At 39.3% G+C, this 63,604-nt stretch overlaps 1 pseudogene; it reads left to right on the top strand.

Moving 5' to 3' along the window:
• Positions 1–41,720: 41,720 nt before the first annotated feature.
• Positions 41,721–60,747, top strand: LOC149242165 (auxin transporter-like protein 4; annotated as a pseudogene).
• Positions 60,748–63,604: the final 2,857 nt, after the last annotated feature.

Genomic DNA, 63,604 nt, shown 5'->3' on the forward strand with positions numbered 1-63,604 from the left:
CTACTTCAGATTTCATTTTTGGCCAGAAGTAGAATCTGTTGAGATGTTCAAAGGTCTTCTCTCTACCAAAATGTCCTGCAAGTCCTCCACTATGCTTTGCTTTGATTAAATTCTCTCTCATTGAATAGTTGGGTATGCACAGCTGATTTTTCTTAAATAACAGTCCATCTTGTATAAAATAATCTAGCCACTTGCTCCTGTCCGCCAAAACAGGATTTTCACAAGCCTCAAATGCCTCCTTAAAATCTGAATCGGTTTTATATAATTCTTTAAGAAAATCAAAACCCAACACTTGGATTTGACTTTCTTGCAGCAATACACTCCTCCTACTTAAGGCATCTGCAACTTTGTTTGACTGTCCAGTTATATGCTTCAACACAAAATGAAAGCCTTGAAGATATTCTACCCATTTAGCATGTCTTTGGCTGAGTTTTGGCTGCTGCATTATAAACTGCAATGCATGATTATCTGAGTAAAGAATAAATTCTTTCGACATTAAATAATGCCTCCACTTCTTTAGTGCATGTACAACTACATAAAACTTTTTATCATAAGAAGAATACTTCCTTTTTGCCTCATTTAGCTTTTCACTGAAATAAGCTATTGGTCTATCTTCTTGACTTAAAACTCCTCCAATTGCTTCTGCGCTGGCATCACACTTAACATGAAAAGTTTTGTTAAAATTAGGAAGAACCAAAACAGGCTTTTAAGTTATTTTCCTCTTCAACAGCTAAAAATTTCTCTCTGCCTCAGCAGTCCACTTAAATGGTTGTTTATCTTTCTTTATGGTCTCAATAATAGGTGCATTAATCTTACTGAAATTCTTAATGAATTTTCTATAAAAACTAGCAAGACCATGAAAACTCCTTACCTCAAAAATACTCTTGTGTGAAGGCCACTCCATAATTGCTTTGATCTTTTCTGGACCCATCTTCAATCCTTCAGCTGAGATAACAACTCCCAAGTACACCAACTCCTCCTTCCTAAATAAACACTTCTTCAGATTCAACAATAATTTTTCTTGCTGCAGCTTCTGTAGAACATAATTTAAATGCCTCAAGTGTTCTCCCTTGGATCTGCTATAGACTAATATATCATCCAGATATACAATTACAAATTTACCAATGAATTCTTTAAGAAATTCATTCATAAGTCTCATGAATGTACTTGGTGCATTGGACAACCCAAAATGCATCACTCTCCATTCATATAATGCTTCGTTGGTTTTAAATGCGATTTTCCATTCATCTCCTTCTCTTATCCTTATCTGATGATAGCCACTTTTAAGATCTAACTTTGAAAAATATTTTGCGCCAGTTAAGCAATCCATTAAATATTCAATTCTGGGTAATGAAAATCTGTACCTAATTGTAATCTTATTGATGGCTCTTGAATCTATACACATTCTCCAGCCTCCATCTTTCATCGGGCTCAGCACAGTTGGCACTGCGCAAGGACTCAGGCTTTCTTAAATCAACCCCTTGTCAAGCAATTCTTGCACCTGTTTCTTAACTTCCTAATTTTCTACAGGAGTCATTCTATATGATGCTTTGTTAGGTAGGCTTGCTCCAGGAATCAAGTCTATATGATGACTGATTTTTCGAATTGGCGGTAATTCATTAGGCAAATCATCAACAGTAATATCATAATAATTCTCCAGCATTTCTTGAATTTCAATGGGTAATTCAGAAATTTTAGTAGAATTCAATATTACCTTGGGCTTGCAAATTACAGCAAAATTTACCTCATTTTCTTCAACTTTCTTCAAGTACTCCTTCCCTCCAAGCAACAGAGTTTTTGGATTAGTCTTTTGTCCCGGTACATCTTCTTCTTGCAAAGGCAACAATGTATTATTAACACCATCTTTTCCAAACTTGTAGGTGTTTCTCTTCCCGTCATGTATGGCTCCTCTGTCATATTGCCAAGGCCTTCCAAGCAATATGTGACACACGTCCATAGGCATCACATCACAAACAATTTTATCCTTGTACTTGCCCACTTGAAATTCCACTTCACACTGTTCACTTACCAACAGTTGATGTCCCTTTTGTAACCATGACACCTTATAAGGTGTCGGATGCTTCATTGTCTTCAGTTTCAATTTCTCCACTACCTCTGTAGAGACCAAATTATCAATGCTGCCACTATCAATGATCATCTGGCAACATTTCCCTTGGACTTTGCACACTGTCCTGAATAAAGTTTTTCTTTGTGGCGGTTCAACAGTCACCTCTTTCACTGACTTAAGTAAAACTTTATTAACTACCAGAGATTCTCCTCTTTCTGGTGTATTTTCTTCTTTCGCTACCGCTGCCGCTGGTGCTTCTTCTTCAGCTGGAGCAACAATTGCATTCCTCTGCTTTGTGTCTGCATTCTTTGGGCACTCAAAAGCTCTGTGTCCCAGCTTGTTACACCTGTAACATCTTATTTCTCTGCCTCTTCCTCTGCCTCCTCTTCCTTTGGAAAAACTCCCTCTGCCTCTTGCATCACCTTCTCTGGGTGCATGCTGGGTTGAGCTACTGCTAGCTCCATCTCTAGGTGCTGTAGATCTACCTCTACCACCTTGACTTCCTTTTCCTCTGAAAGTCCCTCTCCCTTTGGCAGACTACTTCCTTATGAGCGTTTCCTCCGCTTTCAGCGCTATCTGATAAGCTTCCTCTACTGTTTTAGGAGACAAGAGGCTTATCTCATCCTGAATTTCCATCTTGAGGCCATTCATATATCTAGCCACCTTCTCATCTACGTCTTGGGCTTCTCCAGCTCTTATGCTCACCTTATAAAACTCTTTTGTATACTCTTTTACTGTTAAAGCTCTCTGTTTAAGATTTTACATTTGTCTAAATAGCGTTTGCTGATAATTACTTGGTGGGAACTTACCTCTTAACTTTGTTACCATTCGGCTCCAGTTCTTGATCGGTTTCTTACCAAGTCTCTTCCTTTCCACCTGCACACCATCCCACCAAAGTGTTGCATGGCCTTTTAACTTGGTGACAACAAACATTACTTTCTTCTCATCCTCTGTTTCCTCATAATCGAAGAATTTATCCATGCTGTTGATCCAGTCAATCAATTCTTCTGGATTCAATCCTCCTTGATATACTGATACTAATTGGTTCCATCGCCTGGCTGTGGATTTTAACACCAACTGAAAGAATCTCATCTCAGGAGTAATCTGTACAGCTTCCTCCTCTTCAGCAGCTTCAATTTCGGGCTCACTGACATCTCCATCATCTATATTTCTATCTGAAGTTAATGCATCCACTCTAGCTCGCAGCTCTTCTACTGTTTCCATTAGTTCAACATTTGTAGTAGGCCGTCCTCTTCCACCATGTCCTCGTCCTCTTCCAACTCTGAAATCCATCCTTCTTCTGCTCCTGAGATTCAATTCAATGTCAGTTGTGGGCTCTGATACCACTAATGATGGCGTGGGTGCAGGCGTTAGAGTCAATTTCCCAAATCTGTCAGCAAGTTCTTCTATGCCTTGGTTAATTTCCTTTTCTTCTGGATTGAGCGCATCAGTCATTAAACTGATGGTTCATTTCAAAAATCCCAATATCATGCTTTACTAATTAACCGTGGCTGAAGGCTTAAAAGCGATATCTCTTTTGGTGGACTTACATATACAATACATATATCCACTTATCTATATGTCCACGCAACATATGTCCATGTTATATATACCCGTGGAATGTTCTTACCTCCTCTTACATCGGCAATGGTTATAGACTGCTCTTTGACATAGACAACAACTCCTATGCCATGGACTGTCGGCTATGTAAACCTCAACTCTCTATAGTGGTTCGATTCAATATATATTTCACTATACCTCTCCGTCTTTTATGTTTGGTTTATGGCCGATGTATTTACAAATCGGCAATCGCTCAAACAGAGATCTTTTGAGCAGACCCGATACACCTATAATTAGTGGTTAAGACTTCGCCAGTTCCGCTTTTCGGCAGTTGATACAAATGACAACTTCGCTATCTCCGCGATGACGGACTCCGTGATATATATTGACTCCAATTTATATCATTTCGGTTCCAAATTTGGAACTCGCCCTTTTATCACGATATACTCCCTTCGCCACAGGTTTTATGAATAGAGCATGCAACCAATGTTTTCAAAAGTCTCCTATGCCGGTATAGGTTTATAACCATGATGGTAAGAGCTTATGGTCACAGACTTTTAATCCACTACAGCCATCAAATGGAAATCGCAAGAGCTCTTGGTATAGACAGAGGCATATGCGCAATTGGAATCCAAACCTGTATGAACATAACCGAAAGGAAAATCGATTCCCATAATTAATATAGAGTATGGACAACGTGGGGAAATCCAGTCATCAGTTCAACCATATTAATGCGCCTTAAAATTAAGCTATGCAATCACTTTACAGAGTCATTAAATAAGAGGCACCGAGAGAACAAAAATTTCAAAATAAAACTAAGGCGCTCGTCCCTCTCCTCTGTCTGATGAGAGCTTTGCTGCCATTTTATTTATAACTAAGGATAGGCCCTCTCATCCTTATCTGATACAAAGAAAAGCATGCTTTACAGGATGATTTAAAGCTTGAAAAGCTCTGTTACAAATAGCATGATTTATTGCTAGAATTTATTCTATTTTTAACTAAGAAAGCATAGAAATTGCAGGCTAAAGGACCCCACTCCATTGCCTGTAAATTTTTTTGGATTTTTGGAATGATTTGGAAGATTTTTCCCCTCTAAGTCACATGCTCCCTCTTCAGCCCTACAAAAGGGAATGTTTACAACCTAAGGCAAGATTTCCAACCCAACAAAAGTAATCACCTAACCCTTTAGAAAACAAAATTCTAGCTAATTACCTCGCCATCATTCACCAGACTTGCTTCTTTAATCGTGACCGTACAATCAGTATGCTCAATCTGATGGCGGAGGAGGATTTCGCCCGGAGAAGCTGCAAATTGAATAATGCCCCGACCCCACCAAACTGTACGATCATTTCTGATTGTTGATTTGCTCCGCGGAATCGAACAGTTGAGAGACATATCTCATGGGTCATTTGCATCAAACTTTAGTGTGTGATGAGGGCGGCTTTCAGATCCGTCCCTCAGCCACGTGTCAGAAGCTGTATGGAATCGCTTCTAATTCTCAAAAACCACTTTCTGCTTGAGAGTGGTGCGATCAACCACAAACTACTCAGGAGGCATTATTTCCTCCCGAAAAGTGAAACTATGGGTAAAATGGCTACCGAAAAAATAATGAACCCCGTCTTTCTCCTCCTCATCTCTACTTCTAAACCTGAAACCGTGATTTGTGCTAATCTTTCCCTTTGGAATACTGCGCAATCCATCCATATCCTCCTTATAGCTACTTCTGAACCCGAAACTGTGGTTTGCGCTGATCTTTCTGGCATTGAGTATTTCGTCCAACCTACACCTGTGATTTTGAAGTTGATATTACCAATGCTAGTAAAGATTACCATGGTCTGCTTCCCACCTAAGACTTGTTTGACCAAAAATAGTGAATCCAGCTAAGAATTGATCATTGAGACCTTTCCTTTTTGTCTTTATATCGATACACTTCTCTATCCTCTTCCTCTTGGTTATGACAAAGTATTTTTAGGTTTCCCTAAGGAATTACTTGCCATCCTGTTGAAACTCTGTGTTCCTTACAGCTCACACCTTGGTTGGCCAAGATGTACGCCAGTTTGTTAGCCTTTCTATGCACATGATTGAATCTTACCAAATTTAGTCCCTGCAGGTGACCCTGAATTCTCTGGAGTACCCGGATGAACTTCCAGTGTTGTGATACTTTCTCTGGCCTTGTTCCACAACTAGTTCTCTTTACCGAGTTAATGACTAACTTAGAGTTAGCTTCTATAATCACATTTCGGCAATTCTCCTGCTTCAGAAATTCTAATCATTGCTCGAGAGCCATTAATTCCACCATGTTGTTGGTGGATCTTCCTAAATGATAATGGAAGAGGAAGAGTATTCTTTGTGCTTCATCCCGAAGAACCTCGCCAAACGCTACGGTTCCCAGATTACCTTTTGAAGCTCCATCTATGTTATATTTCAAAAAAACTTTTGGAGGAGGATGCAAAAACTCCTTCTGATTTCCCATTTTGCTTGCTTTTCTATCTAGTCCTTGTGGAATGATCCCCTACATCCCTAACTGCCTGAGAGTTCTCAATTCAGCCTCTAAGGGACGATTTTTTGGGAGATTACTAACTGTAGTACTGACTGTCTCCTTAAGATGTATTAAGATCTGTTCGTCCAGGCGAAGAGCATGATTCTTTTCATGTTTGGAGATTCTTTTATTCCTTTCTTTCCAAATGTTTGAAATAATGAAGCTTCACATAAGAGCCCAAGCAGAGTTAAGAACTTTATTATCCAAAAAATTTCTTCTCCATCTACTTAGGGTGTTGGTGATACTCTCTTTGTCCCTGTGAGTCTGTTGGAAAATGGTGGCAAATGAATCCCATAACCTGGATGTGAAAATACAACTATTGAGAAGATGTTACATTGTTTCCTCTTGGGCTTCACAGAGTTGGCATCTGGAAGGCCCCAGCATACCCCACTTCCTAATATTATCCCAAGTCAAAATTTTATTGTGAAGAACCAGCCACATGAAGAGCTTGATTTTCATCCAGCCTTGGTGTCTCCATAGGTTCTACCAGATCCTGTTCGGAGCCTGGGAATCTATCTCAAGGAGAATACTTTTTGCTTCCTTAATATTGAAAGTGCCTTCTTTGTTGTAACCCTATCTTAGTTGGTCCTGCCCTCCCGATACCAGAATCATCCTTTGTTCCAATATTTTATCAAGAGCCTATGCTATTGTATTCAACATTCTATCATTGCAACAATCTATATTTTTCCATGTCCTCCATTTTACTGTATTGTGAGTATAACCCCAAAAATCTTTTACCCTAGTCAATCCTTGGGTACCTGTCTCATGCTTAAGGTACAAAAAAACCTCTTTTAACTGTATTGGTTCTTTTTGCCATTTATCCACCCAAAATAGTGTTAGAGCTCCCTCTCTGATTTCCCAAAAGCTGTTTTTTGTACTAAACCTCTGTTCTCCCAGGCCTTGTTCCATATGGATGAGCCTTTTATATTTCTAGAAATCCTTATGAGATTAGTGGTTTTCCAAGAACTAGCATATTTTTCTTTCCAGATGCTTGCCCATTGAACCTTTGGATTTTTAACCCAATGCCACCAGAGTTTGGCCCCTAAAACATTGCTAAGAATCTCCTAGTCATCCAAGCCCAGGCCCCCTTGATTCTTGGGTTTATAGATATTTTCTCATGAGACCAAGGCCCATTCCTTCCTTGTCTCCTCCTTGCCTTAGAGAAAGTCTCTTTGGATGTTTCTGAATTCTTGCAAGACTCCTTTTGGGACTGGGAGTGTTGATAGCATGAAAATTGGGATTGGTTGGAGCACTGCCTTTTTTAGCACCAGACTACCAGCCAGATTTAAAGATCTGCAATTTTCTGACTTTATCCTGCATCTTATTGATCAATGGTTCCCAAATTCTCTTGTGCAAAGGTTTCACAGTTAGAGGAACTCCCAAATACTTTGAAGGGAGGGAATCCCCTTGAAAGCCAAGAATTCTGGAGATATTTCTCTGAATAGCAATGTTGGTATTAAAGAAAAATATTTTAGATTTGGAAAGATTAACTTCCATACCTGAAGCCATGGCAAAGTCATTCAAAATTTGTTTTTACGTTAAAGCCTCTTTGATTGTGTGGATTTCTTGTAACATGGTATCATCTACAAATTGTTGATGAGTCAAAGCCTGTCCACTCTTCCATAGTTGAAGGTCCCGAATTTTGCCTGTTACTCTAGCATGCTTGATTGACCGACCAAGACCTTCCATCATGAGGATGAAGAGAAAGGGAGAGAGTAGATCACCTTGCCTTAGACCTCTTGAAGGAAGAAAAATCTAAGAGCGAGAGCCATTAACCAGTATTGAAAAGTTGGAAGAGGTCACCAGGGCCATGACCCATCTAACCCAGTTATGATCAAAACCAAATGCCATTAGCACTTTCTTGAGGTAGTTCCAGTTGACTTTATCATAAGCTTTGGCTATGTCCAGTTGTAAGATCATTCCAACTTTCGTCTTGCTAGTTAGCTAGTGAACCTTTTCATGAGCTTGAATGATTTTATCCAATATTTATCTGCCTTCTACATAACCTAATTGTTCCCCCGAAACTAGAGTAGGAAGCAGAGGTTTGAGTCTGTTGGCCACTACCTTGGATATTATCTTGTATACCACGTTGCATAGAGCTATGGGTCTATACCTTTCTGGTGTTTGGGCATTGTCCTGTTTAGGAATCAGGGAGATGAAGGAGGTATTGAGCACCTTCAAAATAGTTCTGTTCTTCCTGGAATCCTCCACTACATTCAAAATGTCCTCTTTAACAATATTCCAGCAAGCTTTAAAGAAATCCACATTGAAGCCATCCGAGCCTGGTGCTTTGCCATTCTGCATATCTTTGAGGACCTCACTGACCTCCTCTTCAGTCACTGGTCTATTAAGATTGAAATTGTCCTCTCTAAACACTAGCTTAGGTATATGTCTAGTTAAGTCCCTGATGAAATGTTCTCTTTCTGAATTATTTTCCTGAGCTATTTCTCTAAAGTGTTAAACTAACACAGCTTCTATTTCCTCATGGGATTGTAGATGCTGCCCATCGTCATTTTTATAGAAGAGATTTTTTTGTGAGCTCTGTTCGCCATGGTGGATCTATTAAGAAATCTAGTGCTACGCTTTCCTTCCTTCAGCCATTGGACTCTAGGTTTTTGTCTCCAAAATATTTCCTCTTGTTTACACAAGTTCTCCCATTCTTGATGATGTTTCTGAACTTTATCATTTTTTTCTTTATCAAAAACTTCCTTGAACATAGCTTGGTTTAGTTCCTGCATTTTATTTTCCACAGTTTTCTTTCCTACAAATATATTACCAAAACTCTTCTTATTGCAATCTTTGAGCCTCAGCTTTATGTTCTTTAATATTTTATGTAGAAGGAACATTCTAGTTCCCTGAATCTGTAGATCTTCTACCCACCATTTTTCAATATTGCTGATGAATTATAGGTGTGAAAGCCAAATATTCTCAAATCTGAAAGGTCTATTCCGGGGGGTACCTATGCCCTGGATCTCCATTTGAAATAGCCAGTGATTTGAGCCTCCAAAGGGAAGAACACTCGCTATTATTTCCTTGTCTATGAGCATAAGGTCCTCAGAGATAATGAATCTATCCAACTTGGAGGCTACATGAGACTCTCCTCCTCTCTTATTGTTCCATGTAAAGAGGCCATTGCTTGTTTCAATGTCCACTAGTTTCATATTTTCTGTAAAGATTTGAAATGCTAGAGAGTCTCTACCTAGTACTCTAGTTCCCCCTTTTTCTCCGAAAGTGATTTTATCATATTGAAGTCCCCTCCCATGATCCAGGGTATTCCTGGATGTCTGTCCCTGAGATTTGTTAGGGTATCTGTATGCCTGAGCTTTTCATCTATCCTTTAAGGGCCATAAACATTCGTGACTAGATAGATACCCCTATCTCCAACAGGCTGAATAACTACTAATAAATAATTCCTTGATGCCTCAGCATCTATTATGTCAATTATTTGAGGGTTCCAGAGAGTGAGAATGCCTCCTGCTGTGTTCTCTGCTTTAACTTCTAGAAACTCAAACCTACTGAGCCAATTTCCATGTATTTGTCTTAAATTTTGAATGAAACATTTCGTTTCCTGGATGAAAATTATATCCGGAGCTACATGTTTCATTCTATTACTAAGAATTCTCTATTTTCTTTTACTGCCTAGACCTCTAATATTCCAAGATATGAACTTCATAATTAAAGATTTGTAAAGGAGTAGCTGGTAAGATCTTTCATCTTACTTGAATCTATCATAAGCTTTCCACATTCCATCAATAGCTCGTTTTGCTTTTTTCTGCCTCTTTTCTTTCCTGGGTTTCTAGGTGCTAACCCCGGAGTAGTTTTTAACGTTTTCACACCTTCGTTACTCAGCCTGTCGATGTTTTTTCCCCCTCCGAACCCTTATCCTGAGTTTTCCATAAATACAACTGCTGTATTCTATTGAGCTCTTCTTGAGGTAATGATTCTACCCCACCGGTTGATCCCTCGATCAAGAACCCTTCTAGATCTAGGTGTTCTCTTCCAAGAATCTCCTATAGTTCACATTCCTCCAATTCCATCTCACTCTGGGTCATTTCCTAGTCCATCTGTGGTTCTTTATCACTCATCATGATCCCTTTTTTTTTTTATCATTTTTCTGCGTTTGTTCGTGGTTTTCTTCTTTCTCCTTCTCCCCCATACTCCCTTACACTGCTTGATCTTCTATTGTCCTTTCTTTGTCCTCTTTAAGAACTTGGAACTAGTTCTGACTAACTTGTTGTCCCTCATTTTTTTGTTGCTTTTTCACACTCTTGCTGACTTTTCCTCTATGTACCACCTTTTGAAAGCTGTCCGGCTCTTTCATTGTAATAGACTTTCTTTTATTCTTTTCTTTATTGAGAGGGCAATCTCTGATAAGGTTCTTATGTTCATGGCATCTAGAACATCTAAACGGGATGTGCTCGTAGTCCACCGTTTGTACCCATTCTTCATCAAAAACTTCCAATATTACCTTATCCGGAAGAGCTCCGGATAGATCCATCTCAACACATATCCTTGATAAGGAAGTATATTTTCCCCTTCTCGTACCTTCAGAAGCTTTGAAAAACTTGCCTAATTTATTGTCTATGGCAGATAACGATTCAGGTTGCCAGTAGTCAAGAGATAGAAAATAGAGTCTTACCCAGAACAGGACCGAAGTAAAAGTTTCATGCTCTGGGAAAAAATTCATCTTCCATGGCTGCATATAGAGACTTGCTGCTACATATAAATATGGCCCTCCTTCAAACACTCTATCCTTATCCTCAATATTTATAAACACCACAGTGAAGATTCCCTTTGACCCAAGATGTAGATCAATGTTCCCTTTAGGTTTCCAGTGGTATTTGATCCATGTTTGTAAAGCTTTTTCAGTGGGTCATACTCCCATGAATTTGCAGATGATTGCATAGGTCTGCATGTGATCCCTGTGCACCTACAGTGCAAGATCGTTTAAAACTACTCTGGGTGTGATTTTAGCTTTGGGTTTACAAGGTCCCTTTTGTTTTTTTCTCTTTTTGCCCTTTGTTTTGTCATCTTCCTCCTTGTCTTTAGTGCTGTTATTCTCCTTCATTTTGGCACCATCTATTTCCTCTTCCATATTACTTCTTCCTTCCTCTCTGATTCCTTTGAATTTTTCTGGGGGCTTCTTGCCCTTGTTGGCAACGGCCTCCTTATAGGAGGGAGTGGAGCTCCCTCCTTTGCGACCTTCCATGGATGAAATCCTCTGCAACAATATGAAGCCCTAACTGTTCGCTCTCTGCCCACCTCCAAGATGTAAACTTAAAGACCCGTGCTCCATCATGTTAACTAATTTATTTCAATACCAACTTGATGTATATGTATAAAAACAGAAAGGTTTGTATTTTTGTTAATAATATAACACTTTAATCCCCAAAAAAGAGAAATAATGGAAACTAAAAAATAAAAAATCTTAGTTTGTAATAAGACATAAATGTGTAACTTATAAATTAACATGTGAACAACGTACGTGAATAAAATATTTCAACGTTTATAATAAGTAAAAGGTTTCAATCTCATATATATATATATATATATATATATATATATATAGATATATATATATATATATATATATATATATATATATATATATATATATATATATATATATATATATATATATATATAGTAAAAATTGTAAAATAAATATATCTTATGGCTAAAATATTTCAATTAATCTTACTATTCAACATTTTGATTCATTTTCATGTATATTTTTTAAGCTATTTTTTTCTAAAATGCAATAAAGATTTGTTAAAACTATAATTTTAAGTTGTGTAGTTTGCATACCAAATGAAATTTCCAAATAATTAAATCTATTTATATATTCGAAAATACAGTTTAAATAATATATAAAAATAATCTATCTAAAAATAAATATTTAAAATTAAAAATTAAAAAAATTCTATCCTCTAAACTTCACTATATCCATCATTTAAAATCCATCTTCAATAATTTATATAAAATTTCAATTTTTATATCCCTATAATAATATACCTATAATTCACTATAAGTGAAGTCTCACAAGCTATACATATATATTAAGAAGAAAATTTATATATCCTAAATTATTATCCTAACCCACTATGCATATACATTTGGAAGAGCATTTCCATATCCTAAATTATTATCCTAACATCAAAAACCTTGAATCCTTGCGTTGTAAATAATGATTTTGAATGAACCTCAACTGTTTACATATATGTATACATTCTCGTCACCCTAAGTGAGGTCTCACGAGCTATGCATTTACATTTAGAAAAGCATTTCCATATCCTAAATTATTATCCTAACATCAAAAACTTTGAATCCTTGTGTGGAATGATTTTGAATGAACCTCAACTATTTACATATATGTAAACATTTTCGTCACTTTTATCATAAATAGTATTAAATATTTTAAAGAAAAACAATAAAAATAGATAAATATATATCTATATATATATCTATCTATCATTTTTATCATCAATAATATTTAAATTTTCAAAAAAACACCATTTATTCATTTTCTATGTATTTTTTTATTATTTCTATCAAAAAAAAATGACCTATGATCTCATAAAGTTGATTAGAAAGTCTTTTAATAATACTAAACACTCTAAAGATACTAAAAATACTTAAAACATAGTTTCTACCCTCATATACCAAACTTTTATTTACTAATTTCATATATATATATATATATAAAATATATAGTATTATTATTTGGTTATTCACTTAAAGGGTTTATTGAAATTGGGATGATTTAATTTGTTTTAAAAATCAATTAGTTTTTCCTAATACTTATTTTTGTTTATTTCTGTTATTATTAAATATTAATATAGGGTCTTATTATTTGATTAATTGGTTAAAGGGTTTATTGAGATTGGGATATTTGTTTTCATTAAAAATTAATGAATTCAAATTATTAATATTTTTTAATAATAAATAATTTGATAATTATTTTGAAAACATTTTATTATGAGCGGGAGATTGAATGTTCAATTCCCTTGAATGTAGCTCAGTTTAGATGTGGACAATGGACAAGTATATGTAACAACCCAAAATTAAAATATATAATTAATTTAATCAATTGATAAAATTAATAATCAACACACAATTGTTCAACTATCAAAGGAGGTGTACCTGTAACAATAATATACCTTATTTGTGATTTAGGAGTTATAATGCTACTGAGATCCCAACACACAACCTTAGGCTCAATTATACATAATTTTCCTCACAATTTTTTTTTCAAAAAAATGAATAAATACTTCTCATGCCCCTTTTTGTCCATTAAATAGACAATGGAAAGAGATTGAAATATATACATCCATGCAAACTTTTATTTCTTTATTGTAAGTTCTGCTTATTTCATTTTTTTTTCTTAATTTAAGTTTTCCTTATATTAATTTTTTTACTTTTATTAACTTATTTATTATTACTTTTCTTAATTTAACTTTTCCTTATACTATTTTTTTTTGTTTTTATTAACTTATTTATTATTACTATTCTTATACTTTAGAACTTCATTTTTTTATTTATTATTTTTACTATTTTTATCCTGTATCAATTATTTATTTATTATTTGTTTAATATTCTTATATTTTCTTTATTATTACTATTATTATTTTGTATTCTTTATTTATTCTTTATTTTCTATTTATTTATTTTTTATTATTTTTATTTATATAGTATTATTATTATAATTATGGGGCATTACAAGATGTTATAGTGGTAGTGTGATCCAAGTGGATGTTGGTGGCCACCCACCTATCCCACTTGGATCCCCACTACTGTCTCTTTCAATTTTTCAGGTTCCTTAATTGTAGCAAAATTTACAATTTTTAGCATTTTTTCGGGTCCTGAACTTTCGGAGCCATTTTGAGGCCCTAAACGACGTTTTTTGGAAAATATCTGTTCCATGAATCGTTGTTGCTCTTGCCAAAGTTGTACTCCACTAATAGATCTTTCTAACGAGCCATGTGAACGTCAAACGGAGATCATATGCCAAAGTTATGACGTTGGGAAGTTGATGTACCACTTTATCCGAAACGAGGCCCACAGTTTATCGTTTCATCTCCTAGGGTTAGGTTTTTTGATATTTAGGGTTTTCCATTTTTTCTCAACAATAAATAGGCCTTCGAGCCTCATTGTAACATGGTTCAAAGGCATGTAACCGCCACATCTCTTCTTAGAGATAAGCTACCATCACCCTAGCTAGTTTTTTTCCATTTCTGTTTGTAAGCATATTTCAGTATTTTACAGTAATGAAATGAAGTATTATTTTCAATGCATCTTTGTGTTTATGGTTATATCTGTCATTTGTTGCATTCCTATTTAAGTACAGATCAGTGGTATCAAAGCGGTCTACTTTTTCTCTATTTTTCATTGCATGTCTCCAACGAGGTTGGGATATAAGGAGTTATGGCTTGAACAGGTCGAACCTTTGCAAGATCAGCCTCGCAAATCCCAATGGACCCCCATGGTAGATGAAAAGAAAGACGAGGGGGCAGGATATCCTATCAAAATCTTGTTCGAAGAAGCCCTTGACAAAGGAACGCGAGGATGGAAAACTTTGCCCAGTTCCTTTAGTGGCTACCCAGAGGCAGCACATCGGCTTCCAACAGCTACTCCAGAAACGCCACACCCTTTAAGGTACAAGTTAATTTTGAAATCCCCATCTTCAAGGGTAAATAGATGTAGGTGGCATAGATAAATGGTTAAATCTCCTAAAAGGGTATTTTTCTATTCATGATTTTTCTAGTCAGGAAAATTTTATTTTCGATCTTCTCAAAGAAACCCCCCACATCAAGGACTGGTGGGAAACCTACTATGAGGAGAAGGATGAAAATACGTGCTCACCATTTTTAGCTGCACCCACTTGGAATTCATTCTAGGATGCCATCAAGGAGTAGTACTACCCTGTCAAAAGCTATGAGGAAAAATACATAAAGTGGACCACGCTGCAGCAGTGAAGGGACCAAGATGTGTCAGAGTTCACAAACATTTTTCATACCCTTCGCACACAGTTGGGTGTCAAAGATTCTGAGCTACATTTGATACTCAAATACCACGACTGCCTACTCAGATACATCTAGGACGATATGGATTTCCTGAACATCCCCTCGCTCGGCACAACGTACCAATCTGATGTCAAAATTGAGTAGAAGTTTAAACAAAAGAAGTGAGACTTTGGATCTACGAATCCAAAGAACAAAGGACAAAGCCAAGGCAGGGTGACCAAAGACACCCTGTCAAAGCCATAAAAAAATAAGAACGCCACAAAGTCAAAAAGGACACAGGAAAGTGGTCTGAGTTCCATAAGAGCCCCACTCACAATGCTAGTGAGTTTCGAACCAAGTAGTCATTGGTGGCCGAGTTGAAGGCTTTTGAATCAGATGCATGTTCTGACCCTGTGTTAGAACCCGACAAGGAGAATGGAAAAGGGAAGCAAATCATTGATGTGGAGCCCAATGCCACTGTTGCCACTGCCAAGGTCCAGAAGAATGAGCTCGAACATCCAGAGGAGGGGAAGCATCTTTTCCACTCATATATGTGGGTGTATGGTTCGCCGTTGCAATTCATTGTTGATAGTGGGAGCCAAAAGAACCTCATTTCAACACAGGTCGTGAGGCGGTTGGGCCTACCGACTACACCACACCTGTAGCTATATAGTATCGGGTGGCTTCACCAAGGACGAGATCTCCGAGTTTGCCAGCAGTGTCATCTTCCCTACAGCATCAAGCCCTTCACAGACAAGGTATTGTGTGATGTTGCACCTCTAGATTTTTGTGATGATTAGGCCAACCATACTTGTCGAGGTGACACACTGTGCATGATTCAAGGACTCACGCTATTATTATAACCTTGGGTAATTCATTATGTAGGATACTGGAGGTAGCCCCACCTATGCCACCTCTTTAATTACTTATAAGAAATACAGCAAGTTCATCTCCTAGACTAGGAAGTTCATTTTCTATATGGTTCACTCCCAAAGTAAGGGGAATATCGTCGCCACAACCATGACCCATGCGAAGGGTTCCTCCACGTAGCAACAATAGCAAAGGGATATGCTCATCTTCTCCTCACTGACAGGGGTACCATTGCTCTATTAGGCCAAGCATTCATCTGATTTGACTTCCAGAGCACCTCTACCCAACGGACTGTTCTACCACCACTCCATTCTGGAAAATGCAAAGTACAAGTAGTGACATGATCAACATCAGGTACCACACAAGTTTTAGGTGGGTGACAAAGTTTGGTCACATCTGCAGAAAGAATGCCTTACAAGAGCCCATCAAAAGTTTAGACCACTCTGACATGGTCCTCACAGCATTACCAAGGATGTGGGAAACAATGCTTTGGAGCACAACATTCCTCCATTTCTTCACTTGCACCAAGTGTTCAATGTGGAACACCCTCGACCATGCTTCCCACCATTACTGGGCACATCAAAGATTGTAGAACAACTCACCAGGAACCAAGTTCAGCAGATGGAGGAACTCAACACAATGGGGAACATTGCTTCCTAAGGGGGGAGGAATGATCTACGTGGATGTTGGTGGCCACCCACCTATCCCACCTGGACCCCCACAAATGTCTCTTTTAGTTTTTCGGTTTCCTTAATTGTAGCACAATTTACAATTTTTAGCAATTTTTCGGGTCCTGAACTTATGGAGCCGTTTTGAGGCCCTAAACAGCTTTTTTTGGAAAATATGGGAGCAACATAGGACCATGGTCCAATATTGATATTTCCAAAGTTGTAGTGCTCAGATAGATCTTTATAACAAGCTATTGTGTGCGTCAAATGGAGATCGTATGCCAAAGTTACGACGTCGGGAAGTTGATGTACCAATTTACCTGAAACGGGGCCCATAGTTTGTTGTTTCATCTCCTAGGGTTAGGTTTTTGGATGTTTATGGTTTTCCATTGTTTCTAAAAAATAAATAGGCCTTCGAGCCTCATTTTAACACAGTTCAGAGGAATGTAACCACCACATCTCTTCTCAGAGATCAGTTACCATCACCCTAGTTATTTTATTTCCATTTCTATTTGTAAGCATATTTCAGTGTTTTACAGTAATGAAATGAAGTATTATTTTCGATTCATCTCTATATTTATGGTTATATCTTTCATTTGTTGCATTCTTCTTTAAGTATGAATCAGTGGTATTAGAGCGGTCTGCTTTTTCTCTATTTTTCATTGCATGTCTCCAATGAGGCCGAGATATAAGGAGTTAGGGCTTGAACAGGTCGAACCTTTGCAAGATCAGCCTCACAAATCCCAACGACCTCTCATGATGGATGAAAAGAAAGACGATGGGGCAGTAGATCCTATCAAAATCTTGTTTGAAGAAGCCCTCGAGCGGCAAAGGAATGTGATGATGGGAAACTTTTCCCAGATCCTTCAGCGGCTACCCAGAGGTAGTGCATTGGCGTCCAACAACTACTCTAGAAATGCCACACCCTTTAAGGTAGAAGTTAATTTCGAAATCCCCATTATCGAGGCTAAAATAGATGCAAATGCCATAGATAAATGGTTAAATATGCTAGAAGGGTATTTTTCTATTCATGATTTTTCCAGTTGGGAAAAGTTTATTTTCGCTCTTCTCAAAGAAACCCCCGACGTCAAGGACTGGTGGGAACCGTACTACGAGTAGAAGGATGAAAGTACGTACTCACTATTCTCAGCATCACCCATTTGGAATTCATTCCAGGATGCCATCAAGGAGCAATACTAGCCTGTGAAAAGCTATGAGGACAAATACATGAAGTGGACCACGCTGTGGCAGGGAAGGAACCAAGATGTGTCAGAGCACACAAACATTTTTCATATCCTTCACACATAGTTGGGTATCAAATATTCTAAGCTACATTTCGTACTTAAACACCGCAGTTCCCTACATAGATACATCCAGGACAATATTGAGTTCTTGAACATCTCCTCTGTCAGCATGGTGTACCGTACACTATCAAAATGGAGAAGAAGTTTAAACAAAAGAAGTGAGACTTTGGATTTGCGAATCTGAAGAACAAAGGAAAAAGCCAAGGCGAGGTGACCCAAGACAACCCATCAAAGCCACAAGAAAATAAAAACACCACAAAGTCGAAGAAGGACATAGGAAAGTGGTTTGAATTCCATAAGAGCCCCACTCACAATGCAAGTGAGTGTCGAACCAAGCAGTCACTGCTGGCCGAGTTGAAGGCTTCTAAATCAGATGCATATTCCAACCCTGAATCAGAACCGATAAGGGGAATGGCAAATGGAAGCAAATCATTGATGTGGAGCCCAATGCCATTGTTGCCACCACCAAGGTCTAGAAGAATGAGCCCAAAGATCCTGAGGAGGGGGATCATCGTTTCCACTCATATATGTGGGTGAAGGGTTTGCCACTGTAATTCATTGTTCACAATGGAAGAACCTCATTTCAGCAGAGGTCGTGAAGTGGTTGGGCCTACGGAATACACCATACCCATAGTTGTACAGTATCAGGTGGCTTCACCAAGGACGAGATCTCCCATTTCGCCAGTAGTGTCATCTTCCCTACAATATCAAGCCCTTCACAGATGAGGTGTTGTGTGATGTTGCACCTCTGGATTTTTGTGATGATTAGGCCAAACATAATTGTGGAGGAAACATGTTGTGTATGAGTAAAGGCCTCACGATGTTATTATTACTTTTGGTAATTCATTATACAGGATATCGGAGGTAGCCCCACCTAACGCCACCTCTTTAATCATTGTTAAGAATTGCAACAAGCTCATCTCCCATACTCGGAAATTCATTTTTTGTCTGGTTCGATCCCAAAGTGAGGGGAATATTGTCACCACATCCATGACTGCCGTGAAGGGTTCCTCCACGCAGCAACAACAACAGAGGGATATGGTCATCCTCTCCTCACTAACAAGGGTGCCATTGCACTATCAAGGCAAGCATTCGTATGATCTAACTTTCAGAGCACCTCTACACAATAGGCTGATCTCTCACCACTCCATTCTGGAAAATACAAAGTACAAGCAGCGACATGATCAACATCAGGTACCACACAAGTTTTAGGTGGGTGACAAAGTTTGGCTACATTTGCAGAAAGAACGCCTTAGAAGAACCCATCAAATGCTCATACCACTCTGACATGGTCCTTACAACATTACCAAGTCTGTGGGAAACAATGCTTTGGAGCACAACATTCCTCCATTCATTCACTTGCACCAAGTGCTCAATGTGGAGCATCCTCAACCATGCTTCCCACCATTACTGGACACATCAAAGATTGCAGAACAACTCACCGGGGACCAAGTTCAGCAGATGGAGGAACTCAACACAATGGGGACCATTGCTTCCTAAGGGGGGAGGAATGATCGAGGTGGATGTTGGTGGCCACCCACCTATCACAGTTGGACCCCCACAAATGTCTCATTTAATTTTTTAGTTTCCTTAATTGTAGCACAATTTACAATTTTTAGCAATTTTTCATGTCCTGAACTTCAAGAGCTGTTTTGAGGCCCTAAACAATGTTTTTTGGAAAATATGGGAGCAACATAGGACCATGGACCTATGTTTCTCTTTCCAAAATTGTAGACCTCAGATAGCTCTTTTTAATGAGCTATTGTGTGGGTCAAACGATGATCATATGCCAAAATTACGACGCCGAGAAGTCGACATACCAATTTACCTGAAACAGGGCCCACAATTTGTCGTTTCATCTCCTAGAGTTAGGTTTTTGGATGTTTAGGGTTTTCCATTATTTCTCAACAATAAATAGGCCTTTGAGCCTCATTGTAGCATAGTTCAGAGGCATGTAACTGCCACGTCTCTTCTCGGAGATAAGCTACCATCACCTTAGCTATTTTATTTCCATTTCTATTTGTAAGCATATTTTAGTATTTTACAGTAATGAAATGAAGTATTATTTCCGTTGCATCTCTATATTTATGATTATATTAGAGCGGTCTGCTTTTTCTCTATTTTTCTTTGCATGTCTCCAACGAGGCCAAGATATAAGGAGTAATGACTTGAATAGGTCAAACCTTTGCAAGATTAACCTCACAAATCCCAATGGCCTCCCATTGCAAATGAAAAGAAAGATGAGGGGGCAGGAGATCCTATCAAAATATTATTTGAAGAATCCCTCGAGTGGCAAAGGAACGTGATGATGGACAAATTTGCCCAGATCCTTCAATGGCTACCCAGAGGTAGCGCATCAGCTTCCAACAGCTACTCTAGAAACGCTACACCCTTTAAGGTACAAGTTAATATGAAATCCCCATCTTCAAGGGTAAAATAGATGTAGATGTCGTAGATAAATGGTTAAATCTACTAGAAGGGTATTTTTTTGTTCATGATTTTTCCAATCGGGAAAAGTTTATTTTCACTCTTCTCAAAGCAACCCCCCACCTCAAGGACTGGTGGGAAACCTACTGCAAGCCGAAGGATGAAAGTACATGCTCACAATTTTCAGCTGCACCCACTTGGAATTCACTCCGGGATGCTATCAAGGAGCAGTACTACCCTGCCAAAAGCTATGTGGAAAAATATATAAATTGGATCACAATGCTTCAGGGAAGGGACCAAGATGTGTCAGTGTTCACAAACAATTTTCATACCCTTCGCACACAGTTGGGTATCAAAGATTCTAAGCTACATTTGGTACTCAAATACCATGGTTTCCTACACAGATACATCCAGGATGATATATAGTTCCTGAAAAACTCCCCGCTCGGCATTGTTGGTTAGGTAAATCCCCTTTGCGGATAGAGGCAATCCCACTAGCCTAAAACAGAACTAGCCACAATCAAACCACGCTGCTACGCAAGTTCCTAGTTATGCATCAAAGGTGAATTAAGAAGACCAACCTGGAATCCAACGCTATGATTGAAGCAGAGTTGATATTCCCGCTCCCTCACTCCAGCAGATCATAAACGAACACCTGCACATGCAAAGGAAGAGACAGATACCAACATAAAATCTACCAAGGCACAACTATATTTCAGTCAGAAAGGAGATAAATCAACACATCACCATAATAGACAGTGAGATTGGAACTATAATAGCAGTCGCTCATTAATTAATAATAAACAGGAAAAGTTACAACCATGGTTCTGACGTTGAACCTCTCCTGGCTGGGCGAGTAACTATATGTGTCTTGCAATGCATCTCCTCTCCGGCAGCATAACCTCTCTAGGATTCACTAGCATTCCTCCAAGAACTCAAGAACTCAACATCTAGCACTCCATGACTAACGACTAGCTTGTCAAATGCATCAGGACAAGCTTATATAGATGAAGAAGGGAGGAGGATACGATGAACCGGGACACCTATTGTGGATTAACATTATCCCCAAAAGCCATTAAAGATGGAGATAGGATAGAACTCGACATAAGACTGATTTTTTATCCTAAAAAAGCTCCATGTAATGAAGGAAACAACAGTCAGACGTGCATTAAGGCAAAAAGCATGACCAAACTTGGTTGGCACGACTGCTGCTCTAAGACAGGGCGCCAATGGTCGCGCCCTCTTTTGAGGATCTCCATGATTGGCGTGGGAAAGATACTGTGGACCTGCGCCAATGGAAAAAGAGCACTTTTCAGGGATAATTTGTAGAAGGTGTCTTCAGGGAACATGAAGTACATACTCAGGGGAACATAATGCAAGTGTTTTTAGACTTTGTCACTTCTTATAACTCCCGGGATGAGGCCTCCAAAGTACGACAAGAGGAGCAACAGGGATGGTGACAAATTACTGTGTAACAGATGCCCCCTAAAGCATGAAGTCCGAGAGGTGGAGAGGGGTGAAATGCTTTACAAGAACACACAAGAACACATAAGAACACATATAGTTGCTGCCGCCGAGGATCTGTGTTAAGAGACATGACTGATAGTTCAATTACATGATGTGCGTGGTATGGTCGCATCCATCTATAAGAGAGTACATAAATAATCTAGATCCATAGTATGGACGCAACCATTTGGTTAGGATCAATGAATTGACTCAGGTATGGTCGCAGCCATCCAGTGAATGAGTCAAGTATCAAGAATCACGCCTGGATTACAACAGACACAATCCAGGGTCTTGCACTCCATCTCGACCCGAACAAGATTACAAGTTCAAGCATCTGAATATATGAGCTGAAGTCGAACATGCATGAACATCGTCTGATTACCAGTCAATAGTGGAAACTTTTAACAGACGCGAGAGGTACCACCAATAATGACAATGGTCCTCAAGGTACTATAGGTACAATCTACAGCGCGTGAACTAATGATCTGAAGTCAAACGCCCGTAGAATCATTCGATCGGAGGCCAATGATGAAAACCTCACGTCGAACACGAAGAACCTGCCATTGAGGCATGCAGGCTCTAAGGCACCGGAAAGGAGTCTCTAGATCAACTTCCTGGATAATGAGTTGAAGTCGACAGGAAGTGACCTTGATCGAAGGTGGGCCATAATGTTTCCCACATCATCGACACGAGACAGAGAGATAATGTTGTGAATCAAGATTGTGCGAACTATCAGAGGGAGGTTGTTTCTTTGCAGAGGTCAACTTCTCTTGAACATATCGGCGGCACATTAATGGAATCGGCAGTATTTGACATCAATGTATCAAAGGTCATGATGACGAGGCAATGAGTGGATGAGAGGTCAAATAAGGTACCCAAGTCCATGGAAGCAAGTGAAAGATATGAGATGAGATATCCCCACCCCGGACACGAAAGCAGAAAAGTGCCATGTTCAAGAGCGACATACTGCCGTCACGGTAATAATTATGGTTCAAAAATTTTCTTTTCCCCCCGCCATTTCTGGCGAGTACCCCAGTTATTTTTAACAAGCTTGATGGGGATAGCATATGCTTGTGTTGTGACAAAATCCGATGTCATTAAGTTTTAACGAGTCTGACAAAGGAAGAACTCGGCGTCTTTTCATGTTTAGAGAGTTTGAAAAGACAACAGAAAAGGAAACTCCAGGGATGTCCTTTTTCGTAAAGTTGTGTCTCTCGGGCCTGAAAAAGTATAAAATAATACCCGAAAGAACCGCTCGATCATTATGATCGAGGAGTACTTTTCATAATTAGTGATTTTGACCTGAAAAAGTAAAAAAGCAGTCAAAACCACGTCATTTCGTAACCATTAACGAGTTTGGAACGACAAAAACCTGGTAATCTTTTTATGTTTTAACGGTCGACAAAAAGAACTTAAAACGACCGCCCCTTATTAACATTTAACGAGTCAAGAGGAGCGACTCGGCAATCTTTTCCTCTTTAAATGGTCAGAAAAGAGCTGAAAGCAGACCTCCATTTTTATTTTCTTTAACGAGTCAAAAAGGAAAAATACTCGGTGATCTTTTCATATTTTACGAGTCAGAAAAGAGCGCAAAGGCGACTCGTCCTGAAGGAACGAGTGGTATAAAAGGTAGCAACTGGTTCCGGTAATGGTGGAACCTACTCGAAACATGTAAAGGTTAAGAGGCTGGCTAATAAAACCACTCATCGCTGCGGTTCCTTCAGGAAAGGAGAAACATCCAAGTGAAAGCATATGATCGGCCAAAGAGATGGTGGCGATGGAATGAAACAACCAAGGCTCATCTAGCAGAATTTAGCAGATAAAAGGCAATCACGGGGTGTAAATCAGGTATGGGTTCATTTTTTCACAAGCTTGAACCATGGAGAACTCTGCTTGAATTCGGTTTCATGTTTACACAAGATTGAAAGGAAAAACTATGCTTGCTATAAATTTGCATGCCCCCAGCATGATAATACAAATCGAGGTACATGCCCCCCAAGCTTCATGGCATTCACGGAGTGGATGGAATGAAGGTTTACTTGGAATGACTCGATTTTGAAGGAGGATGCATGCCCCCCCGGGCCTCAGTCACACGCCCAGGTCAGCTGCCGTCATCAGAATGACGGAGTGGATGTTGGGGCATTTCTTGTGGAAATAAGACCATTTAGGAATGGTAGATGACTATATGTGAAGTGCGAACCGGGGAATGAAAGTTGGTCTACGACCTTGATCATCCTTCCTTCATGTGGAAAACACATCACTCTGAAGAGTGAGGACACAATTGCACGTATGCGATAAATATAGTCTCGTCCAAGGAGTAAATTGTAATCTAACGGACCTTGGACTACCATGACGCCCATTTGAACAGTCTTCCCTTCTAATGTGATAGGTACATTGGGAAGAATTCCTAAAGGTGGAGTGGTTTCTCGATGGAAACCTGTAAGGTTTCTCATCTCAGGCAGAAGCAGTGGGGAACCAAGTGCTTCCCAAGCTGTTGAAGAAAGGATACTCACAGGAGATCCCTCATCAATAATTGTACCGGCCATAACCATGCGGTAGACTTGGACTATAATTCGAAATGGTATGGAGGCTGGTAACCGAGGATTGCCTAGTTGATCCCAATTGAAGGAAACAACTAGGTTGCTTGGAGGTGGGACTGGATAGACAGCCGGATATGATTCTGATGGACTTTCTTTCTAGTGCGAAGGAATGAGAGGGATGCTCACTTGATCATTAGAGTCTATGTTGATAAATAGAATTTGGATGGTGGGATCTTCATTCTTTGCAGTGATAACATCATCTGAGGAGGTAACTTCGGAAGGCAAAACCGGGTCACTTGCGAGCTGGACCTTTTGACTTTTGTCTGGTTTGGATTCAGATGTAAGATCATCTAAGGATGGAACTTCTGTAGGCAAAACCGGGTCACTTGTAAGCTGGACCTTTTGAAAGACCGGGTCAACTGTAATTTGGAACTTTGGACTTTCGTTTGGTTTGGACTCAGGTGGTTCATCTTAGATGATGAATGTAAATCAACACTCGTTCCGACCAGGGACTGGTTTGGAACAGGCGGAGCATAGGTAGGTTCAGCAAGAGAAGGCTGGACCAAAGAGGAATCATGCTTGATCACTTGGTTAGTGGAGAGATGATCTGCAGTTGCAAAAAGACGCTGATATCCAGCGGGTAGTTGGGGTAAGGGAGCTGACAGACTTTCCAAAAGACGGGAGGCTTCATCCATAAGTGGACAAAGGCGAAGGAGATGATTACCTTCACAAAGTCGACAAGGGAAACGAACCTTCCCTTTTCTCTTACCAACTAGTAAGGTATCGTCGATCTGCGACGACAAGGGGTGAGTCGGGTCACGGGACCATATATCTAGGATCCTGGGAATACCAGGACAATCAGAAAGAAAATGGTCCTCCTTGCATAATCGACAAGGAGACTTAGCCTTCCGCGGAGGAGCAGAAGGTGGTTCCACTTCAGATATTTTCGTGGTAGATGCGACCTTTCCCTTAGGAGACTTCTTCTTTTTGGTCTTCTTCTTCTTCTTCTTAGCCACTTGGTTACTGAAATCCAAGGTTTCACCAGGCGAAGTAGAAGATGAGAACGTAGCAATAGGCGAAGAAGGGAAGGGGTCCACCTTAGAATCAACATGGTGTTGTTCGGGTGAAGGAGGTGGTGGCGGAACAGGAGTTATCACACTCGAGACCACCGAGTTTGAAAAAAACCATACGGGTAAGCCTATGGTCAACCCAGGCAAAGACAATGTTGCGATATACTGAACACTGACATTTCCAACAGGAGGAAATGGACGAGGGTTCCCATCAGGAGGAACACCTTGGCCGGTGGGCGCTGGGAAGGCTGCCATTGAACGAGAAATAATCCTACTCAAGCTAACACAAACAAAATCTAATTGGGTAGATGTTATCGTGGCCAATAAATTTTAAGACACTGAACTTAACCTTTTCATTTTTTAAGAGTCGAGAAAAGGATAAAAGATGACTCTAGTCTCCTTCGAATATTTAATGAGCACGAAGTGACAAGACGCTCACCGGCACCTTTTTGTTTAAGGAGTCCGAAAAGGATCAAAAGTGACTGCTCTGGAATTCTAGGTAGAGGGTGTGCCAAACTTTTCGCAAAACCACAGAATACTTTTTAGGGTACGGGTGGTCAATCTTCATGAATGCTGTGTTCACTGCATTGCGAATCGTAGGGCGGCTGACACAGCTTCCTATGGATAAAGGCTTTATTCCTATAGGGGTCTCCGAATATATACGCGACGGTACGTGGGAGCATAGTCCGTATTGGCACCTATCGTTTCATCGTGGAGGAATCACCCAACCACTTGACGATAAACTACCAGGTTTAAAGACGCCGGAACACGTCTCTAACCTAGACCTCTAGAGTATTTGCGTTATGTTCCAATGCGTTGTTATGTTCATTGAGTTTATTTTAAAGTTTATCTTCAATTATGTTTCAGTTTTTTGGTCCTACCGTATGTGATATCTCAAAAACTTCTTAAATGCAAACTATATGCAAAAATTCTATCATTTGATTCGATGAATTCTATCTACAGGAGGGTTGAGATCTTTACACAAACGAAATGATCACTCAACAAACAACAAAGATCCTAATGCAGCTAATAACAAGAAACGAAATTTTCTCTTTTTCTTTTTAATAGCAACAAATAACAATAAACGCTAACTAATATTATGCAAAAGATATTTTGTTTTTCTTTCCTTTAAGATGGCATGATGCATTTAAACAAATCTTAAGAGATATGCACAATTCAAGTTCACTCAATGAAATAGAACCAACTCTGAAACACCAAAATGAATTATGCAAGCAAGGAAAAACACAAAGGCTTTCAATGAACCATGTAATCTAAGTTCAAATGAAGTCAATTCAAAGAGGCTAGAAGTGAATCACTCAGAGTATAGAAGATCAAGCTTTAACAAATCACTGGATAGGTGCAGGACACAACCAACAAGCTGACTGGATAATCAAGAGACCGAAACTTCCCACAGAAGGCTAGAAATGCAAAGTAACCAGATGTTCTAGGGCTGAGACGAAAATCAACAGAAATAAGAAAACAACTGAAGGATAAAGGCTAAAACCAGTCAAGCAGAGGTTCAACACACTTCCAGAGGCTGTAAGAGATATAAAAAGAGACTGAAAGAGCTTCCCACCCACACACTGGCAAAATTTACAGGGCTGGCGCGACTGTCAGCCTGCAACTTGCGCTACCAAAGGATTGGTGCGAGTTGCTTTTGAGCAACATGCGCCAACTGGCGCGAATGTTAGAGTAATAACCGTGCCAATTAAGCTTGCCGGCTAGAAAAATAAATGATACGACCTCAGGTCAGGTTGACAGTGCTCAAATGGGTCAAACAGTAAAAAATAAACTCAAAACTGACCCAGGAAGCTCATTCACTCAAGCAAGCAGAAGAAAGTTAACATGCAAGACAAATTCCAAATAGCTTCTCCCCAGTGGAGTCGCCAAATTGTTGGTTAGGTAAATCCCCTCTACGGACAGAGGCGATCCCACTAGCCTAAAACATAACTAGCCACAATCAAACCACGTTGCTACGTAAGTTCCTAGTTATGCATCAAAGGTGAATTAAGAAGACCAACCTGGAATCCAACGCTATGATTGAAGCAGAGTTGATATTCCCACTCCCTCGCTCCAGCAGATCATAAACGAACACCTGCACATGCAAAGGAAGAGACAGATACCAACATAAAATCTACCAAGTCACAACTATATTTCTGTCGGAAAGGAAATAAATCAACACATCACCATAATAGACAATGAGATTGGAACTATAATAGCAGTCGCTCATTAATTAATAATAAACAGGAAAAGTTACAACCATGGTTCTGACGTTGAACCTCTCCTGGCTGGGCGTATAACTATATGTGTCTTGCAATGCATCTCCTCTCCGGCAGCATAACATCTCTAGCATTCACTAGCATTCCTCCAAGAACTCAAGAACTCAACATCTAGCACTCCATGACTAACGACTAGCTTGTCAAATGCATAAGGACAAGCTTATATAGATGAAGAAGGGAGGAGGATACGATGAACCAGGACACCTATTGTGGATTAACATTATCCCCAAAAGCCATTAAAGATGGAGATAGGATAGAACTCGACATAAGGCTGATTTTTTATCCTCAAAAAGCTCCATGTAATGAAGGAAACAACAGTCGGACGTGCGTTAAGGCAAAAAGCATGACCAAACTTGGTTGGCGCGACTGCTGCTCTAAGACAGAGCGCCAATGGTCGCGCCCTCTTTTGAGGATCTCCATGATTGGCACAGGTAAGATACTGTGGACCTGCGCCAATGGAAAAAGAGCACTTTTCAGGGATAATCTGTAGAAGGTGTCTTCAGGGAACATGAAGTACATACTCAGGGGAACATAATGCAAGTGTTTTTAGACTTTGTCACTTCTCATAACTCCCGGGATGAGTCCTCCAAAGTACGACAAGAGGAGTAATAGGGATGGTGACAAATTACGGTGTAACGGGCATGACATACCAATATGTTGTCAAAATTGAGCAGAAGTTTAAACAAAATAATCGAGACTTTCGATCTGTGAATCCGAAAAACAAAGGACAAATCCATGGCGGGGTGACCCAAGACAACCCATCGAAGCCGCAATAAAAGAACAACACCATGAAGTCAAAGAAGGAAACAGTAAAGCGGTTTGATTTTCATAAGAGCGCCACTCATAATGCAAGTGACTGTCAGACCAAGCAGTCGTTGGTGGCCGAGTTAAAGGCTTCTGAATCAGATGCATGTTCCAACCTTGAGTCAGAACCCAACAAGGGGAATGACAAACGGAAGCGAATCATTAATGTAGAGACCAACACCGTTGTTTCCCCTGCCAAGGTCCAAAAGAATGAGCCCGAAGATACACGGGAGGGGGAGCATCTTTTCCACTCATATATGTGGGTGAAGGTTTCGCCACTACAATTCATTGTTGACAATGCAAACCAAAAGAACCTCATTTTAGAAAAGGTCGTGAAGTGGTTGGGCCTACCGACTACATCACACCCATAGCCGTACAATAATAGGTGGCTTCATCAAGGACGAGATCTCCGAGTTTGCCAGCAGTGTCGTCTTCCCTACAACATCAAGCACTTCACAAAGGAGGTATTGTGTGATGTTGCACCTTTAGATGTTTGTGAGGATTAGGCCAACCATACTTATGGAGGTGACATGCTATGTATAAGTCAAGGCCTCATTCTGTTATTATTACTTTGGGTAATTTATCATATAGGATACCAAAGGTAGCCCCACCTACCGCCACCTCTTTAATCACTGCTAAGAATTGCAGCAAGCTCATCTCCCATACTAGGAAATTCATTTTTTGTCTAGTTTGCTCCCAAAGTAAGGGGAATATTGTTGCCACATCCAACACCCCTATGAAGGGTTCCTACATGCGGCAACAACAACAGAGGTATACGGTCATCTTTTCCTCACCAACAGGGTTACCATTGCATTGTCAGGCCAAGCATTCATCTTATATGACTTTCGAAGCACCTCTACCCAACAAGCTGATCTATCACCACTCCATTCTAGAAAATGCAAAGTACAAGTAGCGACATGATCAACATCAAGTACCACACAAGTTTTAAGTGGGTGACAATGTTTGGTTACATCACCAGAAAGAACGCCTTACAAGATCCCATTAGAAGCTTAGACCACTCCGACATGGTCCTTACAACATTACCAAGGCTGTGGGAAACAATTTTTTGGAGAAAAACATTCCTCCATTCCTTCACTTGCACCACGTGTTTAATGTGGAACGCCTTCAACTATACTTCCCACAATTACTGGACAAATCAAAGATTGCAGAACAACTCACCAGGGACCAAGTTTAGCAGATGGAGGAACTCAACGCAATGGGGACCATTGCTTCCTACAGGGGGAGGAATGATCCAGATGGATGTTGGTGGCCAACCAACTATCCCACTTGGAACCACACAAATGTCTCTTTTAGTTTTTCAGTTTCCTTAATTGTAGCACAAATTACTATTTTTAACAGTTTTTCGGGTCCTCAACTTTTGGAGCCATTTTATGGCCCTAAATGATGTTTTTTGGGAAATCTGGGAGCACCATGGGTCCATCAATGGATGTGGCTCTTCCCAAATTTGTAGTCCTCAGATATATCGTTCTAATGAGCTATTGTGTGCATCAAACGAAGATCATATGCCAAAGTTACGACCGTGGGAAGTTGATGTACCAATTTAACTGAAATGGGGCCCATAGTTTGGCGTTTCATCTCCTAGGGTTAGGTTTTTTGATGTTTATGGTTTTGCATTGTTGCTCAACAATAAATAGGCCTTTGAGGCTCACTATAACATAGTTCAGAGGCATGTAGCCACCACATCTCTTCTGAGAGATAAGCTACAATCGCCCTAGATAGTTTATTTCCATTTCTATTTGTAACCATATTTCAGTGTTTTACGGTAATGAAATGAAGTATTGCTTCCGCTACATCTCTATCTTTATGGTTATGTCTATCATTTGTTGCATTCCTGTTTAAGTACGAATCAGTGGTATCAAAGTGGTCTAATTTTTCTCTCTTTTTCTTTGCATGTCTCCAACGAGGTCGGGATATAAGAAGTTAGGGCTTGAACAGGTAGAACCTTTACAAGATCAGCCTCGCAAATCCCGACGGCCTCCCATGGCAGATGAAAAGAAAGACAAGGGGGTAGGAGATCCTATCAAATTCTTTTTCGAAGAAGCCCTCAAGTGGCAAAGGAATGCGATGATGGGCGACTTTTCTCAGATCCTTCAGCGGCTACCCAGAGGCAGCGCATCGTCTTCCAACAGCTACTCCAGAAATGCCACACCCTTTAAGGTACAAGTTAATTTTGAAATCCCCATCTTTGACGGTAAAATAGACGCAGATGTCATAGATAAATGGTTAAATCTGCTAGAAGGGTATTTTTCTGTTGATGATTTTTGTAGTTGGGAAAAGTTTATTTTCACTCTTCTCAAAGAAACCCCCCACATCAAGCACTGGTGGGAAAACTACCACGAGCAGAAGGATGAAGGTACGTGCTCACTATTTTCAGCTATACCCACTTGGAATTCATTCCAGGATGCCATCAAGGAGTAGTACTACCCTGTCAAAATCTATGACGACAAATACATAAAGTGGACCACGCTGCGGCAGGGAAGGGACCAAGATGTTTCAGAGTTCACAAAATTTTTTCATACCCTTCATACACAGTTGGGTATCAAAGATTCTGAGCTACATTTAATACTCAAATACCGTGGCTACCTCCACAGATATATCGAGGACGATATGGAATTCTTGAACATCTCCTTGCTTGGCACGATGTAGCGATACACAGTCAAAATCGAGTAGAAGTTTAAACAAAAGAAGCGAGACTTTGGATCTATGAATCCGAAGAACAAAGGACAAAGCCATGGCAGGGTGACCTAAGTCAACTCATCACAGCTGCAAGAAAATAACAACATGACGATGTCAAAGAAGGACATTGGAAAGTGGTCTAAGTTCCATAAAAGCCCCACTCACAATGCAAGTGAGTGTCGGGCCAAGTAGTCATTGGTGGCCAAGTTGAAGGCTTCCAAATCAGATGCATGTTCCAACCCTGAGTCAGAACCCGATAAGGGAAATGGCAAAGGGAAGCAAATCATTGATGTGGAGCACAGCGCCACTGTTGCCACCACCAAGGTCTAGAAGAATGAACCCGAAGATCCAGAGGAGGGGGAGCATCTTTTTCGCTCATATATGTGGGTGAAGGGTTTGTGGCTGCAATTCATTGTTGATGGTGGGAGCCAAAAGAACCTCATTTCAGCAGAGGTCATGAAGAAGTTAGGCCTACCGACTACACCACACCTGTAGCCGTACAATATTGGGTGGCTTAACCAAGGACGAGATCTCTGAGTTTGCCAATAGTGTCGTCTTCTCTACAGCATCAAGCCCTTCACAAATGAGGTATTGTGTGATGTTGCACCTCTAGATGTTTGTGATGATTAGGCCAACCATACTTGTGGAGGAAACATTTTGTGTATGAGTCAAGGCCTCACGTTGTTATTATTACTTTTGATAATTCATTATACAGGATACCGAAGGTGGCCCCACCTATCGCCACCTCTTTAATCATTGCTAAGAAATGTAGCAAGCTCATCTCCTAGACTAGGAAATTCATTTTCTATCTGGTTCGCTCCCAAAGTAAAGGGAAGATTGTGACCACATCCATGACCCCCATGAAGGGTTCTCCGGTGCAACAACAATAGCAGAGGGATACGGTCACCTTCTCCTCACCAACAAGGGTACCATTGCACTGTCAGGCCAAGCATTTGTCTGATTTGACTTTTAGAGCACCTCTACCCAATGGGCTAATCTATCACCACTCAATTCTGAAAAATGCAAAGTACAAGCAGCGACATGATCAACATCAGGTACCACACAAGTTTTAGGTGGGTGACAAAGTTTGGTTACATTTGCAGAAAAACACCTTACAAGAGCCCATAAGAAGCTCAGACCACTCCGACATGGTTCTTACAACATTACCAAGGCTGTGGGAAATAATGCTTTAGAGCACAAAATTCCTCCATTCCTTAACTTGAACCAAGTGTTAAATGTGGAACGCCCTCGACCATGCTTCCCACCATTACTGGACACATCAAAGGTTGCAGAACAACTCACTAGGGACCAAGTTCAACAGATGGAGGAACTCAATGCAATGGGGACCATTGCTTCTTAAGGGGGCTGGAATAATCCAGGTGGATGTTGGTGGCCACCCACCTATCCCACATGGACCCCCACAAATGTCTCTTTTAGTTTTCCAGTTTCCTTAATTGTAGCACAATTTAATATTTTTAACAGTTTTTCGGGTCCTCAACTTCCGGAGCCATTTTGAGGCCCTAAACGATGTTTTTTGGGAAATTTGGGAGCACCATGGATCCCTAGACTAATGTGGCTCTTCCCAAAGTTGTAGTCCTTATATAGATGTTTCTAACGAGGTATTGTGCATGTCAGACGAATATTGTATGTTGAAGTTACGACCGTGAGAAGTTTATGTACCAATTTACCCGAAATGGGGCCCATAGTTTGGCGTTTCATCTCCTAGGGTTAGGTTTTCTTATGTTTAGAGTTTTCCATTGTTTCTCAACAATAAATAGGCCTTCAAGCCTCATTGTAACACATTTCAAAGGCATGTAGCCGCCACATCTCTTCTCAGAAATAAGCTACCATCGCTCTAGCAAGTTTATTTCCATTTCTGTTTGTAAGAATATTTCAGTATTTTACAGTAATGAAATGAAGTACTGTTTCCATTGCATCTCTGTATTTATGGTTATATCTATCATTTGTTGCGTTCTTGTTCAAATTACAGATTATAGTGACCCAAAATCGAACCTATGTCAAGTGAGTATTAGAATTAGACCCGGTTGTGGGTTCTTGTGAATTCCAAAAGAAAAATATATTATTATTATCATTATTATTATTATTATTATGATTATTATTATTATTATTATTATTATTATTATTATTATTATTATTATTATTAGAGGGTCATTGATGTAGCTAATATTATAAAAGGTGGTTGTCGCTAAAATTAAAAGTCCTCTATAAAGTCCCCAGATGCGGGTGCAATTACTGCATGTTAAATACAAGGCATGCAACAGCGGCAGCTGTCCACACACTTGGACGGATCCGGCAGTTTACACAATTCGTTATCAGCTGATATGAAAGGAGCAGAATGTGGAATTAAGGCTCTGGTCACAGCATTTATTGTTCATTCGGTTCGAGATCTTCAGACAAGTGATTTAAACATGGCGTGCTCTCTGGTGTTTGCAGCTGACATTTGCAATCCGGTTTTCCTCTGCTCGTTATGCTTTCCGCACCCCTGCGCGGCTCAGGGTGTATGGAAGCCACTCTGGTTTCTTAACCTGGTTCATTCCGCCTGTGTCTGGTCTATTGATTTGGTTTGTTCCTCCTGTGTCTGGTCTATTAACTGGGTTCATTCTGCGTGTGCCTGGTTTCTCAACCTGGTTTATTCCACCTGTGTCTGGTCTACTAACTTGGTTTATTACGCATGTATCTAGTCCATTAATTGGGTTTATTCCTCCTGTGTCTGGTCGCCTTACCCCCAGCTTTGGCCATCCTATTTATCCAAGCTGCCTGTGCACCCTGCAATGGCTCGTCGACGCGGCGTTCCCCAGCGTGGAAGCAATTTTGGTACTCGTGGAGTTTCTCGGCGTCGTGGTGGCTCTGCCCCTCAAATCATCACTCCTTTAGCCTCTGCCTATCCATCCTCTCCACCCTCTGATCATTCTCGACCATCTCTGAATAGTTCCTTTCAAACTACCTGGTTCAAGTTCAGAAGTAGGCTCAATAAGCCTTTAATCTCGGCCACTATCACTGTTATCTTCTCGGAGGAGGAAGATGAGCTTATGAGCTCGGATGACACCTCCAGGGCCCAGTCTCAGTCTCAGGATACGAGTGAATTTCAGGGTGACATGGCTGGAGTATTCCTCAGTGACAGTTCCAAGCAGCACGAGGGTGGCCTTCAGGAAGACCCTCAACCCCAGCCAGCTTCACCACAAGAGAAAATTCTTGCTTGTGAACCAACGCGCTTTTCTGGAAGCGTGCTTAATATTGTTATTCCCCCAGAAGGCAGTATGATGGGAGCTGAAGACAATTAAATGGTGACTTGGATTGGCTCCCCCAACCAGGAAAACGTGGACACGACAGGCTCTCCTCCGCAGGATTAAAGACTTCTGGCTCAAATGCCATGACAACAGTCCCTCTTCTAATTTTTGGTACTCAAGTTATGTTTCCATCGTTCCTTTTGTGCATGTCTCCGGCTTCTTTTGATATCAGCATGAAATGTTACAATCTTCAGGTCAAAAGTCTAGTTTTGGATCTTTCTGTAATAGCAGCCTTAAAGGATAGTATTTTTGTAAGTGATCAGCTACCTCTGAAGCTTAGATCAACTATAAGACAGTCTAGCTTTTTGTCTCTCAAGCTCACTTCAATTCGCGCTTCTAAAACTCTTAATTATGTAAAAGGAATGAAGTTTTCTATCTGCATAAGTCTCTTTGGTGAGGGGTAGGCTACGGCCCCCTCAGAGGTTTAATCCTCTCTGTAAATATTTTTATCTTTTTTTTTTTAACAAAAACGGTTGTATATTTTATTTATATGTTAAAAATAGAGAGGGACTTTGCCGAGGCAGCCCTACTTACATGGCTGTAATCTTACTTTTGCTGCCTTTGGAAAGAGGCAGTTTCACAAATTTTGATAAAGACTTTCCCCATTTACATTTAAGATTCCTTTGGTGAGAGTGCTGCCTAAGTTCGCCATGCGATCTACTTCTTTGTTGTAATTTCTGAGAATATGATAAAATTTGTATGAATAAAAACTCTGGAGAACCATCTTCAGTCTGTCCATTATTTTGTTGAGCCCAACATTGTTGAAGTATTCCTCTCTAATTAGTTTTTTTATTAAAATTTCTGAGTCCCCGAAAACTTGAATATCTTTGGCTCTTTTCTCTCTAGCAATGTGGCAGGCCTTAAGCAGCCCCAGAATCTCCGCTTGGTTGTTTGTTTTCTCTCCTAGACCCCATGCAAAAGAAACAGTGGAGAGCCCTTCCGTGAAGTAGATGATCCCACCAGCACCTGCAGCTCCACGATTCCCTTTGGATGCTCCATCAAAGAAAATAATAGTTACATTTTGAGCCCTCCACCAGCTTTGAAAGATGTCATCAGTCTCTCTTTTTCTCCAATCTGGGTTTGCTTTCAGCGGTGAGGTTCTATACTTTCGGGGATGCGGATCTCGAGCAAGCCACCTTTTTTCTTCCGGCCTGAGCAGGGGGTCTTCTTTGGAATATTGTTGCTGAGCCGCTTCCAGTAGAAGGGCCTTAGCTTTTGCAGCAACTTGAGATGGGGAGTTCTGCACGTCTTTGAAAGCCTGCTTATTTCTAGTTAACCACAGTTTCTAGCATACAAATTTGGGCAGCGCTATGCAAATCCTACACCAAAAGGACTTGGGGGGGATGCTTTTGGGGTAGCTAGCACACCAAGTCGCAAACAGATCCGAGACAGAGATTTGCTGAGGGAGAGAGATCTGGAATTCATGGAGAAGAAGCCCCCATACCTCCTTGGCAAAGGCACAGTCTAGAAACAAGTGCTGGGAAGTTTCTAATTGACATCTGCAGAGAGCGCATCTATGAGGCCCTTCAAACTTTCTTTTTGTCAGATTGTCCCCTGTCAATAACTTGTTGTGTACCAAGGTCCAAAAGAAAAAATTTATTTTTGGAAGAGCTAATGGCTCCGAAACCTGCTTCCAGAAGGCTGGAGTATGGTGGTTGTTCCTGTATCCCTGAAGTGTCCTATATCCCTCTGCTGAGGTATATACTCCAGTCTTTCCCCATCCCCATCTATCCTTTTTGAATCTACTGACTGGGGTGGCATCTTCTAACAGGTTCTCGAGCTGAATCAGTTGGTCCCTTAGGCGCTCTGGGACTCCATGGAAGTCCCATCTTAACCATTCTCCACAGTCGTCCCAACTTGCTAGATCATAAACTTTGTTGACTCCTGCTCTTTCCAGCCAATTTCTGAGCTCTGTGATGTCCTCTCTTTCCACCAACGGGTCTTTTCCCATAATTCGATCTTTCCATAAATGTGTGTACTTACCATTTCTGGGAATTCTGTACATGTGTTTTTTGAAGAACTCGCTGATCTTACAACAGAGCCTCCATACCTGCGAACTGGTCACTGTAGACTGTAGTTTCATTTTCCTTAGCGCTTCTTTGTCTGAGTATTTGAATGTAAAATTATCCTGATTAGATGTGAGGGATCGCTGATTATTTTCCACAACAGTTTACCGCCCAGTGATTTGTTGACAAGGGAGGGGTCCCGAATTTGAAGTCCGCCCTCGTCCATTGGCCTCTTGACCGTGTCCCATTTAACTAGGTGCAACTTTTTATCATTACCTTTCCCTCCTTGCCATAGGAAATTCCTGAGCAGGGTAGCTATCTGGTCCGTGACATATTTGGGGGTGAGGAGAAATGCTTCCTGATAAATGGGTAGAGCTGAGAGTTGCATTTTTATTAGAATGGATTTGCCGCCTTTTGTTAACCAATATCCTCCCTAGGCAGCGATTTTGGATTTAATTTTGCTGATTATATGAGTCCAAAGACAACTCTTGTTCACCCCTGAGGAAATGGGAAGACCAAGATATCTGAAGCTGTCCCATTTGGCCTGACCTTTGAACCCGAGGATCCTCGAAATATTGATGATCTCTTGTTGTTCAGTGTTCCAACTATAGATTTTACTTTTGCTCTCATTGATAAGAGCTCCAGTCACCGCGCAGTAACTTTTCAGAACATTGTCAAAGGCTTTCGCTATTCTGGTGGAAGTGCCTCCAAGGAGCATTGAATCATCCGCGAAGAGGGCATGATTTAGAGAAGTTGCTGCATTAGAAGGTTTGATCCCCGGGAGGGAGCCGGTAGTTTTTTCAATTGCTAGCTTTCTACTGAGAGAGTCAGCCATGAGGATATACAAGAAGGGAGAGAGAGGGCATCCCTGCCTGATACCTCTCTGGGCTTGGAAGAAGTTGGTAGGGCATCCATTGATGAGAGGGGCAATCCATGGGGATTCTGTGCATGCTTTAATGAGCTCGAAAAAGTGCTGAGAGAAACCAAAAGAAAGCAGGACTTTGCATAGGAACAAATGATTTACTCTATCGAATGCATTTGCCATATCGAGTTTGATCAACATACCTTTCTCGCCTCGTTGTTTGCTTGAATGGATGGTCTCCCGAACCTGAATGACATTGTCCATAATATATCTGCCTTCCACAAATCCTCCTTGGTTGCTGGAGATCAACTTTTTGAGCAAAGGCTTGAGTTGATTTGCTAGGAGCTTGGCTATGATTTTGTAAGAAGCATTAAACAACGAGATAGGACTGAATCTTGCAAAGGTATCTGGATTGGTTTCCTTTGGAATTAAAGCTAGATAGGTGGAGTTGATACCACCTCCTATTTTAGCTTTTCTCATGAAGCCTCTGATCATTTTGATGAGGTCAGTTTTGATAACTTCCCAACATGATTGATAAAAATGGATTGTGAATCCATCTGGCCCAGGGGTCTTATCGGCTTCCATTGACCAGATAACTTGAATAACCTCCTCAATTGTGATTGGTCTGCATAGGTCTGTGTTTTCTTCAGCATTAACAAGTTGGGGAATGGTAGAAAGAAAGTCGTAGATTTCCTCTTCATCACCTTGAATTCCTATGTTGTATAAAATCCTAAAGTGTGCTTCAGTAGCGCCTTTCACCTGATCAAACCCTTTGCAGACATGTCCCTCCAGGGTTTTAATTTCCGCTATATGGTTCTGAGACAGTCTAGCTCTGTATTGTCTGTGGAAGTAAAAAGTGTTCTGGTCCCCTGCCTTTAACCATAAACTTCTGGACTTTAATCTCCAGTATTCTTCTTCCGTTCGGAAGGCTTGGTAGGTGGAGCATTGCGTTTTGACTTCCTCATCCAGAAGCTCTGTTGTAATATCTTTATTCTCCATTTCCGTTTGCATTGGGTGCAGCCTCTGAACTGCCTCTTTTCTTTGGTTGGTTGGATTGGGGTCTGGCTTTTTTATCCACTCCTTCAACACGTATTTAGTTTCCTTCAGCTTCTGTTCCCAAATGTAGCTGGGGGAACCTATGATGGGTTTGACCCATGCAGCTTTCACTGTCTCGATGAAACCTAGTTTCTCGATCCACAGTGGGTTGAAACGGAAGGGAATAGGGCCCAAATATTCTTCATCTTCCAATAGAACCTATATTGGCTTATGGTCTGAAGTCAATTTGGGCAAGATTTTTGTGTTGGCGATCTTTTTATTCAACAAAAGGCCGCTTTGGACCAGAAATCTGTCTAGCCGAGCGGAGATTTGTTCCGACCCAACTCAGTTATTCGACCATGTATAAAGCCCATGGAGTGGAAGGAAGTCTAAGAGATCCCAGCTCTGTACGAGCTCCTCCACCGTGGCCAGCATGGAGTCTCTAATACTAGAGCCTCCCCGCTTCTCCTTTGGCTTTAGAACTATGTTTAAGTCTCTTGCTATGATAATATTGTTTGGGGAATGTTGTTATAGGTAAGTTGATAGAGAGTACCAGCATTATCTTTTTTCTGCATAATTTACCTGAACATACAAATTGAAAAGAGAGACAGTCAACTTACTAACTTTGTGCGTCAATTCGGTGTATATCCAGTGCTGGGTTTCATGATAATTATTGAGCTGGAATGTGCTATTTGACCAAAGAGTAGCCTATCCTCCGGAGGTTCCCCTTGCTCTAACTGCCTTGCCTATATTTATATTCCATTTTAGCGTGCTGATATCAAGAAGAGAATGCCCTTCAATTTTGGACTCTTGGAGCATGAGGATGTCTGAGGGTCCAGCTTTAAGAAGATCCTTGACTGCTTCTAGTTTTGCAGGGCTCCCCAGTCCTCTGAAATTCTAAGAGACAAACTTCATTATTTACCTAATGGAGGGGTGGGACCTCCCTTGGAAGGTCTCGGCCTGGTATTCCGCCCAATGGACATTTCTATTGTGGCTTGGCTCCCTTGGGTTTTAATTCTCTCGGCCTCTTCTTCTCTCATTTCTTTACGGGATTTTCTACCAGCTCTTTTAGTAGGTCGCTCATAGGCTTCATCTTCCGATGATCCCGAACTTTCTATTGTTTTTTTCCTTGTTACTTCTTCATATGAAGGGTTGGGCGGGATGCCCTGTGTGGCTTCGACATGCTTTTCTTTCTCACTTTCTTTGCATGGAGGGGTGCTTTCTACATGCACCAGGTTTTCATGCTCCGGATCTATTGGGTTGATCTATGTGCTTGTTGTCCCTTGTACATTTGCTTCCTCTTCTTGGATGGGTTTGGAGCTGCTTGGCATCCCTGTTTTCTTTCCTTTGCTAGGGCCTTTTTTTGGGTGTGTTGTTTTCTGGACTAGAGTCCATTGTTCCTCTTTCTGTTTGTCTGTTTGCTCTTTTGTCTTCTTCTTGCAGTACTTCGCGAAGTGTTCATGCTCGTGACAGTGTCTGCATTTGAACGGAAGTTGTTCATAGTCCAGTTATTGGATATGCACCGAACCTGCAACTGTAAGTTTGATTGCTTTCGGTAACCCCTCCTCCAGATCGACTTCAACACATATTCGAGCGCATGAATACTGATCTTTTCTTGCAGCTTTGTCAATGTATTTACCCAGGGCATTGCCGATGTTTTCAAGGGATTTTTGGTTCCAGCAGTGGAGAAGCAAATGGGGGAGTCTCACCGATACTGGGACTGCTGAGGGGATATCCTCAGAGGGATCGAAGTCTGGGGACCATTTATTCAGATACAAGCCCTGCGGTCCCATAATATATGGGCCATTTCTGAAGATTAAGCTTCTGTATTTCGGGTTTTCAAACACAAAGACAAACTATCCTTTCCCAACAAAGTAGCTTTTCACACCCTCCTTGATCAGGGGGCTCCATTTTCTCTGTGTCCAATCTTCTACTGACATTGGAGAAGGCCAGAGGCCTGTGAACTGGCCGATGAGGCCTCTCTCTGCCAAGTTCAGAGCTGCTTTACACGTCTCTTCTTCTGAAAGGGCAACTGAGGGGATCTTTTCCATCCTCTTGATAAAATTTTGCTGAGCCACCGATGGGGCTCTCTTCGGGCAAGCTTCGATCAGTGCTTTGAATGCCAAGACATCCGTAGGAGGGGGAGCCGAGCCCCCGTTGGAGTCCATGACCTCAGAAGAGCGCCTCAGGACTGAGCGCAGTGGCGCAGCAGCCTCAAGGGCACGAGAAGAGTTCTCTGTGATCAGTAGGAAGAAGGACAGGCCCTCTGCGGCAAACAGGGGCCAAGGCGTCCGGCAGCCTCTTGCGCAGCGTCGGCTAGGTCAGGGTCGCAGCGCAAAAAAATAAAGCCAAATCTAATATTTTTATCTTTTTTAATAGAATAGTCTTTATCAAGGAAAAAAAAAGTCCTCTATAAAGTGATGTGGAACTCACAACCTAAAAAAACAACATTTTATTATATTATTATTCTAGGGTCAATTCATATAAGAACTATATTAAAAAAAAACCCATAAATTTATATATTTATTATTATGTATTTTAAATATTTATTATATAATTATTTTAATATATTTACGCCGTAAGGCATTTCCATTTGAAATGAACTTTTTTCTGAGCTTCACTATCATTGTTATAGACCATCAGATTAAGTGTTAGATGATTAAAATGTTGCCCTCCGTTGATTTCATAACTGACTCCTCCTTACCCTACTCCTTACCCTCTGTTGATCTCATAATGAACTCCTTACTCTTCGTTGATCTCTTAACTGACTCCTTTTCAGTTGCGTCCTAACTACCCTCACTTCATTATTATTGCTCATTCTCCCCGTTCATTTCTGTGTGTTCGAATCAAATCTAAATTGGTTGCAGCTGCTGCATTATTGCCTTGCACACGCCAATCACATACCCCATAGCTACGTCCCATCACAACGACAACGGTGTCTCAATTCTGTCAATTTATAGCCTGGGAGACTCGAATGACGTCTCAATTGTGTCAATTTACGACCTGGGAGACTCTTTAAGTGAGTCAAAGAATGTAAGGTAGAATTTTATTACATATTTCAGGCCATGAAAACGAATTTTGAATGTTTGTTATTGCTCGCCAGATTATCAACAGAGATCCAACTCCAGCTCTCAGCACATAACCTCTTTATGAAGATCAATGTTGTGATTGAACAATGGTTTTTTTCCTGATACACACTGTGCAGATAGACGATGTAAAGCATTCCGCACCGACACAGTTGGTCCTCTACTTCACTGGGGCCACCAATATACTCTACATTTTTGGTGGTCACATCGTGACAGTGTACATTCCCAATAATTGTTTTCTTCACTTTCATGGGTTTCTACTGAAAATTAAAAGTCTGCCACTTTTAATAGACCTTTAATTTTGGTAACAGGGAAATAATGCATGCCATGTGGAAACCTAAAAAATTTAAGGCAATTTACATGCTGGCAACTTTGTATGTCTTTACTCTGACTCTACTCCTTTGCAATATCAGTTTACTGGACTTCCGAAGACACACTATTGGATCACGCAAATGCCCTTTCCTTGCCTCCCAAGTGAGGCTTTAGTGACCTGGCAGTTGTTCTAATGCTCATTCACAAGGTAAGAAACAACAATTTCCATTATAATTTTTTTGTTGTTGCAGTGTCCGAAGCATAAATGAGAGTTTCGAAATTTGAAATGGTTGTAGTTCATTACCTTTGGGTTCACATGCACCCCCTTATACTATGTGTGGGAAAAGGTTATTGGAATGCACGATACAAAGAGTATTGTGAAGCGTGCACTGGCGAGGCTGCCTATGGTGATTCCCATATGGCTTCTTGCAATCATTTTCCCCTTCTTCACGACTATCAATTCTGCAGGAGGCGTTCTCCTACTTAGCTTTACAGTCTGCATTATACCTTCCATGGCTCACATTTTAACTTACATGACAACTTTCACTAGAAAGGCACGCATATTTAGACATTTTATATACTTAGTAATAATTTCTTTAAAGTGAAATATTTAATGATATCTATATATTGATAATTTATTTTTTTTATAAGTTTTGAGTTTATATATGACCATCGTAGATGACGTTTGACTCTGAATTTATGTAGTCATGAGAGGGATTCTTTTTTTAAAACTTAATTTTTTGACTTATTTAGCCTTGAGAGAGCATGGAATCTTTTATATGAACTTATTTTTTGATAAGAAATTTCGAAGAAATGTTAACAACTTAGAAATTTTCTTAATTTAATTTTTGTGGGTGCTTGATAAAAATAAAATTAAGTTGATTTAATTAATTATTATTATTATTATTATTTTTAAATATTATTTTAATTTTAACTTTAATGTAATTTTATTGATTCAAAATGTTTATATAATATAAGTTTATAGTATCTCTTCCATAATATAATTTTGTAACATTGATATAAAACAAAATTAGGTTGATTTAATTATTAATTATTATTATTATTATTATTATTTTTAAATATCATTTTAATTTTTAACTTTAATGTAATTTTATTGATTCGAAATGTTTATATAATATAATATAATTTTGTAACATTTTCTCAGTATTAAATTAGAAAGCGGTTTGCCTTTCAAACTAGAAAAAATATTTTCCATTCAATTAAAATAATTTAGAAAGTGGTTTACCTTTCAAATTAGAAAAAGACTTTCCATTCATTTAAAATAATTAATATAGAAAGTCGTTTGCCTTCTAAATTAGAAAAAGACTTTCCATTCAATTAAAATAATTAATATATCACTTAAAGTCAATCTCAATAATAAAAAATTCAAACATATTTTTTTAAATTAGAAAGTGGTTTTCCTTTCAAATTAGAAAAAGACTTTCCATTCAATTAAAATAATTAATATAGAAAGTGGTTTGCCTTCCAAATTAGAAACATATGTTCCATTCAAGTAAAATAATTAATATATCACTTAAAATCAATCTGAATAATAAAAATCCAAACATTGTTTTTTAAATAATTAATTAATATATCACTTTAAAAAGTGGTTTGCCTTCCAAATAATTAATATAGAAAGTGGTTTGCCTTGCAAATTAGAAAAAGACTTTCCATTCAATTAAAATAATTAATATATAAAGTGGTTTGCCTCCCAAATTGGAAAAAGACTCTCCATTCAATTAAAATAATTAATATATCACTATTTTTTAAAATAATTAATTAATATATCACTTAAAGTAGAAAGTGGTTTGTCTTCCCATTTAGAAAAAGACTTTCCATTCAATTAAAATAATTAATATATCAAAATGGTCTCCCTTCCAAATAATTAATATAGAAAGTGGTTTGCCTTCCAAATTAGAAAAAGATTTTCCATTCAATTAAAATAATTAATATATCACATTTTTTTTATCAAGTAAGAGTAGGACCTTCTATTAAATTTAGTCAAATATACATAATTTATTAGGAGCCACACCCACTTCGCAAGAGGTTAATAGTCAGCCTGGCAGGCCAAACCAAACCAATCACCCAAAACTAAGAGAACCTGAACCAGAAAACTAGGGAGAACTGCTAAACAAAGCACAAGGAGCCTAGAAAGTCCATAATTCGCCATGGATCCACAAGATGTCCCACCACAAGTGAAATTGAAAACTGACAAATAGAAAAAGGTCCCACCACAAGTCAAATTGAAAACTGACAAATAGACAAACGGACCCAAGGAAGTTAAAGCAAAACACTCTAAACATTTTTCAAGTCCAACCAAAACACACAAACAATCGCCACCAATTATCCACTGATTAAGATCCAATGGTCATCGTGGATATCGGAAGGACGAGAAATGCGACATTTAACTAGCCAATGAGGGTATTTTTCTCTCTCCTTGTTCCACAATATATCACTCAAAGAGTGGAATCAGAGCCAAACACAAAAAAATTGGAAGCTGTATAGACCTCGCCCGATATACCGCTTATGGTATTGGACTGGTTGACTCATGGAAAACAAACACGTCCATTCACCACATTTTGAACCTTAGTTCCTTCCATCAGGAAGTAATTGAGACAATCCCGTTCACCTGGATTCTTTGTCAACCACCACCTAAGCCAAATGATGTGGGATACCCCACCTTGTGGAGCTATCTAAGGCAAACCTTTCATCATTCAATAAGAGGGAATTTGAACCTTTGAAAATAGCCGAACCATGGTGGGTTAGACTGTGTGGAGTCCTCCAACCTCCTGCTGGTCTTCAGGGTTCCTATGATCCAACTTGTTAGTCCATAGTTCCATATCCTGGGTAGGGTGACATAGACAGTCCTCCCACAATTTACCTGGGGGAAGCGAATCCCAAGCATACCAAGAAACCCTGTCCCTGTTTGTGACTCCTTCATTCGCGAAATGATCTGCTAACATATTAGCCTTCCTTTTCACATGAGCAAATCCAACAGTTTTAATGGTTCAGTGGTGAGAATAAATGCGGTAAAAAGCCTGCAAGAGCTTCCAGTGATTCAACACTTTATCTCGAGAGGTTGCATTGCTAATCCTCTTAGCTGCTCTAATAATTAATTCTGAATCTGTTTCAATTATAACATTGTGTGAACTTGAATTCATTATGATTTCCAAGCATTGTTCTAATTCCATGAGCTCAGCCATGTTGTTTGTGGCCTTCCCCAAGTGGCCATAGAAGATTATCTGTATTTGTCCCTGATTGTCTCTTATGGAACCCCTAAAGCCTGTTAATCCTGGTTTGCCCCAAGCTGCTCCATCAATATTAGCCTTTAAGAAACCAAAAGGAGGAGGCTTCCAGATGGTAGCACACTTGTTTATAAGGCTCACTGCCTTCATTATTCTCAGCGGATTGGTAGACTCGAGACCAAAGTGAAGTAAAATTCTCTCCTCATGGGGCAGGGGAGGATATTTAGGAAGGGTCCTCAATAGGCTTCTTACTGTGTCTTTGAGCTGCCATAGAATTTTCTCAATTATGTGTTGGGGCCTGTGTGTTTTGTTTTTTAAGATTCAACTGTTGCGTTCTTTCCACACATGCCAGATGATAAAACCTAGAACCAGAATCCAGGCTTTATTAACTATCTCATTCCCTAAGAAGTTCTTCCTCCAGTTCTTTAGAGTGTTGGATATGCTGAGACTGTCCCTATCAGTTTGTCTAAAAATAACAGCCACCCAGTCCCACACCTTTGGAGTGAAAGGACAAAGGTTGAGAAGGTTAAGTGCCACAAAGGTAAAACCTCGAAGGACCAATGAAGCCTTTCTTGAGGAGATTCTCCCAAGTTAAGATCTTCCTTTGATGCACTAGCCAGATGAATATATTTATTTTCATCCAATTCAGACTTTGCCAAATTTTCATCCAATGTGGACTTTGCGAAATTTTCATCCAAGTCTGATCAGGATTCACAAAGTTAAATCACGTGACTTCCTGTTTGGCCTCCTTGAGGTTAAAGTTTCCTTCAGAGTTCTTTCCCCATCTTAGATGATCTATGGAGGAAGAGACAAGAATCCTTCTATGCTCGAGCTCCTGGGTGAGGGATTCCGCCTTGGTTTTCAACTACTTTTCATCAATGTATCCTAGATCCTTCCACTCCCTCCATTTTCCATTACTCCTTCCCTGATCCTAGAAGTCTTTTACCAGTACCATACCTTTATTGTCTATGCTATTTTTGAGATCTACAAATTCATCCCTATAAAGGTTGGGTTCCTGTTGCCAGTTATCCTCCCAAAATCGAGCAAGATCCCCTGCTCTAATTTCCCAAAAATAGTGGTGCTAAACAATGTTTTTATTATCCCAGACAATGTTACAAATATGGGAGCCCCTGATTTTCCTTGAAATTATAATGTGATCCTTCTCCTGCCAGTGCTTGGCATATTTTTGTTTCCAAATCTTATCCCAGGGGGCATTCGGTTCCTTAATCCATCTCCACCAAAGCTTGGCTCCTGAGACTCTGTTGAGGGTCTCAAGATCATGAAGCCCCAATCCACCATGGTTCTTCGGCTTGCAAACCTTGTCCTAGGCTACTAAAGCCCACTTATTTTTCTCTTCCCCTCTACCCCACAGCAAGTCCCTTTGTATGCTTCTTATTTGTTACATAATACCTTGAGGAGCAGGAAGAGCTGAAAACATAAAAATGGGAATGGTCTGCAAGACTGCCTATGTGAGTACAAGGCATCCTACCAAGTTTAGTGATCTGCATGTTCATTTTCTGATCTTGTCCTAAAGTTTATTTAAAATCTATTCCCACACTTTCTTGCTTAGCGGTTTGTCAGTAAGAGGAATGCCAAGATATTTGGAAGGTAGTTGTTCTCTTTGAAATCCAAGAATTATGGTAATATTTTTCTGAATAGCAATATTAGTGTTAAAGAAAAAAAACTTTGGACTTGTTAAGGCTTACCTCAATGCCTGCTACCAGAGAAAATTCATTTAAGATGTTTTTGATTGCTCTGGCCTCCCTGACTGTAGGTATGGCCTGCAACATAGTATCATCTACAAATTGTTGATGAGTGTTTGCCTCTCCATCTGCAGTGATTTTGATACCCTGAATTATTCCTTCAGCATTTGCCATTTTAATTACTCTACCTATCCCTTCCATCATGAGAACGAAGAGGAATGTTGAAATCTTATCTCCTTGTCTGAGCCCTCTGGAGGGGGTGAAGGCCCTTGATGGAGCTCCATTAATCCGTATGGAAAAACTGGTTGAGGTAACTAATGCCATGACCCATCTTATCCAAATCTTATCAAAACCATAGTCTTTCAGAATTGCTCTTATGTAGGCCCAGCTCAATTTGTCATAGGATTTTGCGAGGTCCAACTGAATGATCATGCCAACTTGTTTGTTGCTTTTGAGAGAGGGTACCACCTCATGAGCTTGGATGATATTGTTGAGAATTTTTCTTCCCTCCACATAGCTTGTTTTCTCCTGTGATTTGAGAGAGGGTAGAAGTGGTTTGAGTCGATTGGCTATTACTTTGGAGATAATTTTATACACCACGTTACATAAGGCTATGGGCTGAAAAGCATCGGGAGTCATGGCCTTTTCTTGCTTTGGAATCAGTGTTATGAATGATGCATTCAGAGCCTTTAGAACCTTTTTGGATCTTCTTGAGTCTTCCACAACCTCGAGGATGTCATGTTTGAAAATTTCCCAATAGGCCTTGAAGAAGTCTACATTGAATCTATCCGGGCTGGGTGCTTTTCCACTCTACATTTCATTAATCACTTCACTAACCTCCTCTTCTAAAACTAGCCTATTGAGATTGTGGTTGTCCTCTCTAGTAACCAGCTGAGGGATATACTAAGTGAAATGGTCAATGAACCTAAATCTGTCCTCCAGAGGCTCCTTTGCAATGTTGCATAAGTGCTGAACAAGGACCGATTCCATATCACTGTGAAAAACAAGCTCAATGCCTTGAGAATCTTTGATCTTTGTGATTCTGTTGTGTACCCTGTGAGCCATAGTGGTTTTGTGGAAGAATTTATGTTTCTTTCTCGCTCTTTAATCCATTGTATTTTTTATTTCTGCCTCCAGAAAAATTCTTCTTGTAAGCATCGATTCTCCCATTCTTCCTTTAGAGAGTGAGTTAATTTTTTCCACTCTTCGGTGAAGCCATCTGAGATGTTGATCTGATTGATATCCTGGAGCTTTAGTTCAGTTTCTCTTTTGGCTTTGAAGAGACCTCCAAATTCATTTTTGTTTCAAGATTTAAGATGGGGTTTGATATGTTTAAGTTTCTGCTGGAGCATGTACATTTTTGAGCCTTGAATATTCAACTCCTCTCTCCACCATTTCTCAACGTTATTAGTGAAATTAGGATGTGAGAACTAGGCATTTTCAAACCTGAAAGTTCTGTTTCTTAGAGTTCCCATAAAGGTGGCTTCCGGCTATAGAGGCCAATGATCTAATCCTCCAAAGGGAAAAATGGAGGTTGTCATGGCAAGTCCTAAGAGAAAGAGGTGCTATGAAATCATGAACCTATCAAGTTTGGAAGCAACTTGATGGGCCCCTCCCCTTTTGTTGTTCCAAGTGAAGGTTTCATTAACTATTTCCATGTCCACCAACCTCATGTTCATAATGAAGTTCTAGAAGGCCATGGAGTCTCTGCCTAGCTGTCTAGTGCCTCCTTTTTTTGAAAGAGATCTTATCATATTGAGATCTCCTGCAACGATCCAGGGCAAAATGGGATGTCTTTCTCTTAGTTCCTCTAGGGAAGTGAGAAGCTTGAGCTTGTCTACTTTCTTTTGAGGTCCATAAACATTTGTAATCATGTATATCTCCTTGTCCCATACAAGTTGGCATATCAAGGAGAGTAGTTCCTGGATGCTTCAGCATCTAGAATTCCCAATTTCTATGGGTCCCACAAAGTGAGAATCGCCCCCGCTGAATGATTTGCCTTAACCTCTAAATACTCATATTTAAATAACCACTTATTATGAATATCTCTCATCTTTTCCATTGAACATTTTGTCTCCTAAATAAAAACCATGTCTGGTTTTTCTTCTTTCATTCTGTTACTAAGATTTCTTTATTTCCTCCTATTTCCTATTCCTCTAATATTCCAGGCTGTGAACTTCATTAAGCAAGGTTAGTAATGGAATAACAAGATCTTTCATCTTACCTGAGTTGATCAATAGTTTAACACATTTGTTTAGTAGTTCATTCTACCTCTTTCTTACTCTTTCCCTACTTGAGTTCTTTAGAGAATGTGCCTAAGTATTCTCCATCGTCTTGACCCCACTTGGCTCCTGGCTATCATGATTTCTTTTGACTCTAGCTCCCTTCACTCGCGACCTCCAGAGAAGGAGTTGTTCTACTCTATCATAGTCCTCTTTTGGTAGGGAGTACACCCCTACCTTTTTTTTTATTCTAGAAATTTCCCTAGATCTAGATTTTCCTAATCCAGAATCTCTTGTAACTCATGGTCCTCTGTTCCTGCTTCACTTGGAGTCATCTCCTAGTCCCTACTGATATCCATTAGGCTTAGTAGAGCATCCTTTTGCTGGTTGTCTACTGTGATATCCTCCATGTCAGCTACCCTATCTTGTCCCTTTGTTACATTCTCCATGTCCTAGACTATTTCCTTCTTCCCTTCTTCTTCCTCCAAGATCTTGAAGCTATTTTGTCGTGTGTGTCTATCCTCATTTGCCTTCTTTTCTGGACACTTCCCCCTTTTCCTTTGCTCACAACTTTGGTGAAACCCTTGTGATCTCTCTCCACAGTGGTTTTTTGGTTATCTTCCCTATTGATTGTGGGGAAGTCCTGATATAGATGCCCATGTTCATGAAATTTGCGGTATCTAAATGGTATGTGCTCATAGTCCATTGTCTGCACCCATTCTTCATCATATACTTCTAAAATGATCGCTTCTGGCAGGGCTCTAGATAGATCCATTTCCACACATATTCGGGAAAAGGAGGTATATCTTTCTTTCAGAGTTGCCTCTAAGATCTTTAGAAAATTTCCCAGCTTGTTGCCTATGGTTTTCAAATATTCTGATAGCCAATAATCCAAAGGAAGGGAATATAGTCTGATCCAAACTGGTACTGATGTGAATGTTTCACGTTCCGGGACAAAGTGCATCATCTAGGGTTGCATGTACAGTCCTGCCACAACATAGAAATAGGGCCCCCTTCAAACACTTTGTCTTTGTCTTCTAGGCTTGCGAACACTACTGTGAAAAAGCCCTTAGAACCCAGATGTAAATTTATTTCTCCTTTTGGTTTCCAATGGCTCCTTATTGATCTGAATTTGAAACTACTTGTAAATGGTTTGCAAGGTATTCAATTCAGAAATATACATGTTTAAAAGATGTCCATGTCTTGCAGAAGAGAAACAAATGAAAATTTCAGCTGTTCATGACCCATTTAAGTATTGCAGATTTATTTCCTTTTACTATTTAACACACTAAAATGAATTTGTTCTGAAAAATAAATCAACCACAGATGCAAAAGAAGTTGATGAAATAGTTCACCCCTCCTAGGCTACATCTGCTGGGTCCAAGGTTTCCAAATGGGCCTGTCCTTGTTTTAATTAAATGCTCAAATTGAATATACAGCTGAATAGAAGCATCTATAGGTGGAATAGATGGTAAAAATGGATTCAAAACACTTGAATCCTTCAGGATTGACTACTGGTTCACCTCAAATGGATACCTGCAACCCTATACAGTTCTCCCAATACTAGGCCCTGCGGCTCCTAGAACTTCCACAGCTCCAAAACCTCTGCAAATGACCTCAGATGGGTATAAGACCTATTCCAATGGCTTCAGAAGGTCGAAAATACCCAAAAATAAATAAAAAAATTCATCCGAAACCGCCTTTCCTAGCCAAAGTTATGGCCATTTACTCCCAACTGCCAGCTGCCCCTACAAAAACTCCAGCTAACTTTAGTTAGAGTCCAGATAGGCCCGCCAAATATGGTGGTCCCACCAATTTTGGCATGCTGCCAATTCCTCCGCCAATCTGACCACCTGTTACGGGTTGCGGTTAGTGCATGTGACCAAAACATTCGGGTGGTTTGCTTGCATGGGATTACGTGCCAGTAGTTTGAAGGGAGCCCATGGTTCCGGGCGGGAGGTCACGTGTATGGGGGCTGGCCCTTAGGGGCTGGCTCCCTTCACGCCACGACCAATTATATTACAACCTTTAAATATAAATTCTTCTGCACTCACAACAAGAACAACATGCGTGGTCCATTGGTAAGTCGTATGCCTTGTGGTAAGGAGGTTGTGGGTTCAAACAACAATTCGACCAAAAAATTTTGAAATGCACCACACATAACTTTGCTGACATCACCCAGGCCACGTGGAGGCCTCCACGCCTGCGACGTGGCAACCTGTGATTGGCTGCCCAAAAAGGAATATTCCTTGGAATATTCCAAAGAATATTCTATGGAATATTCCTTTTTAATTTTTTTTTGAAAAATTCAAAAATTAAGGGTTATTGGGCGATTTTGTTTTTGGCATAACTTTCTCATACGACGACCATTTTTCGAACCATTTGTAGCGCCAGAATCAAGAAGATGAGCACTTTCCAGTTGTTCAACTTTGAACTAGTTCCGAGCACTTTAATGTTTGAGCATTTTATGACACTTGGGACATGAACACCTGATCACGCCTCCCCATTGGGAAGCTTTTGGACCCCAAAAGCTTTCAACTACCTGTTAGAGAGGTGAGGGTATAGCTCCCTCACTCTATCCACCTCCATCCACTTTGCCTTGTTTGGTTTGTTGCCTTTGAAACCAACCCGAACATAATCTACATTGCCCCTCCTTGAAGTGTGTGTTCTTCTGTCAAGGATTGTATCTTCTTTCAGCTCATCTAAGAATTCTGGCGAGAAATCTTCTATAGATGGCAGCTGAGTAGCACTTTCATGATCAACAATCAAAGGAGGTTCATACAAACGTAAGTTCTCCACATTGACAACAGAATACATTTGCATGTAGGAAGGCAAATCTAATTGAAAAGCATTATTTCCAACCTTCTTGAGGATTTTGAATGGACCATAACGAATAGGCTTCAACTTTTTACCTTCTCCTTGCATCCTTTCCTTACTAATGTACAACCATACCTCATCCCCTTCTTGAAACTTGGGATCAACTCTATGTTTGTCGTGTCTTTCCTTGTACTTACCTTGACTCTTCTCAAGCTGTTCTTTAATTTGCTGATGTATTTGCTGAATTCTTTCAATGAATGAACGAGCTTTGTCAATATCACTATGTCCCTCAATGGCGACATCTTTCTCAAGAATGAAATCAAGAGGTGATTTTGGCAAGTAACCAAAACAAGCTTCAAACGGTGAGGTGTTTGTGGAAGAATGCTTGGCACGATTGTAAGCATGTTGTACGTAGTGCAAATGTTCATCCCAAAGCTTGGGATGCTTGCTGCAATAACCTCTCAAGAGGTTCACAATGGTTCTCTTCACAACTTCTGTCTGCCCATCTGTTTGCGGATGGAAAGCAGTACTTTTCTTCAACTTTGTGTCCATCATCTCCCATAGGTTGGACCAAAAATTCCCCACAAATCTGGAATCCCCGTCACTAATAATGGAAGTAGGGAAACCAAAGTGAATCCATAGATGATGAAAAAATAATTTAGTAGTTTTTTCAGCAGTTATAGTTTTCTTACAAGGCATAAGTATACACATTTTGCTGAAACGATCAACTAATACATATAAATAATTATGCTGCTTTCTAGATTTTGGCAAACCTCCTACAAAATCCATAGAGATGCTCTCCCATGGTCTAGAAGGTACCGGCAAAGGAGTATACAACCCAAGCTTCCTATTACTAGGCTTGCTTGTAGCACATAATGAACAACCTCTTATGAACCTTGAAACAGAATCTACCATGTGAGGCCAATAGCAATACCTCTGTAGATGTGCAACTGTTTTGCCTACCCCAAAATGGCTAGCAATAAGAGAAGAATGAGCTTCTCTTATGACATTTATTCTCTCCCCTGTGGTATACAAAACTTGCCCAAATGAAAGAACAAATTGTTATGCATGTGATAGTCATTTTCCTCTACATGATTCCCTTTACTCAAGTTAGAATACACATCTTTAAAGTCGTCATCAGAAGCATATTGTTCTATGTAACTATCATGTACAATGGAATCATTCTTAAGTAAAGTAACAACACCACTAATAGGCCTTGAAATCATATCAGAAAACTTATTCAAAGTACCTTTCTTGTACCTTATTACCAAATGGAACTGTTGCAAGAAGCCCATCCATCTGAAGTGTTGTGACTGTTGTAACTTGCTTTGTGATTGCAAGTACTGTAAGGGCTGATGGTCGGTATGTATAACAGTTTCTTTGCCCATCAAATAGTGTTTCCACTTTTTGATGATTTGTACCAATGCATACAACTCCTTATCATATGTAGAATAATTTACAACAACACCATTAAAAGTTTCAGAATGAAAAGCAATAGGCTTACCATGCCGTAGAAGAACTGCACCCATGGCATAATCACTAGCATCGATTTGTATCTCAAATGGTTGTCTCAAATCCGGTAATGCAAGGACCGGAGATGAACTAATCTTCTCTTTCCAAGATTCGAAAGCTTTTTGCTGCTTACCTACACATTGGAAAGCATGCTTCACACTTGTCACTGCATGCATAGGAGCTGCTATAGAAGAGAAAATAGAGATGAACTTCCTCCAATATTGAGCTGCACCCAAAAAACTTCTTACCTCTGTTATGGATTTGGGAGTAGGCCACTTCAAAATAGCCTCAATCTTAGTAGGATCAATTCTCAAAGCACCTCCTCCTACTATTTGTCCCAAATAAACCAAAGAAGTCACTCCAAATTCACACTTTGACATTTTAAGAAATAACTGGTTCTTCTTCAAAACATCAAGTACTTTCCTAACATGCATGACATGATCTTCTCTAGACTTGCTGAAAATTAAGATGTCATCTAAGAAGACAATAACGAAATCATCAAGAAAAGGACCCAAGACATCATCCATTACCCGCATGAAAGTTGCTGGTGCATTACACAAACCAAATAGCATCACAAGCCACTCAAAGAGTCCTTGTTTGGTTTTAAAGGATGTCTTCCAAATATCACTTTCTTCAATTCTTACTTGATGATATCCACTGCGCAAGTCTAACTTAGTGAAATATCGAGCATCTTTCAGCTGGTCTAGCAAATCATCTATCCTTGGGAGTGGGTAACGATTCTTTACCGTTATCTTGTTCAAGGCCCTGAAATCAACACACATACGCCAAGTGCCATCTTTCTTTGGAATCAATACAATCGGTGACCCACATGGCAAAGTACTTGGCCTTATGAAACCCTTGTCCAATAAGTCATTGTTTTGCTTCTTTATTTCAGCATTCTCCATAATAGACATGCGGTACATGCCTATGTTTGGAAGAGGACAATCTGGATGCAAATGGATTTCATGCTGAATCTCCCTCTTAGGAGCAAACCTATTGGCTCCTGAAATATCTCATGATATGCATCAACTACATCATACAATTCTGACTTAAGTTTTGGATCAAAATTTTCAAATGACTCCTGATTCACATCAACCTTGGGCTTAATCATAAGAAGAACAAAATTCTTACTTGAATTGACCAGCCTTTTTACCTGTCCTGCATTCACCCTCGCTATATTTGTCTTCTTGCGATGAGCTCTAACAATGAACTCCTTGCCATATTTAAAAAGATGATATTTGTTTTCATGGCGATGAAAGATAGCTTTGCTGTCAAACAAGTAAGGAATTCCCAAAACAATTCCTGCTATATCAAAAGGTACCACATCAAGTTCAACCGTGTCAATAAAATGTGCAGTAATTGCAAAGCGCAAGGTGCACTTTCTTGAAACTTGTAAATTTGCATCCTTGCAAATCCATCCAAGTGGATATGGCTTCGGATGTGGAATAGTCTCAAGTTTAAGCTACTTGACCAAGTCCTCTGATATAAGGTTTTCTTGTGACCCACTATCAAAAAGTGTGTCAATCTTAGTATGTTTTGAAATCACCCTCACATGAAACAGTTCAATTCTTTCTTCCTCATTAGGAGCTTGTACATGACAGTTTGAGGTACTAGTGCTGGCTTGAGTTTCAATTTCTTTTCCCTTCAAGTTTTTCAAACCCATGGCTACAATTTTGGTTTCATCACCTGAATCATCCCCTAAATATTGTGGTGTAGATGTAGTAGCATCAGTTTTCTATTTCCCTTTGGATTTGTTAAATTGAGGTCTTCTTTCTGGATGTAATTTCCAATAGTTTTTCTCCTCATGGCTTGGTTTAGAACAATGTTTACAGATCACTTTCTCACTCTCCTGTTTGATAGTTGCATTCTTTTTGCCTTTTCCCTTGGAGGTTTTCTCTTTGTTTTTCCCCTTGGGGGGCTTGTTTCTACCCTCTTCAAATGTGTTTTTTCCCCTTGCCTCTAAATGGGTAGCTTGGACACAAACCTCGTCCAGGCTAGTAGGGTTAAACATCAAGATGGTGTGTCTAAGGTAGCTATGCAAGCCACCAATGTATTTCAGCAAGGTTTCCTGAGTCTGTAAATATACCCCTAACAAGAGAGCTCTTCCCCTGAATTCTTGGGTGTAGTCTTGGACACTCTTACCCTTAAGTTGTCTGAAATTTTGCCAGTTCATAATGGCTTTCTGCATTTGAGCAAGAGGATAAAACTGTTTATTAATGGATAACATAAATTCAGGCCATGTTAAGGTAACCTTACCAAATTTCTTGATCTCCTCTTTAGTCTTGGCCTCCCACCAGACCAATGCTGCTCCATCCATTCTCAAAGAAGCCAACTGAATCTTGGTCACATCATCATGCATATTCTGGATCCTCAAGTAAACTTCCAACTGCCTAATCCAGTTGTCAATCTTTTCTGCATTCACCTCACCATTAAACATAGGTAATTCGAATTTTACATCAAGCTTCAAAAAAGGACTTTTTCCAGAGGATCTATGCTTATGCATAGAAGAAGAAGACAAGGATGAAGAGGAAGAAGGTGATGATGGGGGTGGTGGATCACCATTTCCTCCATGTCCTTTCTTGGAATGATCATCATCCTTCTTACCTCCTGAAGAGCCCTCTCCTTCATGTGGATGTTTGGACCCTTCTCCAGCCAATTTCTCATTTCTTTCTTGGTACAATATCCTCACCATTTCAGTGAGGTCCAAGAAAGCCTTTCTGAAGACTCTTTCTTCTTCTTTTGGATCCATGTCTGCAGGAATTTCTCCTTCATGTGCAGACATTCTTGAAGCTTTTGCTGAGACTCTTGAGGGTGAAATTGAAGGTGGAGGTGATGGCTCTCTGGCCTTCGTTGACTGAGGATTCTCTCGTTCTCTAGTCAATTGTCCTTCCCCTCTTTTAAGTTTCCACCTGGTAAGCATCAATACTTGCAAGACAGTTAGAATATCTTTGCACAAAAACAATCAAAAGACAACTACACCAGAGATTGACTGAAAGAGCATTTATCTACTTTTCAATTGTATAAAAAGAGCATTTTGAAGGCTTCCTGGCTCGTTTCAAGCTCTGTCTATAGCTTTATTTGACTGCTTTTGATACAAAGAAACAACAACATAGCTCTGATACCAACTTGATCTGAATTTTAAACTACTTGTAAATGGTTTGCAAGGTATTCAATTCAGAAATATACATGTTTAAAAGATGTCCATGCCTTGCAGAAAAGAAACAAATGAAAATTTCAGCTGTTCATGACCCATTTAAGTATAGCAGATTTATTTCATTTTACTGTTTAACACAGTAAAACGAATTTGTTCTGCAAAATAAATCAACCACAGATGCAAAAGAAGTTGATGAAGCAGTTCACCCCTCCTGGGCTACGTCTGTTGGGTCCAAGGCTCCCAAATGGGCCTGTCCTTGTTTTAATTAAATGCTCAAATTGAATATACAGCTGAACAGAAGCATCTACAGGTGGAATAGATGGTAAAAATAGATTTAGAACACTTGAATCCTTCAGGATTGACTATTGGTTCACCTCAAATGGATACCTGCAACCCTATACAGTTCTCCCAATACTGGGCCCTAGTGGCTCCTAGAAATTCCACAGCTCCAAAACCTCTGCAGATGACCTCAGATGGCTGTAAGACATGTGCCAATGGCTTCAGAAGGTCGAAAATACCCAAAAATAAATAAAAAAATTCGTCCAAAACCGCCTTTCCTAGCCAAAGTTATGGCCATTTACACCCAACTGCCAGCTGCCCCTACAAAAACTCCAGCTAACTTTAGTTAGACTCTAGATAGGCCTGCGAAATATGACGGGCCCGCCAATTTTGGCACTCCGCCAATCTGACCACTTGTTACGGGTTGCAGTTAGTGCATGTGACCAAAAAATTCGGGCGGTTTGTTTGCATGGGATTATGTGCGGCGGTTTGAATGGAGCCCATGGTTCCGGGCGGGAGGTCACGTGTATGGGTGCTAGCCCTTAGGGGCTGGCCCCCTTCAGGCCATGACCAAATATATTACAACCTTTAAATATAAATTCTTCCGCACTCACAACAAGAACTTTGTGTGTGGTCCATTGGTAAGCCGTATGCATTGTGGTGAGGTTGTGGGTTCAAACCACAATTCGACCAAAAAATTTTGAAATGCACCACACATAACTTTGCTGACGTCACCCAGGCCATATGGCGGCCTCCAAGCCTGCCACGTGGCAACCTGTGATTGGTTGCCCAAAAAGGAATATTCCCTAGAATATTCCAAGGAATATTCCAAGGAATATTCTATGGAATATTCTTTTTTAATTTTTTTTTGAAAAATTCAAAAATGAAGGGTTATTGGGCAATTTTGTTTTTGGCATAACTTTCTCATACGGTGACCGTTTTTCGAACCGTTTATAGCGCCGAAATTAGGAAAACAAGCACTTTCCAGTCATTCAACTTTGAACCAGTTCTGATCACTTTCATTTTTGAGCATTTTACGACACTTAGGACATGAGCACCTAATCACTTATCCAGACATGTAACGCCCTCTCCGTTGGGCATAACCCCATGAACTTACATATGATTGCATGCTGTGTCATATGCTGTCTATGAGCTTGTATCGTTGGGTCGCTAAATACAACCCTAGGAATAATGCCTAGCTTGGGTTTGCAAACTCAAGTACTCTTTTTGGAAGCCGATTTTTCACTACTGCCTCCATTCTCCTTTTCTTTTCTCGTTTCCTATTGATTCCCTTCTTGATCCTAATCTCTACTTCTTCTAGATGTCCCTTGACTTCTCGGTTCTGAGATCTTATCCAGTGGTTTCTGAAATGATTCTTTCTCGTGTGCTGACTTCCTCCTGTGACTGCTTGGCTATACGAAGGAGCAACAATCCCCCCTGCACTCCCTGCCATAGTACCCTGAATCCAAAACCCTGTCTTCAACTCTAATCCTAGCTCACCAAGTGAATCGACAGGTCCGAGGATCAAATCCACCCAATTGAGAGGACAAGCCATTAATATATCACTTAAAATCAATCTGAATAATAAAAGATTCAAACATTTTTTTTAAATAATTAGTTAATATATCACTTAAATTAGAAAGTGGTTTGCTTTCCAAATTAGAAAAAGACTTTCCATTCAATTAAAATAATTAATATATCACATAAAATCAATCTGAATAATAAAAAATTCAAACATTATTTTTATTTAAATAACATATTGGGAATTTTGGAATTTAGAATCAATTTGCATTTATACTAATTTAAGTGTTATATCCTACCAATAGGAAATTTAAGATTAACATGGATTTATAATAGTGTTTATATAAAATCTCACTAATCCTAAATTGGAGGTGAATATAAAATTTTACTCATCATAAAATTGGATTGTAAATTAGGTATTTTTATTTAAATAACAAATTTGGAATTTAGAATCAACTTGCATTTATACTAATTTAAGTGTTATATCCTTTTTTATTTAGCCTAGCTGTACAACTTAATAAATCTGAAATTTAAGAGTAACCAATAGGAAATTTAAGATTAACATGGATTTATAATAGTGTTTATATAAAATGTCACCCATCCTAAATTAATGAACCACACTTGGCCACACTTTTTGGCACTTGACCACACTTGTTGTTCAATATGAAATAAATATGAAATTTAAGATTAACCAATCGGAAGATTAAGATTAACATGGATTTATAATAGTATTTATATAAAATCTCACCCATCCTAAATTGATGAACCACACTTACCAGAGTTGTCGGCACTTGACCACACTTGTTGGTTCAATCTGAAATTTAAGATTAACCAATAGGAAATTTAAGATTAACATGGATTTATAATATTGTTTATATAAAATTTCACCGATCCTAAATTGATAAACCACACTTGAACACACTTGTTGGCATTGACCACACTTGTTGGTTCAAGATTAACTAATCGAAAATTTAAGATTAACATGGATTTATAATAGTGTTTATATAAAATCTCACACTTGTTGGTTCAATTTGAAATAAATATGAAGTTTAAGATTAACCAATTTGAAATTTAAGATTAATATGGATTTAGAATAGTGTTTATATAAAATCTCACCCATCCTAAATTGATGAACCACACTTGAACACACTTGGGAATTGACCACACTTGTGAAGTAAATCTAAAATTTAAGGTTAACCAATCTGAAATTTAAGATTAACGTTGATTTAGAATAGTGTTTATATAAAATCTCACTCATCCTAAATTGATGAACCACACTTGACCACAATTGTTAGCACTTGACCACACTTGTTGGTTCAATTTGAAATTTAAGATCAACCGATTAGAAATTTAAGATTAACATGGATTTATAATAGTGCTTATATAAAATTTCACCCATCCTAAATTGATGAACCACACTTACCAAGCTTGTTTGCACTTCACCACAGTTGTTGGTTCAAAACGTGTCATCCAAAAAATTTCTCTTATGTGATTTCTAGAAGGACTTTACTTAATGAGATCAATTATCTATCAAATTTTAGAATATTCTCAAAATCTATAATAAAAATGTTTTAAAGTAGACATCTTACAAAGTATTTCGGTAATAATCACATAAAAGAAATTTTTGGCTAATGCTCTTTGAACCAACAAGTGTGGTTCATCATCATCTAGTACTAATGATGAACCACACCTGACCACACTTGTTGGCACTTGACCACAAACCACACTTGGCCACAGTTGTTGGCACTTGACCACACACCACACTTGGCCACACTTGTTGGCACTTGACCACACTTGTTGGTTCAAAACCTGTCATCCCTTATGTGATTTCGACTTTTCTTAATTAGATCAATTATCTATCAAATTTTAGAATATTCTTAAAATCTATAATAAAAATGTTTTAAAGTAGACATCTTACTCACTCACTATCTACTAAAAGACTTTGCTTAATTAGATCAATAATCTATCAAATTTTAGAATATTCTCAAAATCTATATTAAAAATGTTTTAAAGTAGACATCTTACTCAGTCACTATCCTTCCTTTATTTTCACATTAACATAACTCAATAAATTATTGATTGTACCTTGGGAAGGTTTTATACTAGTAATTTTTTTTGGATCTTGATGGTTGATTTTCATAATGCTGTGGAAAAACCACCCTAACCACCTTTCTAGACAGTGGTTTATCTAGTGAACATATTTGTGGTGATTTGGGTGTTGATAGTAGGGTAGCGAGACGAATTTCGTGCGTCGGGTTGACTCATTTGGTCTCTTTGAAAAGTGTTATCAATGTCCTCCCCATGCACCATCTGCTTCAAAATCACATCTTCCTCCTCCTCACAAAACCTGAAAATTTGAATGGAAAATCTTTGAATTTAAGAGGGGAACAATATAAATTCTCTATATTTAAGAGGGGAACAATATGGGATTATATAGAATATGTTTTAAGCATGGGGTTTATTCTCTAACATAGAAGGCAATGAGTAACAATGGAGGATGGAGTTGTCAAGCCTGAGGGAGGCTCACAAAATTCATACTTTTCACATATACCATACCCGAAACTGCTTGAAAGCTTACATGCCCACAATTATTTACAGGCAACAAACGAGTTTATTAAGGGAACTACATTGTAATTGTAATTTATGCCTCTGCATGTCTACCTTAGGGTTAATTTTGTCTACTGTACTATACTGGGTTGTGGCTTTGGATTCAAAGGAATGGAGACAACAACAATAGCACTCCATTTATCTTGTTAATGGAGAGTGACACACTACTTAAGCTTATTGCCACTGCTATGCAGGGCTTGTTATTCTTACTCGCCCTCTCTTGTTCTCCCCAATTATTTTGTATCACCATAATGTATGTTGTTGCCAACCTATGATTTTCTGGTTATATGAATGATTGATGGAAAAGAGTGTTGAACTACCAAAATTGTTTACAATGGTTTCTCTTATTCACCCTCTGTTGTTCTCCCCAATTATTTTGTATCACCATAATGTACGTTGTTGCCAACTTATGATTTTCTGGTTATAGGAATGATTGATGGAAAATAGTGTTCAAGTACTAAAATTATTTACAATGGTTTCTCTTAAAATTTAAATGTCGTTGAACTAGATTTATTAAGTGCACTCATTGCACTAACAAGTTTGGATTTATTATGTTGCTTGCATTTTTAAAGAAAGAAATGGAAATAGTAGATAATGGTAAATGTTAATCACCTTTTAGTTTTGACCACAACATTTTTGAGGAATACATGGTTTTTCCATATAATATTGGTGTGGGATTTAACTTAATCTAAATAAAAGTATATTTTCCAAAAGCCACATAGTAAATAAATATACATAATAGATGAATATCTCCTTTAATTTAATGATTATAAACCACATCGTAAATAAATACACATAATAGATGATTATATCCTTTAATTTAATGATTACATTTTTCAACAACGTTATTCAAAGAGGATATATGTTTTTTTATGAGTATTATGCATTATGAGTATTGATTGGACTATATTGGTCAATTTTAATGGACTACTCTTCCTAGAGTTGACCATATACAGAATGAACTCATGGGATATAGATGAAGTGTCCACTCTATGTATAAAGAATCATTCATAAAGTTGTGATGCAATTTCAAATGTGGAAATACCACCATCATGTTGTTCACTTCTTAGAAGATGAAGAACCAATCTTTATTACAAGCGTTATACTATCTATAAACTTCCGATAATGTAAATAATTTAGCTTTATCTTCCACCTTTACATGCAATTTTCTTTATTAATTCTTATTTTAATGATCATTTACTTGTCAAGCTTGTTCCTCAATTTATGCCTTACGACGTTTCCTTTGCAACATCTGTTGCAAATGCTAGTTTATAAATTTTAATAAATTTTATTAAAAATACCAGAAGAACAAAAATAAAAAAATCAAAAATAAATCAAAAATCAAAAATAAAAAATAAAAAATCTACACCATCCAAATGCTCCAGAAGTTATCAAAAAGTAAATTCACTTTTACCTGTGACAAATTTCCTAAAATTTACATCTCAATATTCTCACAGTTTACGGTACGTTTCAATATTCTCACCCTTTACGGTACGTTTCAATACTGATTAGCTATAAAATTAAGTGTCTTGTTACTGGGTTGAAGCTGGAGTTATTGGGATTGGGGATGATCCATTCTTGTATTAGAAATTAATTGGTTGGAAATTTGAACTGTAAGAACATTTATTATAATTAATGACCATTCAGACACCTTCACTAGTACTAAATGAGATCAGTCACTATCTCACTGAACACAAGCTAGAACACCGTTCTGTTCTGACCGAGCTTCTGCAGACTCCAAGTATTGTTGGAGTAACACCTCTGATATTCTTTTCATAAAGGATTGGTAAAAACTTCAAACTCAAGTGAACAGCGTTTAACCTAAACACACAACTACTCGTTGGAGTAACAACTCTGATATGCTTTTCATAAAGGAATGCTAAACAATTCAAACTCAAGTTAACAACATTTAACCTAAACACATAACTCCTTGTTGGAGTAAGACCCATGAGATGCTTTTCATAACCTAAAATTCAAACTAAACAACATTTAACCTAAACACAGAACCTAAGACCACATTTATGGAGGTCAGGACTCACACATTGTGGGTGTGAAGCGGATTACCAGGCTTCACACGCGCAAAGGAGAGAAAGCATGACCATGGCCGCACACTGCCGACGTTTCGGATCAGAGATGCTAACATCATCGATTCAGCAGCCCCGTCGTGGCGTCCATAGCGAAAGACACGTATATTCAACGGGTAAAGGACAGAATCCAGACGAGTAGCATTCATGTTATGTCGGGATTCTCACGATCATTCACTTTTATTTTCAAGTTCATTTTAGTCCCTGTTCAAGGTTCCTCAATGTACCACGGGATCCTAGAGATTGGTCCTTTTTTCACTTATTTGGTTACACAGTTCTTGATCAGCAAGACGCCTGTTAGACGATTAGTACGGTTCTCAGCTGCAGATCGGCGTAGGGATTTTCCATACGCCTTTTCAAGAGGCCGGGGAGAGATCCCATATGCATTTCCAAGAGGTTTGGAATGAAATAATACATGAAGCCTGCTGGCAGGGATTGCCATGGGTTGCCATTCACATGGTTGAGAGTAACAGGTTGGTAGTTTAGTTGCAAGGATATAGTCCAATAGTTAAGTGGA

The sequence above is a fragment of the Pinus tabuliformis genome, chromosome 8 (genome assembly GCF_031772625.1).
Source record: "Pinus tabuliformis cultivar Carrire ecotype Pingquan chromosome 8, CPIR1, whole genome shotgun sequence".
Lineage (NCBI taxonomy): Eukaryota > Viridiplantae > Streptophyta > Pinopsida > Pinales > Pinaceae > Pinus > Pinus tabuliformis.